This window comes from Ornithorhynchus anatinus, chromosome 7, assembly GCF_004115215.2.
Source record: "Ornithorhynchus anatinus isolate Pmale09 chromosome 7, mOrnAna1.pri.v4, whole genome shotgun sequence".
NCBI lineage: Eukaryota > Metazoa > Chordata > Mammalia > Monotremata > Ornithorhynchidae > Ornithorhynchus > Ornithorhynchus anatinus.
In genome coordinates this window covers 71,921,273-71,981,308 of record NC_041734.1, presented here as the reverse complement: position 1 = coordinate 71,981,308, position 60,036 = coordinate 71,921,273, and the positions used below count along the sequence as shown (strand labels likewise).

Genomic DNA, 60,036 nt, shown 5'->3' with positions numbered 1-60,036 from the left:
ACTAGGCCACCCTGTAGGTTGTCAGCTGCTTGAGGGCAGGAGTCGCATGTTATATGGTACTCTCCCAAGCTTTTAGTTCAGTGTTCTGCAACCAGTAAGTGCTCAATAAATATCAGACTTCCCCAAAACTGAGTCCACTGTCCATGGCTCAGTGGATGGAGCACAAGCCTGGGAGTCAGAAGGACCTGGGTTCTAATCCCGGCTCTGCCATTTGTCTGCTGTGTAACCTTGGGCAAGTCACTTCACTTCTCTGTGCCCGTTGCCTCGTCTGTAAAATGGGGATTAAAACTGTGAGCCCCATGTGGGACAAGGAATGGGACCAACTCGATTAGCTTGTATCTACCCCAGCACTTAGAACAGTGCTTGACACATAGTAAGCACTTAACAAATACCATTACTTTTTTTTTAGATTTCCCCAGCCCAGAGGAAGAACTGTCCAGGGGATGAGGGTTTGACACCAGAGGCCCCCGGCCTCTCCTCTGATGCCAGGAAACAGCAGAACCTGGTGGAAAGGGCACTGGTTGTGGGTTTTCTAGTCCTAGAGGTTGGGTGTCATCACCTGCCATGCTTGGGTCTCAGTTTACCCAATATATATGATTATAATTATTATGATTATGATTATTAAGAGAAGCAGCATGGCTCAGTGGAAAGAGCACAGGCTTGGGAGTCAGAGGTCATGGGTTCTAATCCCGGCTCCGCCGCTTGTCAGCTGTGTGACTTTGGGCAAGTCACTTAACTTCTCTGTGCCTCAGTTACCTCATCTGTAAAATGGGGATTAAGACTGTGAGCCCCACGTGGAACAACCCTATCAACTTGCATCCCCCCACTGCTTAGAACACTGCTTTGCACATAGTAAGTGCTTAACAAATGCCATTAATATTATTATTATTACGATTGATTGGAGTATTCATTAAGTGCTTATTATGGGAATAACAATAATAAAAATAATATGTATTTAAGTACTTGTTATGTACTAGGCACTGTGCCTGCGTCTGTCCCACAAAGGGCCCCCATTCTAAATTGGAGGGAAACCAGGTAATTTATCCCCATTTTGCAGATGAAGTTACCAAGGGTCAGGGACTTGTCCAAGGTCAAGCAACAGGAGAAAGGAAGAGCCAGAACTAGAAGCCAGGTCTCCTGTCTTTCAATCTCACGCTTTTTGCATAAAGCCATACTGCCTATACCAAGTGCTGAGAAGAATTCAAACAAAGCTATTCAGACACAATCTCTGCCCCACAAGGGACTCACAGACTAAATTGTTATTTTGAACTATTGAATTACTTAAGATGCTTTTAGAGTTGTTTACAATTATTGTTGTAATTTACGATTCTTATTTTCATATTGGTCTGTTTTCCCCCACTTACACTATGATCTCCTTGCGAGACTGTGACCCTGACTAATTTTTTACTTTCTAATTATTCCAACATTTAGTACAGTGCTTTGCACAAGGTAAATGGTCAGTAATAATTCCTATTAACATAATAATAGTAACTTAAGCAAATAGGGTAGGAATGACATTCTGGAGAGAGGAAAAAGGCTCATAAAATGCTTCTTTGTGAGCCAATGAGGTCTTTATGCTGAGAACGGCACTCTCTTCCTTTCCCAATACTTACAGAAGGGAAGGATAAAGCTAAAGGGAATTGTGGAAGGACCCCCAGGGCTTGGTTGGTGGGATTGGAAGGTGCTGGCAGAGATGGGGTTGGTCTTCTTGGGCTGCTCCTCATCTGAGTAGCAGTACACTCATCTCATCTGAGGTGAGGTCCCACTTAGAAGGCACTGCCATCTTTAACTGGACTATAAACTTGGATTTTTTTTTGTTTGTCTTTAAATGGCATTTGTTAAGTGCTTACTATGTGGCAAGCACTGTACTAAGCCTTGGGGCAGAGTCAAGCTAATCAGGTTGAACACAATCTGTGTCCCACGTGAGGCTCACAGTCTTAATCCCCATTTTGCAGATGAGATATCTGAGGCACAGAGAAGTTAAGTGACTTGCCCAAGGTCACTCAACAGCCAAGTGGCAGAGCCAGGATTAGACCCCAGGTATTTCTGACTCCCAGGCCATGGGCCATGCCCTGCTGTTTCGTTATGGGCCGGGAACGTGTCTATTGACTCTGTTGTATTGTACTCTCCCGAATGCTTAGTACAGTACTCTGCATAGGGTAAGGGCTCAATAAATACCATTGATTGATTGATTGACTGAGTAAAGCCAGTCCTGCCTGTTTCCTGAAGTAAGATATGGCAGTACCCTTCTGGGAGGCACCCAGAGAAGGCCCTCTCAGCTAGAAAACTCCTAGGTCTTAGATGCTGCAAAATAATAAGCCCCTCATGGGCAGGGATCATATCTATCAACTCTACTGACCTGTACTCTCCCAAGTGCTTAATACAGTGCTCTGCATACAGAAAGCTCTCAATAAATACCATCGATCGATTGGCTGAGTGAAGCCAGTCCTGCTTGTTCCCAGTAGTAAAGATCTATGATTCTATTTACCTAGATGATATTGATGCCAGACTACTTGTTTTGTTTTGTTCCGTTTTGTTTTGCCCCGTTTAGACTGTGAGCCCGTTGTTGGGCAGGGATTGTCTCTCTTGCCAAATTGTACATTCCAAGCACTTAGTACAGTGCTCTGCACATAGTAAGCACTCAATAAATACGAATGAATGAATGAATGAATGAATACAGCAACACCTTGCCAAGAGACATCCAGTGGAAGATCCTCTCATCTAGGAAACACAGAGGTCCCTCCTGGAGACGGCAAAATAGTAAGCTCCCCTGGTAGACTGAAAACTCCTTCTGGGCAGGGATCATATCTATTAACTCTATTGAATTGTACTCTCCCAAGTGCTTAGGACAGTGCTCTGCACAAAGAAAACACTCAACCAGTATCATTAATTGGTATTTATTGAGCACAATGCCCAAGGAGCTTACACTCAAAAATGGGAGACAGGCATCAAAATATTCCAAAGTGTAAAATCAGAATAAAATTAAATGTTCTCTCAAATGTTCATAAATACCTAAGCATCATGAATGGCTATGAATAAATCAATAAATTCTAGCCAGCCAGTGAGTGTTTGCAGGTCACTAATCCCAGTCCCCAAGAGTAGGACTGGAATCTACTAGACTCGTCATTTTTCTGCTAGCAAAGCTCTGAGGTCTCTCTGGTGTATGTGAATTCATGCTTACATGGTGCTTTGAGGTCCCAGGGAGGTTACTGGGATTACTACCCTTCATTTCCTATTGTTTCACCCTGGGAGAGAGCCAACTGCATCTCTTCCAGGAGGACAGCAGAAATCCCTCAAGAGAGACATGGCCTCCAGGGAGGGTAAACCTCACATCTCAAGGACGCTAGCCAGGAGAGTTTGTGCCAGAGCTGAAGCTGAAAGACAAGGGGAGGGGAGAAGGAGAACATTAGGTCCTCTGCAGCTGCCGGACTGTTTCTAGGAGCTCCAGGCTGCCGATTCCCAAATCACCTATCCTCCATTGCAGGTGGTTTGGTGTGCAGTTGTTGCTCCGGGACCCTCCCCACTCTGGGTCTTTCCTGGGTGCACCAAATTGGATGGCGTCCCAGCCTGTCAAACAGCTGGCCCCACTCTCTGCACCCCGACTCTCCACCACAATAGACCCTACTTCTTCAGGAGGGTAGAGGTCACATGGTTTCCTCTGGGTCAGAAACAATCAATCAATCAATGGTATTTATTGTGCACTTAATGTGGCCCAACCACTGTACTGAGTGCTTGGGAAAGTACAAAAATAGAAATGACACAGATGGGGGGAAATTGACACCCTCTCTCTATGACTTCTGTCTGAGAAAGGTCCAATGCACTTTCACCTCTGCACCCAGATACCACAGTTATGCTGGGGGTGAGTCTCAGGGAGCTACTAATCAATTAGTGGTATCTACTGTGTGCAGAAACTGCACAGAGCTCTTAGGAGAGGACAGTAGAGATAGGAGACACAATCCCTGCCCTCAAGGATTTTATAATCTGGCAGACTGTAAACTCCAAGAGGGAGCTTTCCTCAGGGTCTTCAACTCCCATCCTTGTGCATTCTGAAGTTTCCTCCTCTAAACTGAAAGCTAGTTGTGGGCAGGGAATGCGACTACAAACTCTGTTGTACTTTCCCAAGTGCTTAGTACGGTGCTCTGCAGATGGTAAGCACTCAATAAATATGAACAATTGATTCTGCTGACTCCCCTTCTTTCCTACACATACACACACCATGCCCTCTCCCCTCCTCCCCATTATAGGTGAATCAATCTGCACCCAGGGGGCTGCTCACCAGTCCCAGAATTTAGGGGTTCCTCATGAGATCTGCGGGGCCTACCCAGATGGGACTGACCCTTTCTCGTGCCCACATTCCATAGGTCACCCAACCCCTACAGCTCCAAAGAAGCTCAATTGAAATGCTTGGTTGGGATGGGTTGGTGTTTGTGGATGCTGTCCTCTTGTTCAATCTTGTAAAGTGGATCCTGGGCTCTGGTCCAGGGCTCTTCGTGACTTTTCAGACCTCCCCCTTTCTTATCTGAACACGGAGTGCTCTAAATGGTAGATCAGGTCACGACAATAATTCAGTAATACTATGTATTTACACAGAGTGCTTTTATTTCCAAAGCACCCTCACATCAAGGATCACCTCTTCCTCCCAACGTGAGGAAGAAAGGGCCAAAGTACTATTGACCCCATCTCCTCCATGAGGGAGCTGAGCCACAGAGGTTAAGCGAGTCGTTCGAAGTCACACTTAGTGAGGGACCAAATCACAACCTCCCTTTTTTTTTAATGGTATTTGTTAAGCACTGTACTAACTGCTGGGGCTGATACAAACCAATTGGGTTGTGAGTCCACATTCATTCATTCATTCATTCATTCAATCGTATTTATTGAGTGCTTACTGTGGGCACAGCACTGAACTAAGCGCTTGGAATTTACAATTCAGCGATAGAGACAATCCCTGCACATGAGACTCACAGTCTTAATCCCTGTTTTACAGGTAAGGGAACTGAAGCACAGAGAAGTAAAGTGACTTGCCCCAGGTCACATAGCAGAAACATACTGGAGGCAGGATTCAAACCGTGATCCTGTAATTCCCAGGCCCTTATTCTATCAGTTACGACTGGCTCCTTCCCTCCTGGTACCTATCAAGTTCTGCCTTTCTCCTGTTCAGCAGGAAGTGATTAGTACAGTGCTTTGCACACAGTCAATTCTCAATAAATATGATTGAATGAATGAATGAAATGTTTCAGCGTTCTGGATTTGATTGTTAATTATGGTATTTCTTAAACTCTTACCATCTGTCAAGCACTGGGGTAAATGCAAGGTAATCAAGTTGTCCCATGTGGGGCTCACAGTCTTAATCCCCATTTTACAGATGAGGTAACTGAGGCACAGAGAAGTGAAGTGACTTGCCCAAGGTCACACTGCAGACAAATGGCAGAGCGGGATTAGAACCCATGTCCTCTGACACCCAAGCCCTTGCTCTTTTGGGGCAGGGGGAGCTGGAGGGCGGAGGCCAGGGAGGGACAGAGCTCCGTTCCCCTGGCTAGCCCGCTGGTCCCCAGCCCCTATCAAGCAAAAAATTCCTCACTATTGGCTTCAAAGTTCTCCATCACCTTGCCCCCTCCTACCTCACGTCCCTTCTCTCCATCTACATCCCACCCCATATACTCCACTCCTCTGCTGCTCGCCTCCTCACTGGGCCTCGTTCCTGCCTGTCCCACCGTCGACCCCTGGCCCACATCCTACCTCTGGCCCGGAAGGCCCTCCCTCCTCACGTCTGCCAAACTAGCTCACTTCGACCCTTCAAAGCCCTACTGAAAACCCACCCACTCCAGAGGGCCTTCCCAGACTGAGCCCCCCTTTTCCTCTTGTCCTCCTCCCCTCCCCATTGCCCCGAATCCCTCCCTCTGCTCTACCCCCCTCCCTGCCGCACAGCACTTGTGTATATATGCACATATTTATTATTGTATTTATTTTGGGAGTCAAAGGTCATGGGTTCTAATTCCAGCTCTGCCACTCGTCAGCTCTGTGACTTTGGGCAAGTCACTTAACTTCTCTGTGCCTCAGTTCCCTCATCTGTAAAATGGAGATTAAGACTGTGAGCTCCACGTGGGACAACCTGATTACCTTGTATCCTCCCCAGCTCTTAGAACAGTGCTTGGCACATAGTAAGCACTTAACAAATGCCAATATTATTATTATTATTATATCTGTAATTCTATTTATTCATATCAATGTAATTGATGTCTGTTTACTTGTTCTGTTGTCTGTCGCCCCCCTTCTAGACTGGGAGCCCACTGTAGGACAGGAATTATCTCTGTCACTGAATTGTACTTTCCAAGCTCTTAGTACAGTGCTTTGCACACAGTAAACACTCAATAATTGTGCATATTTGTACATATTACTCTATTTTATTAATGATGTGTCTATATAATTCTATTTATCTATTTTGATGCTATTGATGCCTGCCTACTTGGATTGTCTCTATCTGTTGCCGAATTGTACTTTCCAAGTGCTTAATACGGTGCTCTGCACATAGTAAGTGCTCAATAAATACTATTGAATGAATGAATGAGTAAGTGAATGAATGAGTGAGTGGATGAATGAAGGAATGAGTGAATGAAGGAAGGAAGGAATGAGTGAATGAATTAAGGAATAAGTGAGTTCCCTCCCACCCTCTGCTCTTCCCCCTTTCCCTCCCGTCAGCTCTGTGTTCATTTGTATATATTATTTATTGCCCTATTTATTTTGTTAACGACCTGCACATCTCCATGATTCTATTTATCTTGATGATGGTTTGTTTTTGTTTTGTTCTGTTTTGCTTTGCTGTCTGTCCCGTTTAGACTGTGAGCCCGTCGTTGGGCAGGGATGGTCTCTATCTGTTGCCGAATTGTCCGTTCCAAGCGCAGAGTACAGGGCTCTGCACATAGTAAGCGCTCAAAAAAAACCTGTTGAATGAATGAATGACTACATGCAGAGCATTCATTCATTCATTCAATCGTACTTACTGAGCGCTTACTATGTGCAGAGCCCTGTACTCAGCGCTTGGAATGGACAATTCGGCAGCAGATAGAGACCATCCCGGCCCATTGACGGGCTCACAGTCTAATCGGGGGAGAGAGACGGACAAAAACCAGACAGTGTAATAGAAAAATATGGAACGCTTCACGAATTTCAGTGCTCAGTAAATTCTATTGAATGAATGAGCGAGTGAATGAATGAATGAGTGAATGAAGGAGTGAGTAAATGAATGAATGAATGATTGTATGAGTGAAGGAAGGAAGAAATGAGCGAATGAATGAAGGCATGGATGGATGGATGGATGGATGGATGGATGGATGGATGGATGGATGGATGGATGGATGGATGGATGGATGGATGGATGGATGAATGGATGGATGGGTGAGTGGGGGCGGGGCCGATGGGCTCGGCGAATGCCAGACGTCACAGGCGGGGCGGGGCGGGGGCGGGTTCAGCCCCCCGGTGGTTGGGGCGGACCCTGACAAAACCCGAGCGGCCCCGGAGTAGCGGAACCCGAACCCAGCACCCAGGACCCAGCAGCCCCCAGCTCCGGACCCAGCCACCGAGCCCGCCCATCCGACAGCCAGGTGAGTCAGCCACCCAGCCCAGCCCCCAGCCGCATGGGCCCCGCAGCGGCGCAGTGTTGCGCAGTGTGTCGCGCACGCCGCTGCCGCTGCTCACCAGACTTCCACTCCCAGGCGGGAGTGCAGGCGGGGCAAACGTTTATCTGGGATCGCCAGCCCCGGCTGGGACAGGGGCCGTGTCCTCATCCCGTTGTATTCCCATCTGCCCCAACCCTCAGCGCCTGGCACGTAGTGAACGCTTAGCAGATACCGTACTATTGCTATTGGCTCCTCTGCGCCTTGCCCAGTGCCATCCCCCTCGCCCTCCAGTGGACTGGCACAAGGGCAGCTGACCGGCTGTCGGGGCCAGAGGACCGGCATAGGGGTCGTTGACCAGCCCTCGGGGTGGCTGTGACCCCCACCCCCTTTGATGCCAGGCCTGGGGAGTCAGTAGGGGTCCCCCAGCAGAATGCCCCAAGATGGGCATCTCCCCGACCCCCCCTGCTGAGCGACGGAGCTATTGGGGGGATGCTCCCCTCTGTAGCTGAAGTTGGGGGGGGGGGGGCTCTAGTCCCGGCCGTACCCCCTCCCTCTCCTCCTACCCCCTTCCACCTGCAGCCTTGAGTCTGGAGCCCCTCCCCAGCCCGGTGTGGGCAGGGATCGTCCCTCTTTATTGCTGAATTGTACTTTCCAAAAGTTTAGTACAATGCTGTGCTGCCAATAAGCGCTCAATAAATACGCTTGAATGAATGAACGAATCCCTTCGTCGCCTAGGGGTTCCCCTGAGCGGACAATGCGAGAGCCTCTTGGGCCGATGACACTCGGACATTGTGTGGCGGGAGGATGAGGGCATCCGTGCCACCCCCTTTCCTCCTCCCCCCCCCGAGGCCCTCGGCTGGCACGGCCGGTCCCGGGGCGCCCCGGGAAGGGGGAGATGCTGTGAGCACGAATGGCAGGAGGGAGGGTGGGTTCTTGTCTCCCTTCCACCTCCATCTCTGGAAATCTGCAGCCCAAGCCGATGGGAAGGGGCAAGGTCCCGATTCTAAAGAAAGTTCTTGGAACAGCTGGCTGGTACAGTTTAGTCAAAGGGTAGTAAAACGCAAACATAGTTCCAGTGCAAACTCTGTTCCACGTGTCCTCCCCCTTTACTCTGGCTGCATCTGAAACTCGGGGAGGCCGAACTAGAAACTTAGCCTGGTTCCCCAGACCTCCTGGGGCCCTCGGTTTCCCCTCCCTACCCCCAACCACCTCCCTTTGGGCTCGGGATGCTGCAAAAAGTCTCTCGGCCCGAGCTTTCTTCCGTTTGTTTGGAAGATCCGGTCAGGTTTGGCGGCGGGGGAGGGGAGGCGACCCACTAACTTCCTGAAATTCCTTCCCTAAAGACCTGGCTCAAGCCTCTCCCCGGCCCGGCCACATCAGCCGCTTGCAGTAGGAACTCTCCCATGAGATAAATTGGGCAGTCTTAGCCGGCCTCCGACCTGGCTGGAGCATTTGTTTTATTAACGAGAGACTTCCTGTACACGACTCCTAAGCGCTCTGCCCTTTCCTGCCTGCCAGACTTAATCTCCGGCCTCAGGAGAGTCCAGGATCTCCTCCATCCTGGCTTGGTTTTGGCCCTCCCTGCACTCCCCCCCCCCCCCCCCCCCCCCCCCGCGGCTGTAAGAGTCAGTGGGTGGTATTTATTGAGCCCTTACTGTGTGCAGAGCACTTTACTAAGCACTTGGGTGTGTGCAACATAACAGAGTTGCTAAACCCTGTTCCTTGCCCGCAAGGAGTTTACAGTATAGCGGGGGACACAGACATGAAGATAAATTACGGATAGGTACATAAGAGCTGTGGGGCTGAGGGTAGAGGACAAGTGAGGGGTGTGTAGGTGCACCCCACCCTGGGTGCAAGGAACCCTGAGCTTGGTCTTGTTTTTCCCCCATTATCCCACACCAAACGACCTCCCTCCAGGGAAAGGATTTCCTGGGCGAGTGGAAGGGAGGTTAGCTGCCTCCCGTCACTCTAGTTCAACCAGGGAAGGAAGTTAAAAGAGCTAGGGGTGGGGTGTAGATCCGGATCAAGGCGTGGGCCAGTGGGGGCTTTCCAGGAGCTTAAGATGGTGTTGGGAGGTTCCTCTCAGAGGGGAAGTCTGGTCTTTCCATGCTGGGCTCGGGTGCCGCTCTTGGGGAACCCAAAGCAAACAGGTGCAGCGAAAGGACCTGGGCTATAATCTCGCATCTGCCACGTGTCTGCTGTGTGACTTTGGACAAGTCACTTAAACTCTTCTGGGCCTCAGTTACCTCATCTGTAAAATGGGGATTAAGAATGTGAGCCCCATGAGGGACAGGGACTGTGTCCAATCCGCTTAACTTGCATCTACCCCAGTGCTTAGAACAGTGCTTGGCACACAGTAATAGTAATAATGATAATAATAATAAGTGCTTACTATGTGCCAAGCACTGTTCTGAGTGCTGGGGTAGATACAGGGTGATCAGGTTGTCCCACGCAGGGCTCACAGTCTTCATCCCCATTTTCCAGATGAGGTAACTGAGGCACAGAGAAGCTAAGTGACTTGCCCAAGGTCACACAGCTAACAAGGGGCAGTGCCGGGATTAGAACCTCTGACTCCCAAGCCCAGACTCTTTGTGACATAATAATCATAGCAATTATTATTGTGAGGGAGAAAAGAGGGATTGAAATGAGGGGCAGATGTCACCACCCATAGGGGAGTTGAGGAATCCAGGTTGGTGTGGTACAGTCTGGAAAGAATCTAGTATTTTTAAACACTTACTGTGTGCCGAGCATAGTGTACTAAGTACTGTGTGTACTAAGCACTTGAGAGAGTTCATTAAAATTAGTACAAATGATTCCTGCCCGTGAGTTTGTAGTCTAGCCTTCCTGGGCTTTGAAAATAGTCACTGTTTACTCTCCCTTGTGGTTACTCTCCCTTGTGGGGGAGAAGCAGTTAATCCTAGGCAAACATAAAAGTGCTTATCTCTTACTGATGGTGCGGGGTTTTTTTTGTTGTTTTGCTTCTTTTTTTTCTCCTCCTCCTCCTTAGTTATCAGTTCCTTTGTGAATTGATAAAGTGTTTATACTTTGCAAGGGTGCTATACTGTGGAAGGTTGCAATTCTGCTAGAGATGTCCCTGTGGCATGGAATGAGTGTCTACCAACTCAATTGTATTATACTCTCTCAAGTGCTTAGTGCAGTGCTCTGCACATAGTAAGCGCTCAATAAATACCACTGTTTGATGTCATGAGAGGAAGATGGGTCAGCTTCTCTTCTCTTGGGATAGAGTGAGCTTTCCCTTAGTCCAGTAGTCATGAGAGGAATTGTAATACAATAATAATTATAACTATGGTATTTGTTAAGCACTTACTATGTGCCAAGCACCGTGCTAAGCACTGAGATAGATACAAGATAATCCGTTTGGAGGTAGTTCTTTCTCACATGAAGCTCAAGTCTAAATAGGAGGGAGTAGGATTTAATCCCCATTTTACAGTTGAGGAAACTGCAGTACCGAGAAGTGAAGTGACTTGCCCAAGGTCACAGCAGAAAAGTGGTGGAGGCAGGATTAGAACCCGGGTCCTCTCATTCCTAGGCCCATGCTCTTTTCACTAGGCCAACCTTCTTCCCATCAGATTTGGAATTTGTCACATTTCAACCCTGTGAGAAATATCTGGACAGGTTTTCCATTAAGGCTAGGAAACCCAGAGGGGCTAAGTGAGTTGCAAACAGTTACACAGGATGGTGAGGGGTTTTGAGTTCGAATTAACCTCTGAGTATTTACCACTTCTCCTTTTGCCATTGAGGATATCTAGAACTGAATGCCTAGATTCCTCGGGGATAGATGGAGAAGGCACTCTGATTCAGTGGTATGTCAGACTTGGAATGTGAAGATAAACTGTGGTGGGGAGGGAGCAAGTCTGCTTTTAAGGACAGGGATTGGGCTTTCTTCTTTGGCCAAGTATCTCTGCCACCCTCGGGTTTGTGGGGGAGGGGAAGGATGCCCCCTTCCCCTCCCCCGCCCCTGCTGTCTTCAGTTGTCAGGAATTCGCATGATAATTATGTGGCTGTAATACATCGCTCCCCAGGAATTTGTCTGACGTCGGCCATTAGCGATTCCCATGTATGGTAAAGTGTGTAAATACCCAGTCATCTGGTGTTTCCGCACTCCTGTCATTGCGGCTTCCCCCAGGGCTGGGGAGGCAGAAACCCATCCCTCCAGAGGGAAGTAATGAAATTCCATGACCTGGTTGTTGCCTGCAGGTATAAGGGATGTTTCCATTTCCTTTGGAGAATCTGGGGGTTAGAAGGGGTGCCTCCTTGTCTCCCGAGAATCAGAAATAATTGTTGACGGCCATAAATGTCTGCCCCTGTCTCCGGCTTTCAACCGTTGGGGTAGGGGCTGATGTACTTTGGTCCCATAAAAAGGCCAATCCCGTAATCCAATTCCCCTAGAAGAGGCAGGATTTGGAGAAAGCACCAGAAATCCAGGGGGTCCTCTAGTCCCCGCTCGGATGACCCCATGGCTCAAGAAAATGTCCTCTGTTGGGTCTAAACCTCCTGTAATAGCTCTGGCCTCCCTGCCCAGGTGAATCTTGTGCAAGGGCCCCTGTTAGAGCATGGTCGGGGTGGAAGGGAGTGGAACACTGATTCAGTTGCCAGTGCCAATCCTAGTGGCCCCTTCCACACACACACACACACACACACACACACACACCCTGCCATATTTATTCATTCATTCATTCAATCGTATTTATTGAGTGCTTACTGTGTTCCCAGCACTGTTCTAAGCACTTGGGAGAGTACCATAAAACAATAGACATATTCCCTGCCCACAACAAGCTTACAGTCTAAAGCCGGGGAGATAGACATTAATACAATTAAATAAAATTACAGATATGTGCTGTGGGGCCGGGAGGGGAGAAGAGCAAAATAAACAAATCCTGTTTAGACTGTGAGTCCATTATTGGGCAGGGATCGTCTCTATCTGTTGCCGAATCGTACATTCCAAGCGCTTAGAACAGTGCCCTGCACATAATAATATTGGTATTTGTTAAGCGCTTACTATGTGCAAAGCACTGTTCTAAGCGCTGCGGAGGATACAGGGTAATCAGGTTGTCCCACGTGGGGCTCACAGTCTTAATCCCCATTTTACAGATGAGGGAACTGAGGCACAGAGAAGTGAAGTGACTTGCCCAAAGTCACACAGCTGACAAGCAGCAGAGGTGGGATAGTAAGTGCTCAATAAGTACTATTGAATGACTGAATCAGGGCAGTGTAGAAGGTAGTGAGTGGGAGATGGGAGATGAGGGGAGGTGGGGCTTAGTCTGGGAAGGCCTCTTGGAGGAGATGTGCCTTCAGTAAGGCTTTCAAGAGGGGAGAGTAATTGTTGGATTTGAGGAAGGAGGGCGTTCCACACCAGAGGCAGGACGTGCGCTAGTGGTCGGCGGCGAGATAGGCGAGATTGAGGCACAGTGAGAAGGTCAGCATGAGAGGAGCGAAGTGTGCGGGCTGGGTTGTAGGAGGAGAGAAACTAAGTGAGGTGAGGTGGGGGGGCAAGGTGGTGGAGTCCTTTAAAGCCAATGGGAGGAGGCTTTGTTGGATGTGGAGGTGGATGGACACCACTGGAATTTTTAAGGGTGGGGTGACATGTCCTGAGCGTTTTTGTAGAAAAATAATCCAGTCAGCAGAATTAAGTATGGACTGGAGTGGGGAGAAACAGGAGGCTGGGAGATCAGCAAGGAGGCTGATGCAGTAATCCGGGCAGGTTTGGATGAGTGTTTGGATGGAGAGGAAAGGCCGGTTTTTAGCTATATTGTGAAGGTGGGATCAACGGGATTTAGGGATGGATTGAATATGTACATTAAATGAGAGAGAGGAATCAAGAGTAACAACAAAGTTACAGGCTTTTGAGACAGGAAGGATGGTGGTGCCATCTACAGTGATGGGAAAGTCAGAGGGAGGACAAGATTTGGGTGGGAAGATAAGGAGCCCTGTTTTGGACATGTTAAGTTTGAAGTGACAGGAAGACATCCAAGTAGAGATGTATTGATGGCAGGAGGAGATTAGAGACTGGAAAGAGGGAGACCTCAGCTGGAGCTGTGTGGAGGGTGTACCGAACGCTTGTGAAAGTAAAGTATAATAGAGTTGGTAGACTCATTCCCTGCCCACAACAAGCTTATAGTCTAGAGAGGGAGACACAGTCTAGAGTGGGAGACTGATTGTAGAATAGTTGAGGCCTGGTGGGGTGAGATGTCCATTGGTGAGGGGTCACACTTGCTGCTCCCATCCTTACTGCCCCAACTGCCTTGGCTTCAGCTGGGGAGGGAGGGGAGTTGAGGTAAGTGGAGCAGGTGACTAGAGGCCTGATCCTAGCACTGTTCCCTCCACACCCCCCCCCCCCCACACATCCCCCTCCTCCTCTGGGCCTTCGACACATCTAGAGAAGCAGTGTGGCCTACTAGGTAGAACATGGAGCTGGGAATCAGAAGGACCTACGTTCTAATCCTGGGTCTGCCACTTGTCTTCTGTCTGACCTTGGGCAAATCACTTAACTTCTCTGTGCCTCAGTTACCTCATCTATAAAATGGGGATTAAGACTGTGAGCCCCACATGGGACAACCTGATTACCTCAGCGCTTAGAACAGTGCTTGACACATAGTGCTTAAGAAATACCATAATCATTATTATTATTATTACCTCATCTGTAAAATGGGGATTGAGACAGTGAGCCCCATGTGGGACAGGAACGGTGACCAACCCAATTTGCTTGTATCTACCCCAGTGCTTAGAACAGTGTCTGGCACAGAGCGTGGCTCAGTGTAAAGAGCCCGGGCTTAGGAGTCAGAGTTCATGGGTTCGAATCCCGGCTCTTTTGCTTGCCAGCTGTGTGACTTTGGGCAAGTCACTTAACTTCTCTGTGCCTCAGTTACTTCATCTGTAAAATGGGGATTAAAACTGTGAGCCCCACATGGGTCAACCTGATCACCTTGTGTCCCCCAGCTCTTAGAACAATGCTTTGCACATAGTAAGCACTTAACAAATACCACCATTTATTTTTTATTTTTTATTATTATTATTAAGGTCTCATTCCTGAACTAGGCAGACACCAATTTGAGGCTCTGTGGAGACAGAAACCTGCTCTGATTGTCTCTTCATTGGGGAAAAAGTGTTGTGGTGAGATGGGCATACACAGTCCATTATTGTCCATTATTAAACTTCTCCTGAGGGCACAGCTCTATACTAGGGAGCATCAATCATTAATAATATTTATCAAGTGCTTGACTGGGTGCAGATCACTTTACTAAGCACTTGGGAGAGTACAATACAATAGAGTTGGCATGATCTCTGCTATGAAACACACAGAATCTGCCCTCAGGGGACTTACAGTTGACTGGGAGTGGGAGAAACCCACATAGGAAAATTCCAACTCTTGAGATTGGTGAAAGGCTTAGGCAATTTTTATAATTGTGTTGGAAGACACTTAGGAACCTCAATGTCTCTAAAAACTGTCGGATCTGCTGGCTCTGCAGGAGACAATGGGGCCAGGGTAAGTTAGAGTGAAATTTAGGAGCCAGAGGCTCTGACTCCCAGAGCGGGACCTAGCTTGCCCCCTTTGGTGGGAACCTACCCCGCTGGCAGCTGCCATCCCATTCTCTCTCCCCACTGGTTCCAACCCACAGTCCTGGGAACAGGGTGAAATGGAGGCAAACGTAACCAAGGCAACTCTCAACTGGGGCCAACCTTGTCCTTGGAAAGCTGTCATCTCCCTCCAGCCAATGTGAAATGCCTGCTGACTGGTGGCGGTGGTGGTGTTTCAGGAACCACTGAACTCAGTCTTCCTCATGGGTGCTCACTGAATTGGGCGGTGGCCCCCACAGCTTTGGGAGTGGGTCTTCCAGCCTCACTCTTCCCAGATCTTGGGCAAGTCCTGAAAGTGTTCAATCCTGTCTGAGAATAATAGTAATGATAATAACAATAATAACACATTTCTTAAGTGCTTAATATGTTCCAGGCACTGTACTAAGCACTGGGATAGATACAAGCAAAGTGGGTGGGACATACTTCCAGTCCCACATGGGGCTCACATTCTTAAAGGGAAGACCCTCTCCCCATGACTTTCTGGCCTGTACAGTCTATGAACCTGTCCATTGCCTGATCTCTTCCCCTGCATTCAAAATGAAAAGTGGGCCCTTATGGAGCCCCTTTGTACTAGGTGAGAGACACCTCATGCAGATTTTTAAGAAGGAACAAATAAGAGGCTAAAAGGTGAATGGTCAAGCGCTGGTGACAGTCTCCCCATGGCAGTATCCAGTGTCCATCATCAGCAAAATCCATGGTCAGGTTTTAATGATTGGTGGGTCTTGTCTCCCCGTCAAAGACTGGACCTGCCCATGCTCTGGACGCCCATTGCTTGGTTGTCAGTGCCTTGCAATCATGGCAAAAAAGCCAAGCCCATCAGATGGGAATATTGACCGGGCACTGCCACGTCCAGAATCCCAATCCTAAAACTGCAGAAAATGACATAGGACACTAAATCCATAAAGCCCAGGTGGGGGAAAGAGAGAGAGAGCTGTGCAGAGCCGGGGAGTGAGAAAGACAGGGGTTCTGTTCCTGATTCTACCACTTGTCTGCTGTGTGACCTTGAGCAGGTCACTTCACTTCTCTTTGCCTCAGTTACCTTATCTGTAAAATAGGGATTGAAACTGTGAGCCCCATGTAGAATATGGTCTGTGTCCAACCTGATTAACTTGTATCTACCCCAGCACTTAGTACAGTCCCTGGCACATAATAAGCACTTAAAAAATACCATTTAAAAAAAGAGCACACATGATAGGAACAGAGGGGAGGGGATAGTTTTCCCTAGAGCCCTCTGCCTAAAAGGCTCTCAGCAGGAAGCCACTTCTGCTTAGCCTTGGGGAGACCATGCAAGAAGCCAGTGGCATAGAACACAATTCAGTGGTGGGAATGATCAGGAAGGCAGAAGGGTTTTTTTTATGGTATTTGTAAAGTGTTTATTGTGTTCCAAACACTCTTCTAAGCACTGGGGTAGTTACAAGTTAATCAGGTTGGACATAGCCCCACTTCCACGTGGGGCTTGTAGTGTAAATAGGAGGGAGAACAAGTAATGAAATCCCATTTTACAGTTGAGGAAACTGAGATACAGAGAAGTTAAGTGACTTATCCAAGGTCACACAGCAGGCACATGGAAGAACCGAGATTAGAAGCCAGGTCCTATGACTTCTGGGCCTGTGCTCTTTCAACTACGCCATGCTGCTTCCCTGTTCTGTGCCTGTTTCTTATTCTTCTGATTTTGTAGATGGGAAACTCAGGGGAGTAAATTATGGCAGAAACCAGTAGAGTATTTGGCCGAGTGGAGACAGGAACTAGACCCTCCTGCCACCAGCTGTCCCTGGTCAGCACAGTAGCTAGCAGATCTTGCCACTTCCTGGAAACTGAGCTGGAAGAAGCCTCTGCTCTGGAGGCTTGTGGGAGGTCTGAGACTATGAAGTGGTAGTAATAGTAATAGCATTTATTCATTCATTCATTCAATAGTATTTATTGAGCGCTTACTATGTGCCGAGCATTGTACTAAACACTTGGAATGTACAATTTGGCAACAGTTAGAGGCAATCCCTGCCCAATGACGGGCTCACAGTCTAAACGGGGGAGACAGACCACAAAGCAAAACAGAACAAAATAAAATATTAAGCATTTATTCAGTGCAAAGCAAAGCTCTGCACTAAATGCCGGGAAAAAATACACACGTGGGAATTAAACAGGGTTCCTGTCTCTCATGGGGCTTACAAGGTATGCACAAGGGACTGAGTTGGAGCAGCATGGTATAGTGGATAGAGCACATGCCTGAGAGTCTGAAGGTCATGGGTTCTACTCCTGGCTCTGCCATTTGTCTGCTGTGTGTCCTTGGGCAAGTCACTTCGCTTCTCTGTGCCTCAGTTCCCTCAGCTGTAAAATAAGATTAAGAATGTGAGTCCTATATGGGACAGGGTCTCTGTCCAACCCAATCATCTTGTATCTACCCTAGACTTAGAACTGTGCTTGACACATTGCAATTACTTAACAAATACCACAATTATTATTATTATTTTTTTATTATTGTAGCATTAGCTACCTCGGGGGACTCTGGACCAGTGGGGACAGAGGTGTGGACCACTGTTCTGGATCTGACTTTGTCCAGTTTGTCTGCTGAAGAAAGAAAATATGGCTGGGGGCTGGGGTCCAAAAAAACTGCCTTCTTGGAGTCCTCCAGTCTAGGTATGACCTGGGGATGGGTTAGATTCCTCCCACCCCTTTCTCCTACCCTCAGGCAGTTGTTACTTTTGAAAATAGTAATAAACATTTAAAAGGTGTTAAGCACTTGGAGTAGTTATAAGATGATCAGTCACAGCCACTGCCCCACATAGAGCTCAAAGTCTAAGAGGTGGGGTGAGTGGGTATCTTAACTCCATTTTTCTGATGAAGGAACCGAGGCACATAGAGGTTAAATGACTTGCCAAAGGTCACAGAGCAGGCAAGCGGGCAGAGCCAGGGCTAGAACTCAGGACTCTCTAATTCCAGCCCCGTTCTCTTTCCATTAGCCCATTCTGCCTCCTCTGACTTTGGAAACTGGACCCAAACTAGAGTTCAGGGCAGGTCCAGCCGTTTAGTGAGGGAAATGGTGACGGAAGGACACCTGGCTAGCTGGCAACGGACTCAGCTCAAACCAGAGAAAGCTTTCTCCCTAATGGTCTCAAGACTCCCCGGGCCCTGACTGTTTCATGGTTTCCCCACTTAGTGGGGAAGGGGTTGTCTCTAGAGCCTTCCCCCAGGACTCCTGTCTCCAAAGCTTCTGAAAGAAGGCCCCAGCAGAGTGAAATTACAGACTCTGGGAAACAGGATTCCTTTTAAGGCAATCCAGGCTTCCAGGCAGCTAAAAGTTGGCTGAAAAGAAGGGGCTGGTCAGGAAGCAAGGAGGCGGTGTGAGCAAGACACAGAGGTCCAGACCCTGGCGAGGCCAAGAGAAGTCCTTATGGGGCCACTCACTCCGCCTGTCTCTCCCCGCTCCAGTCTATTCTTCACTCTGCTGCCCGGCTTATCTTCCTGCAGAAACACTCTGGGCATGTCACTCCCCTTCTTAAAAACCTCCAGTGGTTGCCTATCGACCTCCGCATGAAACAAAAACTTCTCACTCTAGGCTTCAAGGCTCTCCATCACCTTGACCCCTCCTACCTCTCCTCCCTTCTCTCTTTCCACTGCCCACCCCACACGCTCCGCTCCTCCGCCGCCCACCTCCTCCCCGTCCCCCATTCTCGCCTATCCCACCGTCGACCCGTGGGCCACGTCCTCCCGCGGTCCTGGAACGGCCTTCCTCCTCACCTCCGCCAAACTAATTCTCTTCCCCTCTTCAAAACCCTACTTAAAGCTCACCTCCTCCAAGAGGCCTTCCCAGACTGAGCTCCCCCTTTGCCCTCTGCTCCCTCTGTTCCCCCTCTACCTCCCCTTCACCTCTCCTCAGCTGAGCACTCTTTTCCCCCCTTTCCCTTTGCTCCTCCCCTCTCCCTTCCCATTCCCTCAGCACTGTACTCGTCCACTCAACTGTATATATTTTCATTACCCTATTTATTTTGTTAATGAGATGTACATCACCTTGATTCTATTTATTTGCTATTGTTTTAATGAGATGTTCAGCCCCTTAAATCTATTTATTGCTATTGTTTTTGTCTGTCTGTCTCCCCCGATTAGACGGTAAGCCCATCAAAGGTCAGGGGCTGTCTCTACCTGTTACCGATTTGTACATTCCAAGCGCTTAGTACAGTGCTCGGCATATTGTAAGCGCTCAATAAATACTATTGAATGAATGAATGAATACAGCCCCTCTTGGCTGGGCCCAGGACCTAGGAGCCCAGGATCAGCAAAGAGCCTAGATGGGAGTCCCAGAGTCCCCAGCACCTCCCAGGGAGCGGAGAAGAGTCCAGGGACCAAACTCCCTGAACCTGGGCCTCAGTGTCCCTCCAACCCTAGCCTCCCCAAAGTCCCAGGCAGCAAAAGGGGAATTGAAGAGGCAGGTCGGAACTGGTTTTTCCACTTCTACAGGGAGACCAGCCAGACGGCTGCGGTTTCCCGGCTTTTGGGGGTGGAGGCAGCCCGCTGGTTGCCGCACACAGGGCGTCCGGCCTTTCTGATTCCTCTCCAGGTCTCCGACTTCCAGCCAAGGAGAACAAGGCCTGGCCTGTGTGGAGCTCTGTCCCTGGGTTGTGATTCTCCCTGGGGGGAAAAGGGTCTTTTAGTTCAGGAACAAAGCGAGGTTTGGAGTTGGCTTTCACTCCCAAAGTCCTCTAGAGGCTGCCTCTCTCGTGGGTCAGGGGTTTTTCTGGGTTGTCCCCTTCTGACGCTTCATGACCCCAACTCTTACCTTTCCCCTGCCACCTGACTGGCAGAAAATTCTTCCCAGTGAGAGAAGTACTGGCCACTTGCCTACGGACCAAGAAGAGGAGTGTTTTTTGTTTGTTTTTTAATGGTATTCAGTGCTTACTATGTGTCAAGCATTCCAAGTGTGGGGTAGTTATTCAATAGTATTTAGTATTTATTGAGTGCTTACTATGTGCAGAGCACTGTACTAAGCGCTTGGAATGAACAAGTCAGCAACAGATAGAGACAGTCCCTGCCGTTTGACAGGCTTACAGTCTAATTGGGGGAGACGGACAGATGAGAACAATGGCAATAAATAGAGTCGAGGGGAAGAACATCTCGTAAAAACAGTGGCAACGAAATAGAATCGAGGCGATGTACATTTCATTAACAAAATAAATAGGGTAATGAAAATATATACAGTTGAGCAGATGAGTACGGTGCTGAGGGGATGGGAAGGGAGAGGGGGAGGAGCAGAGGGAAATGGGGGGGAAAGAGGGTTAAGCTGCGGAGAGGTGAAGGGGGGTGGTAGAGGGAGTAGAGGGAGAAGGGGAGCTCAGTCTGGGGCTCTACACTAATTACACACTAATCAGGTGGGACACAATCTTTGTTCCACATGAGGCTCACAGTCTTAATCCCCATTTTGCAGATGAGGTAGCTGAGGCACAGAGAAGTAAAGTGATATGCCCAAGGTCACACAGCAGACAAGTGGCAGGGCCGGGAATAGAACCTAGGTCCTTCCGACTCCCAGGCCTGTGCTCTATCCACTAGATTGCACTCCTTCTCTTTTGGGGTGGGGAGATCAGTGGAAGTCAACAGCCCTGGATTGGGAAAGTTGAGGGTCAGCAGGCTGGCAGTATCACACTTGAGAGTCCAAGTGATCCCCAGGTCCAGAACAGGACAAGGAATGCTCTTCCTTTCTTTCTAGATGGGTAAATTCAGGCACAGGAAAATGAATGTGCCAAGTGACTCTCTTATGAGGACAGAGGAGAGAGCTCATCCCACCATTCCATGAGCCCCTGACCCCCTCACCAATCAATCATGTTGCTGTCTTCCCTCTCCTCTCCTCCCCCTGCCCCCAAGTTCAACTTTATTATTCATTCAATAGTATTTATTGAGCGCTTACTATGTGCAGAGCACTGTACTAGAAGGAATCCCTGGTGTATCTATTACCCTCTATTATATTAATAATAATTATGGTATTTATTAAGTGTTTACTACATGCCAGGCATTGTATTAAGCGCTGGGGTGGATATAGGTCAATTGGGTTGGATGCAGTCCCTGTCCCACATGGGGCTCACAGTCTCAACCCCCATTTTACAGAAGAGGTAACTGAAGCCCGGAGAAGTGAAGTGATTTACCCAAGGTCACACAGCAGACAAACTGGATTAGAACCCATTACCTCCTTACTCCCAGGCCAGTGCTCTATCCGCTACACCATGCTGCCTAGTGGTTGCCCACCCACCTCTGCATCGAACAGAAACTCATTACTGTCGTCTTTAAAGCACTCATTCACCTTGCCTGCTCCTACCTCACCTACTACTCTCCTACTACAACCAGCTCACACACTTGGCTTCTCTAATGCCAACCTTTTCACTGGACCTCAATATCTCGCTGCTGACCTCTCACCCACATCCTGCCTTTGGGTTGGAATGCCCTCCCTCTTCATATCTGATAATTACTTTCTCCAGTTTCAACACCTTATTGAAAGCACATCTCCTCCAAGAGACCTTCCCTAACTAAGCCCTCATTTCCCTCTCCCTTCTGCATCTTCCTGTCTTGCTCCCTTTATTCACCACCCACCTCCAGAGTTGTGTGCAATTCCATTAATTATTCATTTATATTTATGTCTGTATCCTCCTCTAGACTGTAAGCTTATTTTGGGTAAGGGATATGTCAGTTATATTGTTGTGTGGTACTCTTCAAAGTGCTTAATACAGTGCCGTGCACACAGTAAGCACTCAATAAATACGACTTATTGATGAATTATTAACAATTCTTCTGTTGTGTACAGGCATGCTCTGTATGCGTGGCTGCTAACAACCCTGGAATTGTATAAAGCTCTCAAATTGCGAAGTTAATCTCCCAAATGAACCCACAGAAAAGATGGACAATGGGAGTGATGGGGCACAAGGTGTCCCCGATCTCACTTCCTCTCCAGGGGTGGGCTGGGGATGAGGCAGTGTGATCCAGTGGAAAGAGCCTGGTACTGGGAGTCAGAAGTCCTGAGATCTTTTCCCAGCTCTGCCACTGGCTTGCTGTGTAACCCTGGATAATTCACCTAACCTCTCTGTGTAACTGTAAAATGGGGGTAATAGTTCCTGCCTCTCCCTATCTCACAAACTTGTTGGAAGATTAAAATAAAATAAGACAAAAGTGAAAGCACTTTGGAAAATAAAAAGAGCAGCATTTGGATTGATGATGTTCTAAATGCCCAGCTCTTCTGTCTTCACTAGTTCCAGGAGCAATGTCTGGTGTATACTTTGCTTGGAAGAAACTGGCAAGAACAGAAGAGTCACACAGAGATGATCCAAAAAGGAGTGTTTGAAAACATTGTTGGCCTGGGGAATAGTAATTGTAGTATTTGTTAAGAGCCTATTGTGTTCCTAGCACTGTGCTAAGTGCTGGGCTACATACAGATTTATCGGTTTAGACCCAGTTCTGTCCCACATAACTCACAGTCCAAGAGGGAGGGAGGGCAGGTATCTAATTCCCATTATTTTATTATTATTATTAGGTAATAATAATGGTATGTGTTAAGCACTTACTCTGTGCCAATCACTGTTCTAAGTGCTGAGGTAGATACAAGCTAATCAGGTTAGACACAGCCCCTGTCCCAAATGGGGCCCATTTTACAGATGAGGTAACTGATGCCCAGGGAAATTAAGTGACTTGCCCAAGGTCACCCAGCAGGCAAGTGGCAGAGCCAGAATTAGAACCCATGACCTTTGACACCCAAGCCCGTGCCCTTGCCAACTAGGCAGCAAACTGAGGCCCAGAGAAGTGAAATGACTTACCCAAGCTCACACAGCAGGCAAGTGGCAAAGCTAGGAGTAGAACCCAGGTCTACTAGCTCCCAGTCCTGTGCTCTTTCCACTAGGCACAGCTGAGCTGTTTCTGGCTGCCCTGGCCCACCGTTCCTGAGGCTCTGGATCAGTGGGCGAGCTGTAACTGTGCTTGGGGTCTCCGGCTCCTCCATTCTCTGGCAGAGGCAGGGCCGCCTGAGCTGTGGGGAGCGGAACGGATCTGGAGAAAAGGACTCGGAGCAGAAGGGAGGAGAGAGAGACGGCAGTGGGGAGGGCACAGAGGAGGATTCTTGGCCTGGGGCTGCCAGTGTAGTATCCGCTCCAAAGCAGAGACTCTCTGGACTTCCCTCCCTTTGTTTACTCCCTCCCTACGATCGGTCAATCCACCAGTGGCATTTATTGAAAGCAGCGTGGCTTAGTGGAAAAAGCCCGGGCTTGGGAGTTAGAGGATGTGGATTCTAATCCCGGCTCTGCCACTTGTCTGCCGTGTGACCTTGGGCAAGCCACTTAACTTCTCTGTGCCTCAGTTACCTCATCTGTAAAATGGGGATTAAGATGATGAGCCCCACATGGGACAACTTGATTACCTTCTATCTACCCCAGCACTTAGAAAAGTGCTTGGCACACAGTAAGTGCTTAACAAAACCATAATTATTATTACTATTATTATTACTGAGTACACTTGAGACCAGCTGAAGCCATACATGTTCTCTGCCCTCAAGGAGCTCACTGTCTAATGGAGATGAGGGGATGGACAAAAATGATTCTCAAATAGAGGGAGCAAGCAGTATAGCCTAGTGGAAAGATTACGGCCTGGGAGTAACAGGACCTAGGTTCTAATCTTGGCTTTACTACTTGCTTGCTGTTGTGACCTAGGACAGATTACATAACTTCTCAGTTCCTCAGTTCCCTCATCTGTAAAATGGAGTTTCAGTACTTGTTGTTCCTCCCATTTCGTCTTTGAGCCCTGTGTAGGGCAGGGACTGCCTCACATGATTATCTTGTATCTACCTGAAGGGTTAATGCAGTGCTTGGCATATAGTAGGCATTTAACCAATTATTATTATTATTGGTAGGTAGTAGAGCAAAATAAACTGAAATGACATAGCAGCATACATCACTGAGGCTCCCAGTAAATGGCCATAACAATAATGATGATAATAATAATAATAATAGTATATGTTAAGTGTTTACTATGTGTCAAGCACTGTTCTAAGCTCTGGGGTAGATACCGTCTAATTAGGCATTAGGCTCACAATCTTAATCCCCTTTTTAAAGATGAGGTAACTGAGGCACAGAGAAGTGAACTGACTTCGCCATGGTCACAGAGTAGACAATTGGAGGAGTCGGAATTAGAACCCACGTCCTTCTGACTCCTAAGCCCGTGCTCTATCCCCTAGGCCGTCTGTAGAAGAGGTGGGCATCGAGAGTTTACAGAGAAAGAAGTCTTTTCCCCCAACCCTCCCCGTTTTAAGGTCCACAATTACCACATACCAATGTTTTTTATTGGGCCTTCAAATTGGAGGCCAGCGACTTCTTCTGATGGACCACTGCCACATCTGGGTGGAGTTCAGCACATCGGTGGGGGCCCCACCTCCAGCAGGAGGCCTCCGCATCATTCGCCATTCCTCCTGCTTTCTCACCCACCATGTGTCTTTCCCTGCCACAGCATGCCGAACTGGGGAGGAGGCAAGAAGTGCGGCGTCTGCCAGAAGACTGTTTACTTTGCAGAGGAGGTTCAGTGCGAAGGCAACAGCTTCCACAAGTCATGCTTCCTGTGCAGTGAGTACAGAGTGGCCGGGCCCTTCGGCGGCCAGAACTGGCCGGACAGGGCTCTGTCTTTGGGCCCGGGGCCCACAGAGCCAGCCAGGGCAGGGAAGGCTGCGGGGTCCCTCTGTTCTCTGCGGAGGTGCTTGGTTGGAAGGGGCCGAGAGCAGCACTCTGCAAGCCCATGGGAGAAACTTTCCAGTGGGACATCCTCCTCCCCTAACCTCCCCACTCCTCTTTCACCGAAGCCCAGCGGCTTGAGGGAGGCGCCAGCAGATCCCGACATCCCCTCTAGACTGTAACCTCATCGTGGGCAGGGAATGGGTCTGTTTATTGTTATATTGTAGTCTCCCAAGCACTTAGTACAGTGCTCTGCACATAGTAAGTGTTCAATAAATACAGTTGACTGACTGACTGACTGAGCCAGGGACAGAAAAGCCAGCAGCAAGGGCATCCATGCCTGGTGGCCCCTTTGGCCAAGTGAGAACTGCCAGTGGCCAACTTCCCCCCAGTCTCTAGAGTTGGGGACTTTTTCCCTTTTAGTGTCCCTGGATGCTGAGGTCCCCATTGACAAATGAAGTAGCTCCAAGCCTTTCACAGTTGCTGAATCAAGAGGCAGGGTGGAGCTAACCACTACCCCTTAGGTGTTCCTGGAGGAAATGGGACAGGAAGCCACAGGGTGGGGAAGTGGAGAGGGGTCAAGGAACTGGCCTCTGGGGGTCTAGCTGGTGGGGCTGGAACCAGGATTCAAACATCCTGGCTTCCAGTAGGAGGCCAGCTGGGCCAGGGCTGAGTAGACCATATATTCAGTTTTATATCAAAAGTCCAGTTTTCAGCTGGTCCAGTACAGATATTCATTCATTCAGGAGTATTTATTGAGCACTTGCTCTGTGCAGAGCACTGTACTAAGCGCTTGGAATGTACAGTTCAGCAACAGAGACAATCCCTGCCCAGTGACGGGCTCAAAGTCTAATCAGGGGAGACAGACGGCAGAGCAAAACAGAACGAAACAAAAACAAGACAACATTATTACAATAAATAGAGTCAAGGGGATGTATACCTCATTAAGAAAATAAATAGGGTAATAATATATAAAAATGAGAACAGTGCTGAGGGGAGGGGAAGAGGAGGGACAGAGGGTGGGGTAAGGAGGGGAGGGGAGGGGGAGCAGAGGGAAAAGGGGAGGAGTAGAGGGTGGGGGGAGAGCAGAGGGAAAAGGGGGGAGCTCAGTCTGGGAAGGCCTCTTGGAGGAGGTGAGCTCTCAGTAGGGCTTTGAAGGGGGAAGAGAGTTACTTTGGCGGAGTTGAGGAGGGAGGGCGTTCCGGGACAGCGGTAGGATGTGGGCCAGAGGTCGACGGCGGGATAGGCGTGAATGGGGGACAGTGAGGAGGTGAGTGGCAGAGGAGCGGAGTGTACGGGGTGGGCAGTAGAAAGAGAGAAGGGAAGTGAGGTAGGAGGGGGCAAGGTGATGGAGAGCTTTGAAGCCAAGAGTGAGGAGTTTTTGTTTCGTGCGGAGGTTGATAAGCATCCACTGGAGGTTTTTAAGGAGGGGAGTGACATGCCCAGAGCGTTTCTGTAGGAAGATGACTCGGGCAGTGGAATGAAGAATACAGTGGAGCGGAGAAAGACAGGAGGAAGGGAGATCAGAGAGAAGGCTGACACAATAATCCAGTCGGGATATTATTGCCAGATATGGCAACTGGGAGGGGCCATTCCATTTTAGGCTGTCCTGCTCCTTCCCACCCACCCTTAGTCGAGCAGCTCGGTGGGAAAACAGGACAAGACTAGCTCCTGCTCTCTGGCTGGCAGAAGGTGTAGGGGGAGGACATCCAGCAGCTTTGCGGGCCCAGTGCCACTTTGCCAAGACCAGACCCAGTGAAGGGCAGAGGGGGTTGTTCCTCGCACCGTGACTTAGTGGCAAGAGCACGGGCTTGGGAGTCAGAGATTGTGGCTTCTTATCCTGGCTCTGCCACTTATCAGCTGTGTGACTTTGGGCAAGTCACTTAACTTCTCTGTGCCTCAGTTACCTCATCTGTAAAATGAGGATTAAGACTGTGAGCCCCATGTGGGACAACCTGATTGCCTTGTATCTACCCCAGCACTTAGAACAGTTCTTGGCACATAGTAAGCGCTTAATAAATGCCATCATTATTATTATTATTATCCCCGCTAGACTGTAAGCTCATTGTGGGCAAGGAATGTGTCTGTTTATTGTACTCTCTCAAGACCTTATACAGTGCTTTGCACATAGTAAGTGCTCAATAAATACAATTGAATATATGATAATAATAATAATGACAGGATTTGTTAAGTGCTATGTGCCAGGCACTTTACTAAGCACTGGGGTAGATACAAGGTAATCAGGTTAGACACAGTCCCTGTCCCACATGGGCTTCGCAGTCTTAATCCCTATTTTACAGATGAGGTAACGGAGGCACAGAGAATTTAAGTGACTTGCTCAAGATCACACAGCAGACCCTGCCCCATCCAAGTCTCTGGAGTGCGGGGCCCAGAGGAGGGAATGGCTGACGGAGAGCAAACAGACTCTGGTGGAACGGTTACTGACTGCAGCCGGTCCTTGGAGGCCCTCCGAAAACAGCAGCAGCAGCAGCAGCCTGTTAGCAGACACTGTCTTAGGCAGCTCCCCTCTGGAATCCTCTGACTGTTTGTTTTTCCGGAGGGAGCAGGAGAGAACTTGGCAGGCCAGGATGGAGGAGGCTCCAGGCTTCTGGGAAGGAGAGGCCCCCCACTCCCTTGTTCAGAAGGAATGTTCTTTAACCTTTGCCCTCTGACCAAGAGATCCCCAAGTGGGGTCTATTGGGGTGGAGAAGGAGAGCAAACAGGGGTGGGGAAGGTAGATAGCTGGTCTGAGAGAGGTAAGGAGGGTGGACAAGTCTTGGCGGGCTGGGGCCGAGGCTGAGGGTGACGTGGAGCTTCAGCATTGAAAGGTGTTAAAGAAACCAGGCTAGACAACAAAAAGGGGAGGGCAGCAAAGCATCTCATGTACCCCTTGAGCTATGGACTGTCTTGAGATTGGGAGTCTCCATGCCTTTCCCACCCACTGGCACCTCTCCATCTGCCTTCTCGGCTTCCATCATGCTCCACGGCCCCAAAAGCTTGCAAACTTGGGGTCTTCTTGGAGTCCTCTCCCATACCGTTGGTCTCAAAATCTCAAAACATTTCATAGGTCTGCCTGTTCTACTCTATCCTTACTGCCACTACCTCAATTCAAATCCTGGTCACCAGCCTTCTCCCTGGTCTCCCTGCTTCAGGCCTCTCCTCTCCTCAGTAAAGTGGATCATCTTTTTAAAACCCTATTTGGAACCCACAGCTCCCTTCCTAAAAATCCTCCAATGGCTCCCCATTCTTGTTGTCTAAAATCAAGCAGTGGAATTTATTAAACACGCTCTATGTGCAGAGTACTGTACTAAGAACTTGGGAGAGTAATCAATCAATGGTATTACTGAGCACTTACTGTCTGCAGAGCACTGAACTGAGCACTTGGAAGAATACAATATAATTGAGTTGGTGGAGACAATCCCACAACTGTGCCCACAGCATGCTTACAGTCAAATGGGGGAGACAGACATTAAAATACGGTAAAGGTAGGGAAAGCAGTAGAGAATAAAGATATGAACATAAATGTTGGGGGCGTCGAGTGAGTAATAATAATAATGTTGGTATTTGTTAAGCGCTTACTATGTTCCGAGCACTGTTCTAAGCGCTGGGGTAGACATAGGGGAATCAGGTTGTCCCACGTGGGGCTCACAGTCTTAATCCCCATTTTACAGATGAGGGAACTGAGGCACAGAGAAGTTAAGTGACTCGCCCACAGTCACACAGCCGACAAGTGACAGAGCTGGGATTCGAACTCATGAGTCCTGACTCCAAAGCCCGTGCTCTTTCCACTGAGCCACGCTGCTTCTCTAGCAGCAAAGCACTTCAGGGGTTACAGACCAAGTGCATAGGTGACACAGAAGGAGGACGCAGGAGGGAGATGTGAGGGTAGTAACAACTCAATCGTTGGCTTCAAGGCATCCCATCATCTGCCTCTTCTAGTCACTCTCTTCTCTCATTTCAACCCAGCTTACACTCTTCAGTCTCCCAAGCTAACTTACCCATAATTGAGAAGCAGCATGGCTTAGTGTAAAGAGCATGGGCTTGGGAGTCAGAGGACATGGATTCTAATCCCGGCTCTGCTGTTTGTTTGTGGTGTGGCCTTGGGCAAGCCACTTAACTTCTCTGTGCCTTAGTTACCTCATCTGTAATATGGGGATTAAGACTGTGAGCCACACTTGGGACAACCTGATTACCTTGTGTCTATCCCAGTGCTTAGAACAGTGCTTGGAACATAGTAAGCACTTAACAAAAACCATAATTATTATTACCATTATTTACTCACAACTGCCGGTTTCCCCATCATTGCTCACCCTTTTCACTCTTCTCGAAGTTCCATTCCCTATCCAGATCTGCCAAACTACATTCCTCTGCACCTCCAAGAAGCATTCCCAGACCTATTCCCTACCATCCAAATCTCCTAATGCTCTACAAGTCATTTTAACACCTTGCTTTGTTTCTTTGCCTATTGGTTATCTATTCAGTCAGTTGGTGGCATTTACTGAATGCTTACTGTATGCAGAGCACTCTATTAAGCATTTGTCTTGTCTTTTGCTGTCGAGTCATCTCCGACCCATAGCGATCCCATGGACACATCTCTTCCAAAAAGCCCCAGCTCCATTTGCAATCGTTCTGGTAGTGTATCCATAGAGTTTTCTTGGTAAAAATACAGATGTGGTTTACCACTGCCTTCTTCTGTGCAGTAAACTTTAGTATCCACACTAGACTCTCTCCCATGCCACTGCTGCCCAGCACAGGTAGGTTTTGACTTGTAGCAGAATGCCTTCCACATGCTAGCTACTGCCCAAGATAGGAATGGAATGGGTAGACCTCTACTTGACTCTCCTTCCCATAGTTGAAACTGGTAGAGTACTGGAAACTCTCCCAATGCGACCCTGAGAGTGACTAATAATTACTCTATTTTTACCTGTCTTTGGTCTATATCCTACACCACTCTCCCCATCTTCAAAGTCCTCCCACAATCATATTTCCCCTAGGAAGCTTTCCCCGACTTGCCTGTCATCTCCCCTCCCTGTTCTTCCTTCCTTCTGCATTACCTATGCACTTGGGTCTGTAATGTTGGTATTTGTTAAGCGCTTACTATGTGCCAAGCACTGTTCTAAGCGCTGGGGTAGTCACAGGGGAATCAGGTTGTCCCACGTGGGGCTCACAGTCTTAATCCCCATTTTACAGATGAGGGAACCGAGGCACCGAGAAGTGAAGTGACTTGTCCACAGTCACACGGCTGACAAGTGGCCGAGCCGGGATTCGAACCCATGACCTCTGACTCCAAAGCCCGGGCTCTTGCCACTGAGCCACGGTACCTCTTTACCTCTTTGTTACTCACCCCATTTCCATCCCTTATGTTCTTATCCTTATTCTCTGTTGTGTCCCTTCTCTGTCATTAATTTTAGTGTCTCTTTCTCCCCTACTAGAATGTAATCTCCTTGAAGGCAAGGATTACATCTACCAACTCTATTGTATTGTGTCCTCCCAAGCTCGTAGTACAGTGCTCTGCATACAGTAAGAGAGTATGGAAGAAGCAGCATAGCCTAGTGGAAAGAGCACAAGCCTGAGAGTCAGAGGACCTGGATTCTATTCCCGGTTCTGTCAGTTGCTTGCTATGTGACCTTGTGCAATTCATTTAACATCTCGATGCCTAAGTTACCTCATCTGTAAAATGGGACCTTCCAATTTAGACTGTGGGCCCCATATGGGACAGGGACTTTGTCCACCTCATAAACTTATATCTACCCCAGCGCTTAGAACAGTGCTCAACACATAGTGAATGCTTAACAAATACCATAAAAAGTAAGCACTCATAATTACTATTGATTGATGACTTTTACCCTTTATAACAATGACTTTAACCTGTTATAACAATTCAGACAAGGGGCCTGGACATCATAATTTCAGCCAGGGTTAAAATGCTATGGTTACGTGACAAGTGCTCAGACATTACTGCCAGTGGACAATGAATTCCTTAATATGTGTGTGTCATTTTGGTTATATAAATAACAATACAAAAATAGAGCTTGGCTTTGTTGCTCATCTTTCTTACAGAGGACCCAGGGCTTTGGGCAAGAGGGACCTCACTAACTAGGTGAGCTGTGTGGGAGCCAGGGGTGGTAAACCTCTCTGCTTGGGAGATTTAGGGCTCCTGGGAGAGTTCAAGCCCCCTGACCTGGCTTAGCGGGTCCACACTCCCATAATGTTCTCCTCCCTAGCTCCCCACTCTGGGCAGAAAACAGTGAGAGGCAGCAGACATTATTAAGAGTGGGAGAGGTTCTTGGCTACGCAGTACCCACTGCCGGCATTCTCTGCCCAGCTTCCCATCGCTAAAATCCTAGAGCCAGAGGGAGCCCCAGATTTCAACCAGTCCAGCCCCCCGTCTTTGGACAACTACTTGCTAAAGCCCTCAGAAAGATGTTGGATGTACAGGGGTGAATGGGCAGAACTCATCTGATCTTGGGCAGCAGATTGCTTGGAAGGAGACAGCCACCTCACCCTTTGCCCGGTCCTGGCTGGGCCATAGGCTTTAGCCCAGGCTGATGAGGGGTGTGATGGATGGGAGACCCTCTAGTTTTCGGTGTTATCTGCCTCCCACCCACCCCAGCAGGGTCCGAGTCATTGACTGCCACAATCAGAATCCTCGAGCCAGTCGCTCATACCATTCCCGTACCCTTCCCTGTATGGAGGGATTATCGCTGCCTGTCTCCCATCCCAACCCCACCTTCTTCTGACTGTTTTCCACTCAGGTTCCAGGGAGTCCAAGAAGCTGGTAAGGAGGGAAAGCACCATATTTAGTCAGCTCAAACAGCGGGAGTGAGGAGGGAAGAGGGAGCCAGGGGAATCCATATTTAGGAGAAAGTCTCTAACCTAAGGAGCAGTCCTGGGCTCTGAGGGGAGGGGCGGCTCGGAGTGCATTCCTCCTGAAGCCTTTATGGGCAGAAAGACAGTTTCCAGCCTCCCACAGAGGAGCCAGGAGCTGCGAGGGACAGGGTGCTGCTGAGGCCGCTGGGAGGAGAAACAGCTGGACCGCTTGCTTCAGAGGGCGTGGCTCGCAGAAAAGAACCATGTGAGGCAATGGAAGGCTATCTGGGAATGGGTTGCCAGAAATGTTGAGAAGAGTGGCAGCTCAGACCCCAGATCCTGTTCTGGGGGCTAGCGGGGAGGAAGGGGAAAAGAGGAGCAGTGAGGCCTAGTGGAAAGAGCATTGGACTGGGAGTCGAGAGGCCTGGGTTCTAATCCTGGTTCTGTCACTTTCCTATTGGGTAACCTTGGGCAAGTCACTTTACTTTTCTAAACCTCAGTTTTCTCATCTGCAAAACTGGTTAAAAACTTGGTCTCCCTTCCCCCATATATGGGGACTATGTCTAATTTGCCTGCATTTACCCCAGCACTTGGTACTTAATCAATCCATGGTATTTATTGAGTGCTTATGTGCAGAGCCCTATACTAAGCGTTTAGGAAAGGACAGTACAGTAGAACTGGTTGATAAGATCCCTAACCACAAGGAGCTTACATCTACAGGGGGAGACAGATGTTAAAATAAACACATAGTAAGCGCTAAACAAATGCCTCAGTTACGCTTAGTACAGTGCTTTGAACACAGTAAGTGCTCAATAAATATGATTGAATGAAATATGATTGAATTACTAAAGAAGAGGAACCAGCTTTTACCCCCAGGGGTTGATCATCTGACAGCGGTAGACACAGGGCAGATGAGAGAGTCACTGGGGAGAGGAAGGAGTGCCTGGGAGCTCGATTCCCTGGGTTTGAATCCTAACATGGACTCTCCAAATCTTGGTTATCCCCCTTGGAACACGGAGGGTGGCCGAGCGCTCAGGAGGTTCTAGAAGTTAAATGCTTTGAGATCCTCCAGGGCAGGCCCTAGATAAACCTGATTGTCTACCTAATCCTGCCTCCAGGAAGCCGGAATACTGAAGTCCTTTAGTCCCAGCTGCTGGGGACCTACCATTCCATAGGTGGCCCCTCCGCCCTTCCCTGGTCTTCCCTGCCCTACTGGTCCCCTGCTCCCCATGCCCCTTGACTCTCCTTCGCTTCTCCACCCCTGGCCCCGGCCCCCCTCACCCTTCTGTCTTCTCCCCCTCCAGTGGTTTGTAAGAAGAACCTGGACAGCACCACCGTGGCTGTACACGGGGAGGAGATCTACTGCAAGTCCTGCTACGGCAAGAAGTACGGGCCCAAGGGCTACGGCTACGGGCAGGGTGCCGGGACCCTGAGCACCGACAAGGGCGAGTCGCTGGGAATCAAGCATGAAGAGTGAGTCCCGATTGCCTCCTGCTGAGCCCGGGCTGGGACAGACATGGCTTACTCCAGAGTCACAGAGAGAGACTTTCCTCTCCTCTTCCGCCCTACCCCCCTTCCGCTCCCTCCCACCAGCTGCAACACACAGGCATTCACAGACACCGTACCCACATCACACACAGACACGCACACACTCCACCTCCAGGCAGCCAATGGAGCACCTACCTCAGGGGGTGGAGCAGTGTCCCGAGACCCTTCCTGCCTCCCGAGAGCTCCCAATCTGATCAGAGGGATGGGGAAATGCAGGAATGGCCAGTGGGAAGAAGGGAGAAAGAGTGGCCTGGAATTGCACAGGATGGGGAGAGAGTGGGAATGGTTAAGTAGTAGGGAGGACATCCTTGAAGAAGAGGTCTGGGGCTGTAAGGGAAGGGCAGTGGGAGGGCAGGCAGTAGCCGGTTGTGCCAGGTGGTGCTTGGCCAAAGACTTAGAGGCAGGAGAGGGCCGAAGGGGGAGAGAGTGTGCCGAGGAAAGAAGCTGGGCTGGAAAAGAGGGTGTGGGCTTGGGGGGAGCAGAGTGGCAGGGCGAGACCTGCTGAAGGAGGACTCTAGGGGATGACAGGAAACTGTGGTGGATGTGGAGAGTGATTGGGGCCTAGGACACCAGAGAGCTGACAGCAGCAGACAGGAGAGCCAGAGGGGCTGGAGGGGAGGTGTTGCTTTAATGGTAGTGGCCATGCCTCCCTGGCCTGGAGGGAGCGTCCCCCCAGTAAGGTCGTCTCCCTTCTCTCCTGCTCTGGAAAATGACTGGCATCTGTCTCGCCCACACAACACCCCCCCCCCCCACACTCTATGGACCTCCTGCCCCCACAGACTGAGCCAGAAGCCACAAACATGACAAACACAGCTGTCTGGGCTCCTGCCAAGGTCACCGGGTGTCTGCACTGGGTCCGAGAACCAACTCGGCAGGCTAGGGTGGGCTTGTCATCGCAGGAAGCTGCAAGAAGGTACAGACCCTCCCCGAAGTCTGATGGGGAGCAAGAGACAATCAGCAACCAATTAATGGTAATTATTGAGCCCTTGCTGTGTGCGGAGCACTGTGCTAAACCTTGGGAGCACACCATACAGTGAGTAGATATAATCCATGCCTTCAAGGAGTTTAAACTGTAGCAGGGCAGTACTGTGGCTTAACGCTGAGCTGCCTGCAGTTTTGTGATCCCTTCTTGGGGGTGCTCTATGTGCCTCTGCAGGTCTCCTGGACACAGGCCCCTGACCAACCCCAACGCTTCCAAGTTTGCCCAGAAGGTAGGGGGCGCTGATGGGTGCCCACGGTGTGGGCAAGCTGTCTACGCTGCGGAGAAAGTGATTGGAGCTGGGAAGGTAAGCTGTCTCACTTCAGGGGTGGATAATAATATTTGTTAAACAATTACTATGTACCAGGCACTATACTAAGCGCTGAGGTAAATACAAGTAAATTGGGTTGGACACAGTCCCTGTCCCACGTGGAGCTTACAGTCTCAATCCCCAATTTATAGATGAGGAAGCTGAGACAGAGAGAAGTGACTTATCCAAGATCACACAGCAGACAGTGGCAGAGCCTGTATTAAAACCCATGACCTTCTGACTCCGAGGATCGTGCTCTATGCATTACACCATGCTGCTTGAGCGTAACAGGGTCCACCCCGGCGAAAGCGTCTTCTTGATAGTGGCTGGATTTTTCCTCTTCCTGGAATGGGGCTCCTGAGTAGGAAACAGAGACTCCATTAGATTTTGTTGTTTGTCTGGAGTCTCCCAGCTGACTCAGGGCTCCTGGGTCCCGATGTTTTGCTCCAAGTCATTGGAACTATGAACCTCAAGTGGGTCAGGGGCTGTGTCTGACCTGATTGTCTTGTATTTACCCCAGCACTTAGTACAGTGCTTGGCACATACTCATATTTCCTCCTCACTCTTTCTCCTCATCCAACCATCTGACCTGAATTCCTGCTTCCCAACCCAACCTTCTACCCTGACACCATACCTTCCCACCTCACTGAGACCTCTAGTCACTGGATCCTCACTAGCTGTCCTAAGCCAGCCTATCTCTCCCGGACCTCCTGACCCTTACCTTCATCCCTAGATTCAAGGGTCCCCACCTTCCACACTGCCGTCTCTAGTAGATTTAGCTCTCACCCTTCTGCCTCTCTCATGAACCACTGACCCCTGGTTAGGTCCTAAAGTCCACTTCCTCTGCTCCTGCATTCGGACTGCTGAGCACTCTTGGCCAAAACTCAGAAACCAGACTGACCTCTGCCTCTTCCAGTTCCCCTTCTCTGGCTACAGCCCGACTCTTTCATCTTAAGCAGATAAAAGTTTAACTGTCTTCTGCCTCCCTCAATGATTCCTTTCTCCAGAGCCATCAGACCCCAACCATTCCCGACCACCCAAGCTCCCAGCCAAAGGCCCCAGGACCCCTGCATTTTCCTTTTCTAATCTATCGATCAATCAATCAATAGTATTTATTGAGGGTTTACTATGTGCAGACCACCGTACTAACCATGTGGGAGACTACAGTACAATAGAATTAGCAGACCTGTTCCCTGAACATAACCCTGAAGGTCTTGATGGATTCTTTTTGACAGAGATAGAGGCCATCAGAAGTGACTTTCCCCATTCCCCCCACATTGTCCCCAGCATTCTTCAATCAATCGATGGTATTTATTGAGCACTTGCTGTGTGTAGAGCAATGTACTGAGCGCTTGGGGAAAGTACGTTCTTTGACTCCCACTTTCACATTATCCTCCTTCCCAGCTTTCTCTTGAGAAGAGGTCTCCCGTCTGCTCTCAAAATTGACCCCCCTCTTCGTGTGTCATGAACCCCAATCCCTCTCACTTCTTAAAAACCCTAAACTCTGGCTCCCTTCCACCTCCCCTTCCCTAATGCTATCTTCATCCTCTACTCTCCTTCCCTTCTGCCTTCACACATGCTGCCTTCTCCTCCATACTAATAAACATCTCCCCTGGATCCCTCTGCAAGCAGCGTGGCCTAGTGAGAAGAGTCAGGGAGTCAGGCCTGGGAGTCAGAGGATCTGGGTTCTAAATCCAACTCTACTGGTTGCCTGCTTTGTGACTTTGGGCAAGCCGCTTAAATTCTTCCGAGGGGTTATCTCATCTGTAAAATGGGGATTCAATACCTGTTCTCCTTACTTTGATTATGAGCCCTATCATTCGATTGATCAATGAGTGATATTTACTGAGCACTTACTGTGTGCGGAAGCACTATACTAAGCACTTGGGAGAGTATAATACAATAGAGTTGGTAGACATGTTCCCTGCCTACAGTGAGCCTAACGTGTAGAGGATAAGAAATGAATAAATAAGGGTAGAGATAAAATAGAGGCCTCAAATCAATACTGCATATGTCCCAGGAACCTCATCTTAGGACGTGCCCCCAGGGAGCATTGGCAAGTTCCGGTGACTCTGGTCAATGTCCCCAAGTGGTAAGATCGCCAGGAAATGTGGGCTCAAAGGACCCTCCGACCCCCACTCTAGGGCTATGCCAAGGTGAAAGGAGCAGCAGTCTCCCAGGCTTCTTTCTTTCAATCTTTTCCAGGCCCCCCCTGACGTTGAACTTTTCTTTTCCATTGAAAGGCTCTATTGGTGCTTTGGCTGGCTGCCTGTTCTTGGTTTGCTCACCCGTTCTCAGGGATTGTGCCCTCATCAGCCTCACAACCTGTTAGCTATCCCTCCCTGGAGCTGCCCGGGGCACCATCAGCTATCGGAGAGGCCCTGGGTGCCACCTCACCAGCCGCAGTCTTGGTCTTGCCCCTAGCAGGTATCTGGCCAGGTTCCTGGGTGGCCTGTTGGGAGTCCCTGTTCTCTGCCCATCTCCGAGATCTCGACACGCTTACAGAACTTGGTTAGGCCCCGGAGAGAATCGGTGGGCTCTGTCTCCCCGTCCTGGTTCTAGGACCTGCTTGGAGGAGGCTGTGGGGTCTGGGCCCATTCCAAGTTCACAGGGCAGGACCCCGAAGGGTCCTGGGCTCTGCTGGGAGAAGGGACAGCTCTGTACCCTGTGGTCAGAGAAAGGGTGACTGTATTTGATTCCTGGGAAGCAGCGTGGCCTAGTGGAAAGAGCTTGGGCCTGGGAGTCAGAGGACCCAGGTTCTAATTTCAGCACCACCAGCTGCCTGCTGTGTGACCTTAGGCCAGTCATGTCACTTCTCTGGGCCTTGGTTTCTTCATCTGTAAAATTTAATTATTTTTACTTTTATGGTATTTGTTAAGCACTTACTAGGTGCCAGACACTATACTAAGCACTGAGGTGGATACAAGCTAATCATAGTCTCCAGTCCCTGTCCCACAAGGGGCTCACAGTCTTAATCCCAATATTACAGAGAGGTAACTGAGGCACAGAAAAGTTAAGTGACTTGCCCAAGGTCAATGGGGATTCGATACCTGTTCTCCCTCCTATTTAGACTGTGAACCTCATGTGGGACAAGGATTATATCTGAACAGATAAACTTGTGTCTGGCCTAGTAGTGAAGAACCTCGTATATAGTAAGACCTTAACAAATACTGCAATTATTATTATTAAAATTATAATAATATATATTATAATTAAATAATTATGGTAATTGTTAAATGCTTACTAAATGCCAAGCACTGTTGTAAGCACTGGGGTAGATACAAGTTAATCACAGTCTAAGTAATTATTATTAATTATTGTTACCGTTCATACCGTGATCCCAAGAGCTGGTAGGCATCCATCTGCCTCTTTGAGGCAGCAGGCAGTGCAGTGGCCCAAGACCCTTCTGGTGGAGCCAGGACTGAAGCCCAAGGCCAGTGTACCCTTTGCCACTTCTAGGGGACTCACAGAGAACCAAGGAATAATTATCATCAATACCAGCAGTATTTATTAAATGCTTACTGTATGCAAAGGACTGTATTTAGCACTTGAGAGAGTACAACAGAGTTGGTAGACCTGTTCCCTGCCTGCAACAAGCTTACAATCTAGACGGCATCTCTGGAGGGCCCCGGTAGTGCTGCCAGCTCCCTGAAATCTGGCCGATGGGAAGGCTGGTCTCATGGATGGCATGGTTGGGGGTGGGGCATCCCCAGCAACCGGGGGAGCAGCTAGGTGGGCACTGAATGGGGGATTGGCTCCCCTCAGGACCTCACACCTCCTTCTGCTGAGAAGCTGCATGGCCTAGTGGATAGATCACGAGCCAGAGAGTCAGAAAGACCTGGGTTCTCATCCCAACTCCGCTACTTGTCTGCTGTGTGGCCCTGGGCAAGCCACTCCACTTCTCTGTGTCTCAGATACCTCATCTATAAAATAGGGTTTACGACTGTGAGGCCCATAGGACAGAGACTCTAACCAACCTGATTAGCTTGTGTCTACCCCAGTGCTTAGTACAGTACCTGGCACACAGTAAGCACTTAACAAATATCTGTAAAAAAAACCAACCACCCAAAATTTACGCCTCTGTTCTCTCGCTCTCTCTTCCCCCTCACCAGTCCTGGCACAAATCCTGCTTCCGCTGTGCCAAGTGTGGCAAAGGCTTGGAGTCCACCACGCTGGCAGACAAGGACGGCGAGATCTACTGCAAAGGTCAGTTGGTGTTGAGCCGGGCAGGTGGAGAGGGCTAAGCCGGGTTTGGCCACGAACTGACCTACGGATGGCTGTAGATAGATGGATGTCTCTGGGGTGAGGGATCCTGTTCTCTGTTGAACTCACTCAGGGCAGGCAGGAATGACCACATCTTCCCACTGTCCAGCGTGGCTCAGTGGAGAGAGCCCGGCTTTGGGAGTCAGAGGTCATGGGTTCGAATTTCGGCTCTACCACTTATCAGCTGTGTGACTGTGGGCAAGTCACTTCTTTGTGCCTCAGTTACCTCATCTGTAAAATGGGGATTAACTGTGAGCCTCACGTGGGACAACCTGATTACCCTGTATCTACCCCAGCGCTGAGAACTCTGCACATAGTAAGCGCTTAACAAATACCAACATTATTATTATTGAACCCAGGCCGGTGGCTTAGAGTGTTAGATAGTGCCCCTAGGTGGGAGGACAGATCAGGGCAGAGAGTCAGCAAGGCTCCCGGAGAGTTCACCTATTGCCAAGTCCGACAAGTGCCCGAAGGTGCAAGGTCTTGAAATGGGGCACTGAAGATGTGAAACAGTGTGCCCTCGTGGATAGAGCACAGGTCTGGGAGTCATAAGGACCTGGGTTCTAATTCCAGATTTGCCATTTGTCTGTGGGTGTCCTTGGACAAGTCACGTAATTTCTCTGTGCCTCAGTTACCTCATCTGTAAGATGGGGGTGAAGACTGTGAGCCGCATGTGGGACAGGGACTGTGTCCAACCTGATTAGTTTGTATCTACCCCAGCGCTTAGTACAGTGCCTGAAACGTAAGTAAGCGCTTAACAAGTACCATAAAAAAGAAAGAGAGAAACCTTGGTCTGGCCCTCGCGGTGTTCCCAGGGTCTTGGGGAAGGTAACATCGACTCTCAACAAACTCCCATGTAGATAGAACAACAGGAGTGAGTTGAAGGAAGAAGTGGTTCATGGATTGTGCTTGGGGGAAGGAATGAGGTTGTAAAGGGCATGGAGTCAGTCAATCAGGAAAGCTTCCCGGAGACAGTGGGATTAAACTGTGATGTGGAGAATGGCAGACAGGAGCAGAGAAGCATGCATAAAGGTTTAGAGGCAGGAAAGCGAGATCCAAATTCTGGGGGGATTCTAAAGCCCGGATGTCTTGTAGTTCACAATTCTTTATGAAATTAGCCATGTAAGTCAGTGCTCTAGAGAAAGAGAAGCATTCTCCTGCCTCTGAGCAAGACTGAAAGTAACGGATGATGGGTTCTGGAAAGAGCCCAAGGAGCTCAAGTTTTCCTGACCTCCAATCCCAGGTGTTGCCCAAATCAGTCCACACCTTCACTTTACCTTGGCCACCTTAGCCCAAGACACACTGGGAAGTTGGCTGGCTTCTTTGGGGAGGAAATGGAGGGATGGTGGAAGGTATAGAGGGCAGACCCCAGCCCAATCGCACTCATTTTTCCCCTAATCTCTTTCACCCTACAAATGTCATAAACTAGAGGGTTGAACTCAAGAAGAATATGTAGAGGAAAAGGGACATTCACCCTGGAAAAGAGAAGGCAGGGGGAGGGTCTAAGCAAGCTCTTACAGTTCATTAGCCAGTCTCCTAAAAGGATGTTCTCCAGCTTCACAGACAAAAAAGGAGGAAAAGGCATACATTGGAGCAAGAGGAACTCATGGTAGACTTCAGGAAAAACTTCCTGAGCAGGTATTGAGAAGCACTGAAAAACGGTGTTGCTGGAAGATGTAAAACCCCCTTCCCCAGAGATATTAGGGATGGTTTGGGGGCTAAACTCTTAACTTTTTCTTCCTTTCTTAGGCTGTTATGCCAAAAACTTTGGGCCCAAGGGTTTTGGTTTTGGCCAAGGAGCTGGAGCCCTGGTCCATTCGGAGTGAAGGAGAAGTACACCCAGCCAAGCCCAGCACGACGGATCCTTTGGCATTGAGCAGCTTTTCTCTCTTTCTTTCTCTCTCCCACCCTTCTTTCTTTCCACTTCTCACCAGCACCAGCAACCACAGGGTCCTGCTTTCTCCTTTCTGGGTCTCTGTCCCAGGTCTGTTGGCTCCCAAGAGCTAGCAAGCTGACACTAGCTACACGTGATGGTGGGCTGCCCAGCATGGGTGGGAGAGGGGGTTGGCCACTGAGGGCAGATTGGGGAGCAGGCCAGGAGCCTCCTTTCCAGTGTTGGTGGAAGAGGGTTGAACCACTAGCCCTCTGCTTACTGGCCCTCTGTGCTGCTGTTTCTGCCCATCTGTTTCCCACCTCCCCCACTGGCCAAGGGTCAGGGAGAGAGGGGGACTGGAAGTGGGGAGATGAGGACGGATGAAGGAGGGTGAGAGAAGCATGATTTCAGCGGCCGGGGAAAGAAGATGCTCTGAGGGAGGAGGAAGGGTTCTTTCTGGGTACAATGGAGGGGTGGCTTTCAACTCCCTCTTGGTCAACGGGCTCCACTTGCTGCCCAAGACCACTCACACCCCTAGGGTTAAGAGAGAAGCCTCTGGTTTACTGAAGAAAGTTCCCATCATCCCCTGCAGGTTCCCTTCCATCTCACACCCCAGGGAAGATTCCCCTCCCTCCATTCCAACACACACAAAGGAGCCAGAGCTTGGCCTCATTTGCCCGGAGGAGAAGTTCTGGGGTTTGGCAGGGAGGGAGTCAGTTTCCTGCTTCCCCTCCCTCCCAGCACACCCACACCTTGGGGCACAGAGAGTACAGGGGTGTCCATGCAGACCTTACACAAACAGCAAGAACAACACTAAACTGATGGATCTACTGTACAGGCCACGGACCCAGGTTGCACTCAAGTCCATCTCCTATACTGCCAATAAAGCTATTAGAAACCACAGGTCTCCCTTTCTTGCAGAGGGCAAGGCTATTGCTCTCCCTCAGGGCCCAGCTGCCTGCTCTCCCAGAAGTCTCAGCTGTTCTCCCACTGGTACCATCTGCTCTGTCAGGGGTCATGGCTCCCCTCCCCAACCAGGAAGGAACCATACAATCCAACTGTTCAGAAGAGGGAATCCCAGCCCTGGCCTTGCAAAGAAGGAATGGAATCCCCATCCCTGTAGAATTTAAAAAACTTCTGGGACCACTTAGGATAGAGCCTGTCCTGTCACATGACTGGGTGGTGGGGGAGGGTCCAGCCCAGGAGATCCTGGAGAGATGGGTGAGATACCTGGTGGTAGGAAGCCTGGTCCTGCTGCCCCTTATCTACCCCATGCCCCTTATCTACCCCGACCGCTCTTCTTTTGCCCTTCTCCCATCTCCAATCTCCCCTTCAAAGCTTCCCCAGTCCTCCTCTTGCCACAGCTCCTGAAGCTCCCCGGGAGAGGACAGGAGTGGCCAAGGGATTGTCAGAGAGGCAGGCACTCCTGACAACTGGACTGGAGTTTTTGATGACCAACCATCACCCCGGCTGAACTACTTGTAATAATAATAATAATTCATACTTGCAGTATTTGTTAAGCACTTACTATGTGCCAAGCACTGCACTAGGTGCTGCGATGATAGAAAATAAGCAGGTCCCACATGGGGCTCACAGTCTAAGGAGGAAGGAGATAAAGTATTGAATCCCCACATTACAAACGAGGAAAGAGACAAGAGAGAAGTTAAGTGATTTACTCAAGGTAACAAAGCAGGTAAGTGGGCAAGCCACAATTAGGTCCTCTGACTCCCAGGCCCATGTTCTTTCCTCTAGGCCACCCTGCTTCCCAAAGCTGAAGAGTTCTTTGAGCCAGAAATGAACCAGTGACCTACTCTCAATAACATACCTATGTGGAGGCAGGAGATTGGACCTGATGACCCCACTAAGGGGTTCCAGCTGTGGGGCTTCAGGAGCCTACCTTCCGGCCCACGAGCAGCAGTTCTCCTTGTCCTCCTCCGCAGTCCCCTTCTGCAGGTTCCTCAGCTGGCCAGCTTGGAGTTTGCGAGTTGTGAGCAGGTTAAGTGCAGGCTCAGGCCTCAACCCTATGGCCCTCCTACCCCCCCACCCTCTGCCCCACTTTCTCCGAGCCCAGGGAAACTCCAAAGAAGACCCAAGAATGGGAAGGAGGGGGAAAATCCCTCCCTGTCCAGCCACCCGTCCATGGCAGCTGGACTGAGCCCTCTGGTGGCACCAAGACTCACGCATGGCCAGCTGTTGTTTCACACAGACCTTGTATGGGAGACGGCCTGGAGGACGAGAAACAACGGAACCTAGTGGAAAAATAAAAAAATTAAAATAAGTGGTGGTATTTGTTAAGCGCTTACTATGTGCAAAGCACTGTTCTAAGCGCTGGGGGATACAAGGTAATCAGGTTGTCCCACGTGGGGCTCACAGTTTTAATCCTCATTTTACAGATGAAGTAACTGAAGCACAGAGAAGTTAAGTGACTTGCCCAAAGTCACACAGCTGGCAAGCAACAGAGCTGGGATTAGAACCCACAACCTCTGCCTCCCAAGCCCGGGCTCTTTCCACTGAGAGCCCGGGCCTGAGAGTCAGGACACCTGGGTTCTCATCGCGGCTCCTCCCTGTGCCTGTTTTGTCACCCTGGGCAAGTTCATTAACTTCTCAGTGCCTCAGTTTCCTCAACAGTAAATGCTGTTGTCTTATGCTGTCGAGTCGTGTGCGACCCGTAGCGACGTCATGCTCTCATCTCTCCCTGAACGCCTCACCTCCATCTGCAGTCGTTCTAGTAGTGGGTCCATAATTTTCTTGGTAAAAATACGGAAGTGGTTTACCCTTGCTTCCTTCCACGCAGTAAACCTGAGTCTCCACCCTTGACTCTCTCAAGCCACTGCTACCCAGCCAGGTGTGTTTTGACTTGTAGCAGATTGCCTTCCTCTCGCTAGCCACTGCCCAAGCTAGGAATAGATTGGGTAGGCCTCTGCTTGACACTCCTTCCCGTATTTGAGACTGGTAGAGTACTGGAAACTCTCCAGGTGCAACCCTGAGAGGTGCATCTGTAATTAATGGGGATTAAATGCCTACTCTCTCTCCCTTATATTGTTATATTGTACTTTCCCAAGCACTTAGTACGGTAGTGTAAGTAACTGCACACGGTAAGCACTCTATAAATACGATTGACTGACTGACCTTAAAGTATGAGCCCCGAGGGGAATAGGAACGGTGTCGGACTGATTATCCTGTATCTCCCCCAGTGTTTCGCTCAGGGTTTGGCATGTAGTAAGTGCTTAACAAATGCCACTATTATCATTATTATTATTATTTCTAGGTCACTTCCTCAACCAGGAGGCTTGAGGCCAATTGCATCATGTGGCCTCTGTAGAAAACCAGCCCATTCCCACCTCCAGACTATTGCGGGCAATTCGGGTCACTGCACTTTAGGAAGGACTTGGCGATGATGATGATGGCATTTGTGAAGCACTTACTTCGTGCCAGGCACTGCACTTAGCATGGGATGAATACAAGCGAATCGAGTTGGACACGGTCCCTGTCCTACATGGGGCTCACAGTCTCAATCCCCATTTTCCGGATGAGGGAACTGAGGCCCGGAGAAGTGACTTGCCCGAGGTCACACAGCAGGCAAGTGGCAGAGCTGGGATTAGAACCCCCGACCCGTGCTCTATCCACTACGCCATGCTGCTTCTCACGGTGGAGCTGGAGAAGGGACAGAGGAAGGCAGCCAGGATGTTGAGGGTGGGGCTGGGGGAGGAAGGGGAGAAGCTTCCTTAGGAAGATAGACTGAAAGGGTTAGGAGTTTTCAGACTGGAAGAGGGAGGCTGATGGAGGGACTTGATTGATGTTTACATAATCGGAAAGGGTGTGAATTGTTCTCTAAATTAGGGGCCACCCATTGTGAAACAAAATAAAAGAGAGGAAACAAGTTGAGGCATTAGGCATTAGCACAAGGAATTTGTTTCAAGCCAAAAACATCAGTAGGTTTTATGGTAGTTGTTAAGTGTTTACTATGTGCCAAGCACTTTACTAAGCACTGGAGGTAGATACAAGGTAATCAGGTCAGACACAGTCCATGTCCCACTTGGGACTCACAGTCTAAGTAGGTGGGAGTAGGATTTAATCCCCATTTTACAGAGGAGGAAACTAAGGCACAGAGAAGTGCCCCAGATCACAGAACAGATTAGTGGCAGAGCTGGCCTCTGACTCCCAGGCCTGTGCCCTTCCACTAAGCCACAGTGTTTCCCTCAAGAAGGATTTGTGTAAATGCATGGCCCCATCCAGAACGGATACTTACAGGGTAAGCATAGCGTGGCTCAGTGGAAAGAGCACGGGCTTTGGAGTCAGAGGTCATGAGTCCGAATCCCAGCTCTGCCACTTGCCAGCTGTGTGACTGTGGGCAAGTCACTTAACTTCTCTGGGCCTCAGTTACCTCATCTGTAAAATAGGGATTAAGACTGTGAGCCCCACGTGGGACATCCTGATTCCCCTGTGTCTACTCCAGCGCTTAGAACAGTGCTCGGCACATAGTAAGCGCTTAACAAATACCAACATTATTATTAAGCATAGGCCAAAAATGATACCAGAGAAGACTCAAAAAAGGTTAGAGAGAAACATGCATAGTAGTAATAATACTACTAGAATTTGTTAGGTACTTACTATGTGCCAAGCTCCATATCAAGTGCTGCGGTAGATGCAAGGTAATCACGTTGGACACAGTCCCTGTCCCTCATGGGCTCAGTCTAGAGGAGAGGGAGAACACATATTGAATCCCCATTTTACAGATGAGGAAACTGAGGCACAGAGAAGTGAAGGGACTTGCTCAAGGGCATAAAATAGGCAAGTGATAGATTTGGAATCTGAACTCAAATCCTCTGATTCCCGTCCTGGTCTCCTTCCACTAAGATACGCTACGCTCCTTCACGCTGAATTTTTTTGAGAAATATTTGGTGGCACTGATTCTGGTCCTAGGTTCTTGGAGTGCAGAAATCTAAGAAGTCACAAAGACTAGAGTGACAAAGTTTTGATTGGTCGTTCAGGGGCTGCAGTGACAGAACCGTGGGCCTTCTAGTCACTTTACTAAAGACTCAAACTTTTGGTTGTAATAGAAGGAGGGTGGCACGTGTGGGTTTGTGGGAAACCTCAAGGTGGACACGTTTGAGAACCACAGACAGAAAGGCAGAGCACCTGCCGCTATGGACTCTGTCAGAGAGTCGATCTGGGGGCCCCACCCCAGGGTGACCACCGACAACCCTGGAGAATAATGGACAGGGGATTCATGTGAGGTCCCATACAGTGCACCGATCACTGCACCGGCCACTGCACGAGCCATACGGCCTAACATAATGAGGTAATATTTACCATTTCACTCAGAAACACCAATTCTACCTGGTCTTGGAGTGTTTTTCCAGGGAGATCTGGGACTCCACCCCCTGAGCTCCCTTTGACCCCAGACCCTCTGAGTCTCCTTCCCAATCTCAGGTAAACTCCAGCTCACATCTGAGCCGTGGGACTCAGCTCTGTAAATGTAAATTCCAAACAAGAAGACATGCTGACAGGTCAGGTGGAAACTGGACAGTCCAATATAAGATTGGATGACCGGCCCCTGCATATGAAACCTGGGCTGAGATTCTGGCATCTGGAGCCTCCCCTCTTCTATTCTTCCTCGGCCTATCTGGCCAGCCTGGACTGCAAGGCTGGACTCTATCGCACAGTTCCCTCTGCATCTCTCTCTCAGTCTCTGACCTCTCCCACCTTCCACATCCCCCAGCTCCTTCCCAGGGAAGCCCTCAGTCTCTGCTGCTCAGGACTGAAATCTTGCAGGACACAGTAAGCCCTCTAAATACGAATAAATAAATGAAGTTCGAGGTACAGTGAATAGATTGGCTGTTATCAATCGATCAATCAATCGTTCATATTTAGTGAGTGTTTATTGTGTGCAGAGCACTATACTAAACCCTTGAGAGAGTACAATATAACACAGTTGGTAGACATGATTCCTGCCCAAAACAAGCTTACAGTCTAGAGGGGAAGACAGACATTAATATGTAAATAAATAAATTATGGCTATGAAGCCACGTACATAGAAGCATCATGACCTAGAGCACAGGCCTGGGAGTCAGAGGTCCTGGGTTCTAATCCCAGCTCTTCCACTTGTCTGCTGTGTGAATTTGGGCAAATCACTTAGCTTCTCGGTGCCTCAGTTTCCTCATTGGCAAAATGGGGATTCAATACCTGTTTTCCTTCCTACTTTAGACTGTGAGCTTAGTACAGTTTTTGGCACATAGTAAGTGTTTAACAAATACTATTACTAATATTATTATAATCGTCATTATTACTATACTGCTGTGGTGCTAAGGCTGGGGCGAATAAAGTGTACAAATCCAAATGCCTTAGAAGAGCGAAGTGTGTCCAGACTCCACTCAGCTAGAACTCATGGCTTCCTTATCCCATTCTGTGCCAACCCCTGCCCGAGCGCCAGGGTCCTGTAGCCGTGAAAGGGCCCACCACAACAGAGACCTAGCTGAGGAGACGGGCTGGGTGAAATTAACTAGGCCATCTCAGCCATCCTGAAAACTTCAGGAAAGGCCCAGAAGTGGCCCATTCTCCCACCACAGCCAGCAATTAGCCAATCAATCAGTGGGATTTATTGAGCATTTATTATGTGCAAAGCACTGAACTAAGTGCTTGGTAAAGGACAATACAGCAGAGTTGGTAGACACCATCAGTACCCACTGTGGCTCAGTGGAAAAAGCCTGGGCTTCGGAGTCAGAGGACATGGGTTCGACTCCCAGCTCTGCCACTTGTCAGCTGTGTGACTGTGGGCAAGTCACTCCACTTCTCTGTGCCTCAGTTACCTCATCTGTAAAATGGGGATTAACTGTGAGCCTCACGTGGGACAACCTGATTACCCTGTATCTACCCCAGCGCTTAGAACAGTGCTCTGCACATAGTAAGCGCTTAACAAATACCAACATTATTACCAGCACCCCTTTCCGCTGCAGCTGTCTCTGTCCCCTCTACCGTTCATTCATTCATTCGATCGTATTTACTGAGCGCTTACTGTGTGCAGAGCACTGCACTAAGCGCTTGGAATGTACAATTCCAATCCCTTCCCAACAACGGCCTCACGTTGACTAGTTGAAAGCAGCCCTGGCCATTTTGGGGGCTGTGAGTCAGGACCCCGAGATTTAGGTCCAACCCACCTCCCGTGGGATGGGCGACTCGTCACCATAAGCTCTTGAGTGGTGCCAGGTTGTAGGAGCAGGGTGAGGGGCAGGCGGGCAATTCTGGGGAGGTGGGCCCGGTAGCGGCCCACCGAGTTCCTGAGATTCGGGGTGACCCTGCACACCCCTCAATCGACAGCAGGTGGTAGTCGGGAGTTATAGTGAGAGGCCCGGCCAGCTGGGCCAGCTCCAATGTTTGCCATGGATTGTGGCTAGACTGACCCTCTAGCCCTGGCGATTCGAACTTAGGCTTGTGGGTATGCGGTTGAATCAGGCCTCGTCCCGGGCCTTGGATCTAAAAGCCTGCTAACTGCTAATCAGTACTAATATATCATTTTAAACCGAACCAAAGTAATTTAATTGGAGACTACTAGTGATTTCTTGTACTTTCACTGTGTGGGCGGGGCTCTCCTTTGTCCAAGATTAGGGGTTGGAGAAGGCAGGCAGGAAGGAAGGAAACAGAGACGTAGAGAAACACAGTGACAATCAGATGGACAGACACGACGCTCACATACATTCACACCCTCTCACCCTACCACACTGGAAAATATACAGTCCCACAAGCAGTTTCCCTCTCACACAGCCTCTCTTACATACAGAGAAATCTCTTACTCTCACACTACAGTCAGTTTCTCTCACATATCTGTGTGTAGACACACACACGTTAACTGGCCTCATCGCAGCATGGCTTAGTGGAAAGAGCTTGGCCATGAGAGTCAGAGGTCGTGGGTTCTACTCCAGGCTCTGCCACTTGTCACCTGTGTGACCTTGGGCAAGTCACTTAACTTCTATGGGCCTCAGTTCCCTCATCTGTAAAATGGGGATTAAGACTGTGAGCCCCATGTGGGACAGCCTGCTTACCTAGTATCCAGCTCAGCACTTAGAACAGAGTTTGGCACATAGTAAGCACTTAACAAATACCATAATTATTATTATTTTTCTTCCATGCGATGCAAACTGCTACAGCTGCTGCCATCATTGCTGCTGGGGAACTGCCTGCAAGATGCCCCCAGTGCCTAGAACCCCAGAATCCCAGAGAGTAGGAAATGGATGCAGCCCAGCCCTTCTGGCTATGAACAAGGATCCCAGCTGTCAGCGGAAATGAAGAACTTGGGGAAGGAGTGGGAATTGGGGCTGAGTTTCCTCCATTCCTCTAGCCAGTGGGGGAGGTGGTGCCTTTAGGGGCCAGAGCCACCTTCACAGCAAGTCTCATGAGGCCCGCAGACCGTAGACCTGACCTGACTTGAAGGGAGAAGATTGGGCAGACATGGCAGTCCTCAGGCAATTCTAAAAATGTTCTGGCCTTTTGGTGCTGGTCAGAGGTGCCAGTAGATGTTAAACTGCACACAGCAACCCTTCAGCGTCTGATCCTTAGCCTTCTCCTGTGGGTCTTTAGCCCACCCCTTAGAGACTACAACATCCAAGCCTAGTGGAAAGAGCACTGACCTGGGAGTCAGAAGGACCTGGGTTCTAATCCTGACTCCACCACTTGTCTGCTGTGTGACCTTGGGTAAGTCACTTACCTTCTGTCTGCCTCAGTTACCTCATCTGTAAAATGGAGATTAGACTGTGAGCCCTATGTGGGACAAGGACTGTGTCCAATCCAATTAGCCTTTATTCACCCCAGTGCTTAGTACAGTGACTGGCACATAGTAAGCACTTAACGAATACCATTTAAAAAGTAATCTATTCTGAAGCTTCATCCTCTCAGAATCGTTCTGCTCCCTATCTGATCCTGGATCTTCCTCTTGCTATGACAATTGATAAATAATTTCCTATTCTTGCCTCTCCCATTAGATTGCAAACTCCACAATGTCAGGGGACATGTGTTTTAAGTGCTTCCGATGTACCTTCTTAAACACTTAGCACGGTGTTTTGCTCTCAGAAGGTGATCAGTAAGTGTCATTACTTCTACCACTGCTAATGTGAACTCTCTGGAACAAGATCTTGGAAAGAACTGGCTCATGAGCCCCGAGACAGGACTGGAAGCCAGCGTCTCTCACTCACCAAGTTCCAGAGAGCAGGGTAGGGGCCAGCAGTCCCAGCCAAGGGCCGATCTTATCTTGAGATGATCCATGAGTCCGGTGGGATCGGAGACTTGAAATCCATTTGCTTCTCAGGCCTGCAGATTGCACTTCTCCAAGACTCCAGGATTTCTCTGATACTTGCCACCCAGCTGGGTAGGCATCCTTCCTGCCATCCTTCCCGCTCCCCTCACTCCTGACTCTGGCTGGCAGGGGATGGGGTGGGGCCTGTCAGTGACCCCCTGCGGTCTGACAGTGACTCCTTGGGGTCTGTGTTGCTTAGATTTGGAATCACAGCTCCCTGGGAGCAGGCTCTCAGCCAGTGCTGAGGCACTGGTCCTGGAATGAGGGGAATTTGTTAAATTAGTGCCAAATGGGTGCTTCTGGACTGGTCAGAAAGGCAGATGGAGGGAGATGGTTCAATTGACTCAGAGTCAACTTGGGGTGTATCTCCTCAATACACACCGCTCCTCCTCTGGGCCAAGGGATAGGGGCAATCAAAAGGTGCCCTCCTTCCTCCTCACATCCCCACCTGGAGGAAGGCCTCAGAGAGTATCTCAAGGATCCCCCACCTCTAAGTCTCAGACCCCTTTCCCCCCATGTCTCCATTAGCTCTGTCCCCCAGATCCCACCTGCCACAGGCCCCCTCCCCAACGGGCGTTCTGTCTTCTCAAGTTGGAGTGACAAAAGGTAGGAGAAGCAGCCACATTTGAGGGCATCAGTCCAAAAGTGGAAGGCTCACCCTTCTGGACCCCCCAGTGCTCAGGACTATGCCCTCTTTCTGGTCACCATGTGCTTCCCCCCCAGCCCTGGGGGATAGGAGACCCCCCCAACCTCCGGGGGAGGAGTTGGGGAGCTGGCAGAGAGCTGCAGGCGCACCCCAGGTCGCAGGGAACTGCACCGATCAAATGCCTTCTCAAGTCCAGACTCGGCCCATCGCTCCTCATAAAGGGGCTTAATTCTCCCTGCAGACGAAAGGTATCCCGGGTGAATCAGGAAAGTTATTGGGTTTGGAAAGCAATTAAAAGAGGGGGAATTCCACGGAGAAAGCCAGACCCAGGAGCAAGCTCAGGCAGATCAGGGCCCGAACACTTGATGTCTGTTGCAATCGCGTCTATAAATCAAAATAGTTAAAAGAAGCAGAAACTTTGATTAAGGCCCTCCTGCTCTGCCCTGTGAGGGCAGGGAGCGGGTGGGTGGAGGGTTGGGGGACCAGAAGGCCAGGGGACGGGGGACCGGGGGACCTGTGAGCGCTAAGCAAGGGCCGGTACAGGCAGGGGAGCGGGCAGGGCCTGGGAAGACTCCAGGAGGCAGAATTCTGGTGGTGGCTGTCGGGGTGTTCTGCTCCTTGGGCTTCCAGCAGGTTTGGGAGTCCAGGAAGGCCAGGGAGGGTACTTCCAAGGGATGGTGAAAGGGACTGGGTTTGAAGGGCTGTTGCGGGCAGGGATGGGGGGGCTTCTAGCCCATCTCCTACCAAGGCTCGGCAAGGAGGAGTCTTCCCCAACCCAGAGGGTAGAATCCAAAACCTGGAGAAAGGAATCATGAGGAAGGGAAAGCTCAATCAGTAAATGATATTAATTGAGAGGTGACTGTGTGCGGAGCAGTGTTTTACACAGTTGGGAGACACTATCCCTGCTCTCTAGCAGACTAAAGGAGGGGGGACAGATGTTTAAAAAAGTTACAAGAATGGCTAGGCGCCGCAGGGCAGAGTTGCTCTCACTGGAGAGCTGGAAATAAGCAGATTCCGCCTCCACCTCTCCCCCCCTCCCCCGACTCCTCCGCCCACCCCAAGTCTTCAAAGGGATTTCTTGCTGAATTGACACATTTTCAGTTCAGATTCAAACACACTTGGTGTTGTCCTGGTTTTGACAAATGAAAATGTAGAGCAAATTCCCACTGAAAGGGGAAAAACGTGGGTAAAGTCTCTGTATATGCGTGGGTCTGATCGGGTTGCAGGCTGACTGACCTCTCCTGTCCTGAGTGATCCTGGCCTCCTCATAGCCCCACTGGTCAGCAGTGGACAGAGAGCAGCGGGGGAGGGAGGCGCAATAAGGGGACAGTGATTCGGGGGGTCAAAAGGCTGGGTCAGCCCTGCTGGAGGAAGGGAAATTGCCTGGCTGGGCCGTGACATGGAAACAATGTCATTTTTCATCTGCCATGCCTTCCCTTCCTTCCCATCCTCCATCACATCCTCCTCCTCCTCCTCCACTCCCTCCTCTTCTTTATCATCCTCTCCCCCCACTCCCCTTCTTCTTTTCCTCTCGCCGCCTAATGGATAGAGCACTGGCTTGGGAGTCAAAAGACTTGGGTTCTAATCCTAGCTCTACCACTTGTCTGCTGTGTGGCTTTGGGAAAGTCACTTCACTTCTCTGTGCCTCAGTTACTTAATTTTGAAATGGAAATTGTGAGCCCCATGTGGGACATAAACTGTGTCCACCCTGATTAGCTTGTATCTTCCCCAGTGCTAAATACAGTGCCTGGCACATAGTAGACACTTAACAGCTGTCCCTTGAAAGCCTAGCCTTTATTTTGGGGGAAGCACCATGGATAGTGGATAGAGAGCATGGGCCTGGGAGTCAAAAGGTCATGGGTTCTAATCCCTGTTCCACCACTTATCTGCTGAGTGGCCTTGGGCAAGTCACTTCACTTCTTTGTGCCTCAGTTGCCTCATTTGTAAAATAGAGATCCAGACTGTGAGCCCCATGCGGGACAAGGACTGTGACCAACCCAATTTGCGTGTACCCACCCCAGTGCTGAATAGAGTGCCTGGCACATAGTAAGCACTTAACAAATACCATAGTTATCATTATTATTATTTCTCCTTCTCCTCCCATGCCTCTTCCTCCTCCTCCTCCTTTCCTTGTCCACCCACTGAGTACTGAGTGTTGTGCTCTGCCTGACCCCAAAGCAGGTGGATTACTTCTCAAGGCTGGAGAGGAGTCAAAAATCAAGGCCAGGAGGCAGGGCTTTTTGGAGTGGAGTCCCTCATGGGGCTCTGGACATTGCCCCCCACCAAGAGCTGCTGTACCCCCACAAGTAAGGGCTGCTCCCAGTGAGTGAACAAATGTAGCCCAGGTGGGTACCCTCACCCTGTTCCCATCTTCCACCATCACCTTAGGATATCACTTGGGGGGCAGGAGCAGAGCAAGACTGTAGTGCTGGCCACTGCTTCTCTTCCCTTACCTCCCCATAACCTCCATCAACAGTCACATCATCTAAGGTCACTGGGTATGTGGGCTATTCCAACCCAGCCCCGGGGATCACCTAGAAACTGAAGAATCAGTTTAATGAGAGATCAACCGGGTCTGTGACTGGGGAGGCTGGAGGCTGCATCACTATCAATCCAATGATCGATCAATCATATTCACTGAGCTCTTACTGTGTGCAGAGTACTGTACTAAGTGCTTGGGAGAAGACAATATAACAGAGTTGGTAGATACATTCCCAGCCCACAGTGAGCTTACAATCTAGAGTGGGAAACAATAAATTATGGATATGTACATAAATGTCATGGGGTTGACCGAAGGGTCAAAAAGGGGTTCAAATACAAGAGCAAGAGTTACGCAGAAGGGAATGGGAGAAGAGAAAATGAGGATTTAGTCAGGGAAGTTCTCTTGGAAGAGATGTTTCTTCAATAAGGCTTTGAAGGTGGGGAAAGTGATCATCCTACAGATTCGAAGGGGGAGAGTGTTCCAGCTTAGAGGCATGATGTGAGCGAGAGGTCAGCAACGAGATAGATGAGATCAAGGTACAGTGAGTAGGTTGGCATTAGAGAAGCAAAGTGTGAGGGCTGGGTTATAGTAGGAGAATAGAGAGATGAGGTAGGAGAGAGCAAGGTGATTGAGTCCTCAGGAGCAGCACCGGGTTTGGAGTGAGTAGAGGAGGCTTGGAGGTGGGAGAGATCCAGGAAAGGGTCCTTCCATTCACACAGGACTCATTTCAGAGGACCAGCTGCCAACCCAGTGATGAGATGGGAAATCACTCAGAAAGAGAAGATAGGAATCTGGATCTAGGCAGGAGCCTGGCAGTCCAGCTAGAGAGAAAAATCTATTGGCCCTTAGTGTCTGTTTCCAATTTGGAGAGCAGGATAAAAAAGGGAAAGAGAGAGAAGAGATAGGAGTTTGGCTGGGATTTCATTCGGGGGCAATAGAAGGGTCATGCTGGAAGGCAGAGGAATTTAGGTGGGAATTAAGTGATCTGGGGTACAAGGGAACCTCTCCAGGCCAGAATATTGAGGCTGTGAGCCTCTTCTTTGTGCCTCTCATGTTCTGCCCTGACCATATTCTAACTAGGATCCTCCCTGGTTCTCTGCAAGAATCCAAGAAGGAAACAAAGGCTATTATCCACAAGTTACCTGATTGAGAAAATGACATCTGGAGGTAGTAGATTCTCCTTTCCCATTGATCAGTGGAAAGAGCACAGGCTTGGGAGTCAGAGGTAGTGGGTTCTAATCCCAGCTCCGCCACTTGTCAGCTGTGTGACTTTGGGCAAGTCACTTAACTTCCCTGTGCCTCAGTTGCCTCATCTGTAAAATGGAGATTAAGACTGTGAGCCCCACATGGAACAACATGATTACCGTGTATCTCCACCAGTGCTTGGAACAGTGCCTGACACATAGTAAGCACTTAGCAAATATCATAATGATAATAATAGTAGTAGTAATAAAGAAGCAGCATTGCCTAGTGAAAAGAACCCCAACTTGGGAGTCAGACGACCTGAGTTCTAATTCTGGCTATGCCACATGTATGCTGTGTGACCTTGGGCAAGTCACTTAAATTCTTTATGCCTCAGTTGCTTCATCCATAAAATGTGAGTCCTACGTGGGACAAGGATTGTGTCCAACCTTATCATTTTGTACCTACCCCTGCACTTATAAACACTTAACAAATGCCATATAAAACTTCTCTGTGCCTCAGTTCCCTCATCTGTAAAATGAGATCCAATGCCTGTTCTCCCTCCTACTTAGACTGTGTGCATCCTTTGGGACAGAGACTGAGTCTGATGGGATTAACCTGTATCAACCCCAGTATTTAGAACACTGCTTAACATAGACTAAGCACTTAACAAATACTATAGTTATTAATTATTATTATTATTTTAATTATTCTTTATTGAGAAGCATCATAGCTTAGTAGAAAGACAGTGGGCCGGGGAGTCAGGAGATCTGGGTTCTAATCCCAAGTACACAGCTTGCCTTTTGTGTGACCTTGGGCAAGTCACTTAACTTCTATGTGCCTCAGTTTCCTCCTCTGTAAAGTGGGGATTTAAAAACCTGTTCTCCCTTAGACTGTGAGCCCATGTTGGACAGAGACTGTCGCATCAGACTGTATTGTATCTACCCCAGAGTTTAGCACATAATGCTTTTTAAATACCGCTATTACTTTTGAGCATCTTACTGGGTGCAAAGCACTGTATTAAGTGCTGGATAAAGTACAAGAGAAGCACAGAACAAATTTCCCACCCACAAGTTTATATGGTGGGAGGCAGATATAACAGTATTTACAAGTTAAATACCAGTTGCAGTTACAGGCCTCTGAGCAGAATGTCTCGGGTAGGGAAACACGGGATTCCAGACCTTTAGAAGCTGAGAGTCCAATGGAGAACACAGAACAGAAATTGACACATGTATGTGAAAAAAATGCATAAAATATAAGAGAAGAAAAGAAAACATCAGGGAGAGGATAGAAAGCAGAGCACAGTGCAGAGCTAAACCAGATATGAAAAAAAGCTATGGCATATTCTTAGTTCGGTAGTATTTATTGAGCTCTTTTGGTGTGCAAAGCACCATACTAAGTGCTTGGGAGCATACAACAGTAAACAGACATGTTCCCTGCTCACTATATTTCCTCCCCCATCCACTAAACTCATTCATTCATTCAATAGTAAACTGTAAGTCCCTTGAGGGCAGGGATCCTTTTTACCAATCCTGTTGTATTGTACTTTCCCAAGAGTTTAGTTCAATGCTCTGCGTACAGTAGTCCTCAATAGATACCATTGATTGACTGATTGATTGGTTGATTGTGGTTGATGGGTCTTCATTCATTCACTCAACCCTATTTATTGAGGGCTTACTGTGTGCAGAGCAATAGGGAAAGTACAATACAACAATAAACAGTGGCAATCCCTTGCCCACAACGAATATGACAGAGCTGGAGAATCAATTCTAGCATTCATTAAGTGCTTTCTCTGTGCCAAGGTACTATGCTAAATCTTGGAGTTGATACAAGAAAATCAATTCAGACACAGATCTACCCAAACATGACACTTGCCGTCTAATGGGTGTGGAGAACCAGTATCTTATCCCCATTTTGCAGATGGGGAAACCAAGTCCCAGAGAGGTTAAGTGGCTTTCCCAAAGTCCAACAGCAGGCCAACACTCTGATTAGAGCCTGAGCCCCTGATGGCCCAACCCAAGCTATCCAGAGATTGGCTGTGACAGGTAAAAGATGATCAGGTTAGAAGCAGCATGTCCTAGTAGAATGAGCCTAGGTCTGGGAGTCAGAGGATGTGGGTTTTAATCCCAGCTCTGCCACATACCTGCTGTGTGACCTTGAGCAAGTCACCTAACTCCTCTGTGTCTCAGTTCCCTCGTCTGAAAAATAGGGATTCAATATCTGTTCTCCCTCCTACTTAGACTGTGAGCTCCACATGGAACTTGATGATCTTGTTTCTACCTCAGTGCTTAGAACAGTGTTAGGCACATAGTAAGTGATTAACATATACCACAATTATGATGATGATGATGATGGGGGGATGGAGCAGTTTCTACATAAAGGTAGGATGAGAAGGCTAAGATTCCCCAGTCTGGAAAGACAAAGACGCTTGAAGGGGACATGCTGAGAGTTTACAAAATCCCAAAGGGTGTGGACAGGGAAAACACAGAATCGTATTCATCAAATGCCACAACCACAGCACAGAGGGGCACTCACTGAACCTTGAAGGTGGGAGCTCCAATACAAACAAAAAGAGACACTGTGCCCCACGGACAGGTATGTGGGTGGAATTCATTGGCACAGGAAGTCGTGCAGACCCAAAGTACCAGGAGGCTCAAGGAGGGGTTTGGGTAAATGCATGGAAAGGCCAGTCCCTAGTAGGAAAGTGAGGGAAGCAGAGAGAGAAAGTTGAGAAGGGAAGGAGTCCATCCCTCAATATGATGGTGCTTGTCAGGACTTTCCCCAACACACAGATCACAGAAGCAGTGTGGCCTAATAGAAAGAGTACAGAAGTAGGAGTCAGGAGACCTGGGTCCTCATCCCCGCTCCACCACTTGGCTACTCTGTGACCTCAGAAAGTCACTTAACTTCTCTGTGTCTGTTTCCTCACCAATAAAATGGGGACGAAATCCATGTTCTCCCTCTCCCTTAGACAGTGAGTCCCATGTGGAACAGTGACTGTGTCTGATCTGACTTTTCTTTTAAATGGTATTTGTTAAGTGCTTACTATGTGCCAGGCACTGTAGTAAGCACTGGGGTAGATTCAAGATAATCAGGTAGGACACAGTCTATATCTCACATGGGGTTTACAATCATAATCCCCATTTTATGGCTGAGGTAACAGGCACAGTGAAGGGAAGTGACTTGCCCAAGGTCACACAGCAGACAAGTGGCAGAGCTGGGATTAGGACCCAGATCCTTCTGACTCCAGGCCCATGCTCTAGCCACTAGACCACTTTGCTCCAGCGCTGGGCACAAAGTATTATTATTATTGTTAGTGTTATTATTATTGTTATTTTTATTAACCTGCAAGCATCCTGTTTCCACCCAGTGGTAAGATGGACTCATCCTTCTGACCCAGGAGAGCAGCTCAGCCCTATTGCCTACAGATAGATTGAGAACTTGATACATTCTAATCTTTTTCACCCAAACTTCTTCCCCTCCTTCCCCCTACTTCTGGTCCACCCGAGGCGCAGTGCTCTGGGACTCAAGAAACCTTGGTTCTAGACCAGGCTCGGCCTACAGCAGGTTGATACGGGTGAAAACCTCACCTGTTCTTTGCACTGTATTGCACCCCTGCCCATCTGCTTGCTCATCTCCCTCCCACTTTGACTGTGACCCCTGTGAGGGACAGGGAATTTTCCCGACCTGATTATCTGCTATCAGTGCTTGGCATATAATATGGGTCTAACAAATACCACAATTATTATTTTGCTCATTGCATTCTGTGCCTCAACAGGAGCACATTGGTCAGGAGAGAGAGAGAGAGAAAAGAGAGTCAGTGAACCTGCTCTAGCTACTAGCACCAGAATGAATTCTTCTGGGCAAGTTTTGGGCCCTGAAGTCTCAGGATTAAGGGTTGTCCGTCATTCCTGAAGGGACACTATGTCATCTATCAATCAATCATATTTATTGAGCGCTTATGGTGTGCCGAGAACTGTATTAAGTGCTTGGGAGAGTACAGAGAAGCAGCGTGACTCCATGGAAAGAGCCCGGGGTTGGGAGTCAGAGATCGTGGGTTCGAATCCGGATCTGCCACTTGTCAGCTGTGTGACTGTGGGCAAGTCACTTAATTTCTCTGTGCCTCAGTTACCTTATCTGTAAAATGGGGATTAACTGTGAGCCTCACGTGGGACAACCTGATTACCCTGTATCTACCCCAGCACTTAGAACAATGCTCTGCACATAGTAAGCGCTTAACAAATACCAACATTATTATTACTACAATTTAACAGAATAACAATATAACAGAATCCCTGCCCACAGTGAGCTTACAGTTTAGAAGGGAAAACAGTCTAGATGGGCAGAGCATAGACTGCAAGCATACTGTGGGCAAGGAAGGTCTCTACCAACTCTGTTATATTGTACGCTCCCAAGCACTTAATATAGTGCTCTGCACTCTGTGAGTTCTCAATATATACCATTGGTTGATTGCTTATTGTCCTCAGGCACATATTTGTGGAGTTTATGCATTACATTTCCGATGGCTTACTGCTGCTTCTTGGAGTGCTCTATGCCAAAATGGCAGTCCTGCCCCAAAGAGCAACATCAATCTACTGCAAACACTCACATGACTCAGACGCCACATATTTAATCATGAGTTCACGTTTCACTAACGAACACCAACACCAGAGGCGATATCTGAAACCACATAAAGTCGTTCCCAGCCAACTCAGATGAAGTCTGTGATGGACGTGCCACCATATCATAATTCTTCCACAATCTTTTCAGAATTTTGATTGACACGAAATCATTTATGAGCAAATCTTCCTTGGCATTTACTCATTTCTGGTGTGAAAAGTATGTGAGGGGTGAAACCGGTGAAGGAGACCAGAATTTACCAGGGAAAATGATCATGGAATTCTTTATGTTCAGAGGTTCTAAAACGAACAGAAGGACACATCCTCTAAAAATGTATCATTTTGTATGAGGGAAATGGGATCAAAGCAGCATGGTGTAGTGGATAGAGCACAGGCCTGGGAGTCAGAGGGTCATGGGTTCTAATTCCAGCTCTGCCACTTGTCTGCTGTGTGGCCTTGGGCAAGTCAATTAACTTCTCTATGCCTCAGTTACCTCATCTGTAAAATGGGGATTAAGACGGTGAGCCCCTTGCAGGATAGGGACTGTCCAACCCGATTTGCTTGTATCCAGCCCAGAGCTTAATACAGTGCCTGGCACATCATAAGTGCATAACAATACTACAGTTATTATTATTAATCTGGGAGGGCTGCCTGGGGGGAAGGAGGCTCTGGGTGGTGACTACCCTCAAGGACCCAGCTGCTGTTTCCTGAGCCCCGGGGGACAGGAGGCCCAAAGACAGTCCTGGGAAATCTTAGCACTGCACTCCAGGACCCAGGATTCATTCATTCATTCACTCTTTAAATCAGATTTATTGAGCACTTACTATGTGCAGAGCACTGTACTAAATGCTTGGGAGAGTACAATATAACAATAGACACATTCCCTGCCCACAATGAATTTCCAGTCTAGAGGAGGGGAGACAGACATCAATGCAAATAAATACATTCCAGATATGTACATATGTGCTGTGGGGCTGGGAGGGAGAAAGAACAAAGGGAGCATCTTCCTGGCCTCCCTGGGAAGGAACCATATGGAGGAAGTAGAAGAGTGGCCCAGTTTTCTAGTTTCCTCCCAACATTCAGGGCATCTCACTTGTGTTCTTTCAGGAGATTTGGAATCCACTAAACTACCCCTCCCTCCTCACTTCC

The 60,036-nt window shown here is 49.0% G+C and overlaps 1 protein-coding gene and 1 non-coding gene across 3 annotated transcripts; one reads left to right on the top strand and one right to left on the bottom strand.

Annotated features, from left to right (window-relative positions):
* The first annotated feature begins 7,508 nt into the window (after positions 1-7,508).
* On the top strand, positions 7,509-41,573 carry CSRP1 (cysteine and glycine rich protein 1). 2 transcript variants are annotated; one of them, XM_029069486.1, is made up of 6 exons: positions 7,509-7,598; positions 24,672-24,784; positions 33,004-33,172; positions 34,404-34,533; positions 38,649-38,742; positions 40,549-41,573. In XM_029069486.1, the coding sequence occupies exons 2-6, from the start codon at positions 24,673-24,675 to the stop codon at positions 40,623-40,625; spliced, it is 582 nt and encodes a 193-aa protein (XP_028925319.1). In that variant the 5' UTR covers positions 7,509-7,598; position 24,672; the 3' UTR covers positions 40,626-41,573. The 2 variants fall into 2 exon arrangements, with proteins under 2 accessions (XP_028925319.1, XP_039768583.1); XM_039912649.1 differs by lacking the exon at positions 7,509-7,598 and adding an exon at positions 17,825-17,843.
* Positions 41,574-43,527: 1,954 nt separating this feature from the next.
* LOC114813518 lies at positions 43,528-43,665 on the bottom strand. Its single transcript, XR_003761235.1, has one exon. It is a non-coding gene; the product is annotated as a small nucleolar RNA SNORA7 (small nucleolar RNA).
* Positions 43,666-60,036: the final 16,371 nt, after the last annotated feature.

Excerpts from the sequence above, each read along its gene's own strand:
- CSRP1 (XM_029069486.1), top strand. The coding sequence starts at position 24,673 with ATGCCGAACTGGGGAGGAGGCAAGAAGTGCGGCGTCTGCCAGAAGACT. Across the intron at positions 24,785-33,003 it reads CAAGTCATGCTTCCTGTGCA|TGGTTTGTAAGAAGAACCTG; the intron begins GTGAGTACAGAG and ends CTCCCCCTCCAG. Across the intron at positions 34,534-38,648 it reads AAGTGATTGGAGCTGGGAAG|TCCTGGCACAAATCCTGCTT; the intron begins GTAAGCTGTCTC and ends CCCCCTCACCAG.